At 37.4% G+C, this 72,089-nt stretch overlaps 3 protein-coding genes across 3 annotated transcripts; all 3 read left to right on the forward strand.

Moving 5' to 3' along the window:
* Positions 1 to 3,513: 3,513 nt before the first annotated feature.
* LOC106179836 (zinc finger protein ZIC 4) lies at positions 3,514 to 22,908 on the forward strand. The gene is made up of 2 exons (XM_013563621.2): positions 3,514 to 4,778; positions 18,275 to 22,908. Exons 1-2 carry the CDS (start codon positions 3,644 to 3,646, stop codon positions 18,802 to 18,804), a joined length of 1,665 nt encoding a protein of 554 aa, XP_013419075.1. The 5' UTR covers positions 3,514 to 3,643; the 3' UTR covers positions 18,805 to 22,908.
* Positions 22,909 to 51,483: 28,575 nt separating this feature from the next.
* On the forward strand, positions 51,484 to 52,652 carry LOC147759727 (carbohydrate sulfotransferase 1-like). The gene has a single exon (XM_086998226.1). The coding sequence runs from the start codon at positions 51,528 to 51,530 to the stop codon at positions 52,650 to 52,652; it is 1,125 nt and encodes a 374-aa protein (XP_086854352.1). The 5' UTR covers positions 51,484 to 51,527.
* A 2,347-nt stretch (positions 52,653 to 54,999) lies between these two features.
* LOC147759728 (carbohydrate sulfotransferase 1-like) lies at positions 55,000 to 56,437 on the forward strand. The gene has a single exon (XM_086997954.1). It carries the CDS (start codon positions 55,101 to 55,103, stop codon positions 56,223 to 56,225), a length of 1,125 nt encoding a protein of 374 aa, XP_086854080.1. The 5' UTR covers positions 55,000 to 55,100; the 3' UTR covers positions 56,226 to 56,437.
* Positions 56,438 to 72,089: the final 15,652 nt, after the last annotated feature.

Here is a 72,089-nt window from a genome sequence, read left to right on the forward strand (position 1 = left end):
GGAACAACACCAGTTATAAGCTTAATTAAACCCTAAATTATTTTAAACCCAATTTCACCAAATTATTAAACTAAAACTTTTAAAAAATATTTCATTTGTTTAATGACCTTTAATGCAACTGTTAATCTGAGCATTGTTTTAATAACTTTAAGAAAGATTGGTTAAAAAATCATCAATACACGATAACGTGAAAAAGACAGCAAGGAAACGAGCTATCATTGGCCTAAGCCTCTAACAAGCTGTTTTACAAATAATGATAAAACGTTCATGCGTCTTTATCGTCTATGTTACAACAATCGAACTAGGATAGCCCAAAACTCAGCAGGCAGCGAGCTCGGGATATAGGTCAAAGAAACGCAGTGAGATTACGGCCCATATAGCGCATCATCCTGAACATTGACTGCGAGTAGAAGAAGATTGAGTCGGGTGCCTCTATCTCCGGCACTATCTTCTCTTCTCCTGCAGCGTTCTAATGAAGCGGTTAAGTGCTCCACCTTCAATCCGATCCCTGTTGTCTCTTCGAATCTTCCATACGATCCTAATCCTTGTTGCCTCCTCCGCGCGTGAGATCTAATCCTGCGTAGTGCCCGCAGCTTTGCCGGGGAAAATGACAAGGTTTGCACGTGAAACTGACATCAGCGTGCCACATTGTGTTATGTGAAATCAACGCCCAAGCACGTGTGTTGTTTGACATTTATTATATTTTTTTCAGTGATGGAATTCATCTGTGAATATGACAGATAAACACACGTCAGAAGCGAAATTTTTGGGTGCTTTCAATTTTAGAATCAACCATATAAAGATCACAAAATTTTTTCAATAAGAAAAAAATTTAAACAAGAAATAAAATCCAATTTGACTAATTATAAATGCTCATGGTTTCAATTGTGATTTATACGTTATTATGTAGAAAAGAGAAACCATAAATACATTTCCGAAAAAAAGAGATATTGGTGTTTTAAAATAAAATTTATCTACAAAAAAATTAAGTTTTTGCTTTGGACAGCAAAGAGCTTATATTCAAATCGTTTACTTTAATTAATTTTACTTTTATATTCAAATCGTTTACTTTAATTTTAAATCTTTTATTTATTCACGTTTTTTATAACACTCGTGTGTATTTTTTCTCTTTTATATTTTTTCTGTAAAATTCAGTCAATGAGACTCTGTACACAATATATTGTTATATGAGAAATTGAATTAAGTTGATAAATTTTGCACTTGATTAAACTTTAAGATAATACTTACTAAAACAAACAGTAATTGTTGGATTTATATACATGTAGTGAGCGACTGATAAAATAAGATTATAAAATTATAATAAAATTTCCAAAATGTTCATTTAATTACCTGAAATTCAACAAGAAATTGAATATTTTTAAAGCGCTCCATCTCCTATTTATCTAATTGAAAAAAATTATGCTATCGAAGTTGGCTTTCAGTATGTAATTCTTTAAAGTAAACTATACATATTTGCACATTTCACTGCATAATAATAAACCATACATCATTAATTTTTCACGCATAACTCTATGTCACCGGCTTAACACGATTATCTTTCCGAAAAATGGGGAAAATTAAGTGTATGTCTTCTGTAAAGAATGTCAAAGTAAAAATAATCCGTCACAAACAACACATCAATGCGGTAACCAACGACCTCCCTGATAACAATCACGTCAGCGTTGTCATCCGCTCTTAACTCTACTAAGGGACGTGGCACTTGATTGTCACCTTGCTTGACATCAATCGAACTATCGGCGTCCCTAGATCACAGCCACGATAAACTGAAGTGTCATAATTTAATTATAGTGTCATCAAGGTGCCATGTAATGTCAAACAAAGTCAAGTCACTGCCAGATAATTCCCAATAGACGTGTCATACAAGCAAATAGTGATCGGAGTGATCTGACATTTCAATCTAGAGACTGGGACAAGGGTCCCATAGCTGATCTTTTTAAATCATAATTTTCGACCTTTCGATCGCGGATGTGGAGAAGAGTACTGCCTGACACGATCTTTGCTCTCCCAATGGCCCCCCTTACTTGCTTGAGATTTTTTTTTCGTCAACCAAGAAGAGGTTGAGGTGTTTAGAAAAATCCAGCTAGAACTGCTGATGCGTGCGTTAACTTTGATGGGGGAAATGCAAAGCTCCACAACGACAAGGATCGTAGGGTCACCCCTACATTAAGGTTTACGTACACGTCCCTGTCAATGTCCCTGATCCGCTCTTTGTCGCGTTTGACTCAATCCCTTCTTTATTCTTCCCCCTTTACCAAGCAGCCCGAGTCTTTAAACCCATTGTGCTCAGAAAAATAGTTTTCTCCCTCCGTTTTGGAGAAGTGACAAGTAAGTAAAGTGCAACATAAAGGGACCCATACCTTCCCACGACGAAGTGAGTTGACGAATACCTCATTATGGCTCTAAATCCCTGCTAAAGGACCTTTGTGAAGGTATTTCGCTTTGCCGTAACCTAATGAGCCGAGGGGGAGTCGTAAAGAGGGGGCTAAACGGTAAGACTCAGGGCAGCCCAAATCGACTTGAACATCACGGTAAACGGAGCACTTCAGGCATTTCTGACGACAACACTCCAAGGTTAAAAAATCGGAGCCATTTTAATCCCTTCTCTGTATAGAAGTGATTGTTATAAAAAGAATTTGACGTACTCGCGACTCGCAAATCCCTCTCATTTTCTTTATCACGTACAACAAAAGTGCTTTTGCCTTGTCAAATCTTTTTTTTACTAGCTGATTGTATTGTAGGTACAATTTTCTCAAGGTGAATTCTTGAGAAATAATATCCGTATAATTAAGCGGGTCGAATTTTGTTATTATATTTTAAAGTATGTTATCCAGTTTAACTTGTACAGCCCATACAGATTCTCAATCTTCGCATTGTTTTTAAAAACACTACTCAAACCCCCTCGTTGATTACATTATTTCAGAAAGCTACAATTAAAGACAGCCAACAACTACAGATAAATCTTCCTGAATTTCCCGAATCGCAATTTGCGGTCGCGAGCTTTACACTGGAGAAAAAAAGAGGAATTTCAATTTAAATGCCTCAAATTGAATTGAATTTGATGGGGTATAGCTAAGCACGCTTACGCTACATAGTGCAGTGCAGCTCGGATCTGATCAAGTGACACCTCTCATTAAGATGCCAAACTCTAGCCAACAATTACAACACCCTGCTGTAACGGTCAATTGAGCACGAGGTTCTTTAACTGTTAAAGATGTGCATTATCCCTTTAGGGCAACGCTCATCGTGGCAGATCAAGATAACCATCTCTAAAACTGACTCCGCGATAGCCATGTTTGAAAATAAAGAGTTAACTACCACATCTTAAAACAACTAAAAGTGACGGGGGCTTGACAGCGGGCTTCCCCTGCTTTGACACTTCGGGATTAATGTCCAGTCCACGCATGCGCACAGCGGACGGTTCTCGCCTGTGTGTTTAGATGATCGCCTAGGTGTCAATCACTTGGTTAACAGCCAATGAGAGCACAGGAGTTGAGTGTCTTTCTGCTTTTAGCATGCTGAGTGAGTAATATGGCATAGTGCGTGTTGACTTGGTAGTCCGCTCTCTCATTGCGCTCCCTGCTGCTCCGGTTTCTATTCGTAACTCGGATCGACTGCTGAGAGTATGACAGAGTCTCTAGCGGTTCATATTATGGACCACAGTTTGGGGAAAGGCAATCCGAGTTTGAGACTGCTGGATGTTCACAACCTGCACAACAGTCCCTCTGCTTCCTCTCAGCCTCCACACCAGCTCTCGCCATTGAATGGCACGGTGTTCACAGCACCTGTTGGGAAGTCAGAAACGCAAGCCGACATGTTAAACCCGTTCATGGAGAGCGCCCATACGGCGGCACACCACTTACCCCCAGGGGCACTTAAACTCAGTCCGCCGCACCCGATGTCGGAGCACGCCGCCGCAGGGGGGCAGGGGAACCCCCACTCGCACCAGTTTGGTGCCCAGAGCAACGGGTACGGCGTTCCCCACTCGCACGCCGCGCACCAACTAGGGAGCTACGCCGCCAGGGATTTCCTGCTCCGTAGGGAACACATGCCCACGTTAAGTCACGACCCCAACCCGGCGGGCCACCCCAGCATGTTCGCACCCTCCACCGGGGGGTTACACGCACCCCACCACTCGGAGCCGGCGTCCAGCCACGTGCTTTTTCCAGGACTTCACGATTCCGGGAGTGTTAACGGCCAGGTGAGGCTAAGCATCCCCGGGGCGGACATGGGCTACCCCAGGATGGACCAGTTCGGCCAAATGCCCCCGATGACCAGCCCCCGGGGACAAGACCACTTCAACCAACACCTCAACATGAACATGAATATGAATCATATGAACATGAACCCCATGGGGATGAACCCTCACATGAATCACATGAATCATATGAACATGGGCCCCCACGGCCCTGGGGCGTTTTTCCGTTACATGCGGCACCCGATCAAGCAGGAGCACACATGTATGTGGCTAGACAAGGACCAGCCGGAACCCAAGAAACCCTGTAACAAAACTTTTACCACGATGCACGAGATCGTTACCCATATAACCGTGGAACACGTTGGAGGACCTGAACAGACGGATCACGCCTGTTACTGGCAGAACTGCGCCAGGGATGGCAAACCTTTCAAAGCCAAGTATAAACTTGTGAATCACATCCGCGTCCACACTGGAGAGAAACCGTTCCCTTGTCCCTTCCCAGGCTGTGGGAAAGTATTCGCCCGGAGTGAGAATCTGAAAATTCACAAACGAACACATACAGGTGAGACCCTAGTTATCATTGAATGGCTTATATTTTCCTCGCTTTTAACTTTTTTTAAGATTTTAAAGGCGCAAACAAGGTACTTCAATTGATCGCGATTTTGTTGGCATATTTCACTTGAAATAAAATCTTAATGTGTTACTATTTGATAGGTGAAATTAAAACGTAAAACAAAATAATAAAAATCTATTTTCACGCTCAAAAAAATAACGCGCAACCACAGTAAAAAATGTATGTTTCTTGTATGTTTAGACATTAGTCACCTAGACATTGTTTTAGTTGCAAAATCCAACCATAGTAGGGAAAATACAATTTGAATATGCTAGGAGGAAGACAGTCGTACACAGCTAAATTTATCAACAATTCAATTTCGAAATTTTCTATTTTTTATTCAATACATTAAACCCTGTAAAAGCACCCATTTTTTCCTTTTTTCTAAATTTTCCTTGATTTGTGATTACACAAAATTAAAAGCAAAAATATTTTTTACACATTAAATTTTGTTAAAAGTACGGCTGTTTGATATCTGACTATAACGAGTTGTTATTTGCTACATTTTACACTAACCCAACAGTGCCAAATAATTTCCATTTTCCACCATTAATAACAGCAAACAATTCCCAAAAGTAATCGCTAAAAGTGAACTAAATTTGAGCCGTGAGATCTATCGAAGATAAGGACCGGAAGATCAGTTTATTTATTTATCTAGAGCAAGTCAACCGATCACAATTTCGTCTAATAAGCAATTTGTGGTCGAGGCAAGCAAGGTAAATAAAGCAAAACATGCCACGGATTATTCCGTGTATTTAAATCTGACGGCAGGATAAGCTACAGCTTGGGCGAATTGTGAACATTTTCTCAGATCACATTTCTGCATAGTTTTCACTTGATATGATCATGGATAATACTGACGATAAATATTTAATAGAAACTTGTAAGTGCTACAGTAAAAACCAGACTAAGTGGGAAGTAAACGTCAGGTATATTTTCAGACTGGACAAAAATATTACAAAAAATATTACAAAACTAAGCCAACCCCAAAATATGTTTTAGAGATTTATTTTAAAAGTTCTGACTTCTGGGTGGCTCTGAGTTCCACCGCTCTTGGCTACAGGTATCACGGGCAGTAAATATTCCTACGATCTCATTGTCTCAGAGGGAATCTGAAGTTTTTGACTTTGGCCCACCACGCTAGCGGTGCGTTCCTACACGGACTGTGACATGTTCTTGCTCATCTTCTTACGGCGTTCTTCTCGCCTCAGCAGCATCTGTCAGTCGCGCAGTTGTTGTTCCCTCTGAGTTCTGACGAAAGTTAGGTCCGACAACTGCTAAATAATCCTCCGCTTGAATGCATGGGATTCCATCATGGCGTCGTTGTAGAAGTTCACGGGCTATTTTTATTTGGGACAAATTTCTGCCATGTTACTTCCACCTTGGATAAGCAGCGGTGCTAGGCCAAGAAAAAATGAGATAAAATAGGTTGTTGTTTTTTTTTACATTTTGATATCCACTCTCATAATGAAGAAATAAATATCCTTATCATCAGTTTTTCTTACATTGGACAATTTTTGTCGTGAACTTGAAAGTTGACATAATTTTCGTGACAGACGACTTTAAGTTGGCATATGTCTATTTTAACAAGTCCTTTTATTTACCGCACTAAAACTACGGCACAGCTATCACTTTCTTTGATATTTTACAGTTGAATTGGCACTGAAGTACCAGGGGTACAAATCCGCTGATAGGAAGTTCATTGATATTTTCTCTCATTCATTGTGGCAGTTCTGTGAAGTGTTGTGAGCGTGTTTAGCACGCTTCCGCGCTGATGAAATAGTTAAGTCTTGTGGTGTTCACAACTTTGCCGAATATTAATAGCGTCTCGGAAATTCTTGGTTCATTTATATAGCAAAGTTATCATATGTATGCTGCCAAAAGCACACATCAGCGTTTTTATCCGAGGATATCATTGCCTATGATCCTCTCATTAGAACCTATTTGATTTAATTTGATTTGGGCGGTAAGACTACGTCCCCGGAGAGAGATACAAACCTCTTCAACAATCAATTAGAAGGATTACAAGACTAAGGCAAACATGTCTTCGATATTTAGAGCCTTCTCAACTTTTCACCTGCGGCTGCAGTAATGTAACCATTAAGCAGCGGATTATTATTTATTAAACGGGAAATCCTTATTACCGCCTATGAACAGTATCGAAATTGTTCAGTCCGCGTAGAAGGGTTATTAGTCTCTAATCCCCAAATTCCTTGTCACTTAACTAGAATAAGGGCAGCGTTCTTACATTACGCAACGGGGGATCGGAACAAATTAAACAGGAAATTCGTTGTCGTAAATTCGGCCCTGTATCCTTTAGTTTTATATTGATGGGTGTTTTGGGAGGAATAGAAGTTTTGGAAAGGGATAGGGTGATGATATGCTTCGAATACAAAACTAAAATTTCTGTGAGAAAAGTAGTAATTCGGTGTCCTTTCGATAATATTCTCAGCCGGGATACTTCGAGAATTATTTTTACAATTCTCAAACACGAAAAATGATTGTTTCTAAGCGATCGGCGTAAGAATTAAGGAGGGGCGAACTTGTAGAGTTGTTTGTATGCTTGCATCTTCCTAATATTCATCAATTTTCTACAGTGCATTATTCTTTAAGAGCGATTGACATATATATAGAGAGCACGATATTGTCGAAAAATACAATATTACATCCCTTCCATGCAGTGTTTAATACAGTAGTCGTAAATAATACCATTTCTGTCGTTTCCTTCTATTGCTGTGCTTTTTTAAGTTCTCAGTGCTCAAAAACACTGATTTATAATTTTCTAATTAAAATCATTACAGTATCTGTGTTAAGGTGAATTCCCCATTAACAACTTCAAAGTTGTGAAGTGTGTTACAGCGGAAGAGGAATATGTCTAACAATTTATGATACCAATTAAAAGTTTCTCTAGCCTTTGTCCGACCCACAGAAGAGGCGAGATAATTTATTCAGTTTCCAGGTATAATTTAACCGAAGAAAATAGAAAAACACGTGGGTGTTATAAACACCCAACATCAAAGTACATGAGTATACGAGTTGAGGGACAGAACTCCAGATATTTATTACACTATGTCGGTCAGAGCCCAACGAATTCCCTCGTCTCTCTTCCAATTAAATGATTCTGATATTAATTTATGTGGTTTCTTAAGACCCTTACGTGACTTCCCTCTCATTATTCGATTATCTGTATTTCTGCTGAGTGGTCTTGAACTGTCTTAAGACTGTTATTACATTAATTTAATGGCTAATTATTACTCAGATTCATTTTGTCTCTGCAATGGAGCGAGGTTGTTTCTTCCTGCAAGGAGTGGGTACGACTACCAGTTACAGTAACTGGTGTGATGTTAACCACTTATATGTGGATGTAATCGTACAATCAGATTACAGGTGATTGGTACCAGGGCCTCTTTTCTACGTGTTTCACTTGATACTGTCTATTGTGTTACAAAATACGTTTACTTTGAAATGTCTTTGACTTCATATAAAAAAGCATTTACTGGCAGTGCTTTATGTGTGACGCGGAATGACTTCTAATGCAGAGGTAACGTCAGAGTTTTTAAGGAGTTTGAAGCATTGAAAATTATTATCTAAACTTTCTGTAAATAAGGAAAATATGAGACACACTTGTGAAGCGAGGAGATTCTCAAAGCAGTAGGTGAGTGGCAATGGCACGGGCACCAGGCCGCCATTGACATAGCGGTGAACAGGGGTTTTGTATAGACCAATGGAAAAATGAAATCGGCAAATATTGTTAGGCCCTTAAATGAGTAAATATGTCTGTTATGGATTGCACATGTAGAAAGAGAATTTGTATGTGCTACAAATGGACTTGGTCTTGCTTGTTAAAACCAATTAAAATGCTTGATATATTCAACGTGGTCTTTAATATAATGACCAAAACGCCGCAGTAGCTGGAGAGGTCGGGAAAAACGCACCGAGAAGCCAGAGCGTGGGGTGAAAGCCCATTACATTTCGGATCATTGTTCTTAACACATACTTTTATAAATGTTTGCGATTACCCACTGTTTAAACCGTGTTCGCTCAGCTGTTGGTTGACTTGATGACTTTACCAGGCGCGGGCTGGGGCAGTAGCAGCGGTCCAAGCACTCGCTGGCTTACACCCCGACATAATAAACCCTATATTTCTCAGTCCGCAGTGAAACCAATAGATTGACAGCAGTGGTAAAATAACAAGCGGTAGCACCAACGATTTATTTCCCTCGAATTAAATTTATAGCTTCAACTCTGTTCTACTAAATAGCTTGGTGTCTTTAAAATCACTCAGCGAGGCGATTAAGACGCCGAATTCGGCAACCTGTTTCTCTGGAGTAAGAAGTTCGTCGTTGTTGTTCGGGAAGGGAGGAGGGGGTATGGCCGAGTTGTTAAATGGTGGAATTTTCTGGCCGATTTTGAGGAGTTGTCTTGAAAACGGTTGTCCGCCTGCAGAAGTAGCTCTATCCACATGGGAAAGATTAAGGCGCTTTTGGTTAAACAAGCGGAAAATCTTCGCGCTGTCAACTCTATTTAGGAAGCATTCGCATAATATTTTGATTATCACTCACTCGTAAACGGGGGCACGAAAACCCGGCGCATCCGCCCGTAATCGCGCGTTTCCGCCTCTCTCTGGCATCCTCTCCCGTTCTTCTGTTCCTCAGGGTGACGGGCACTGAACACTTGCCCCCCTCCTAGAACGCTTACAAGCCTAACCTGGCAGCTTGTTCCAGCCTGGCGTTATTCTGGGAGATTAAACAGCTTAAATAAACACTAGAAGGGGGAATGGGAGAAAATTGCAAAAACAACAATTCTATTCGAAGCAGTCTGGAGCGAACAAAGAAAGTAGAGATTCAGATAAGAAGCGGAAGAGGCATACTAAACCGCTAAGTCCTATCTCCCAAGCGTTCTTACTAGAAAAATCAACATGCCATTGCGATTAATTATTGTTATTTTCCGATTCGACAGTTTCAATGGCTATGATACCCTGTTTTCAAAATGACCCCGCTGTTTTGCGCTAAAACAGAGATGATAATGATGGCGATAATAAAGTTAGCTTGGGTAATAAACTTAAAGAGTTGTTTCTAACGTTTTTAGCCAAGAGAAAGTGTCGTTTGAAAATGTAATATTTTAATTTGTACACACAATTCATTTCTTTGTATTGAATAATAACATAAAATGTAAGTTTTAATCTGAATTATAAAATTGAGCACATTTGTCATTACGGCATTACATAAATGTCATTACATTTTTAAAATTATACCTCAACGTTTTTATACGTTAAGCAAACAATAAGACAATCAGAAATTTAACCAGTAAATCAACGTATTACCATGACACCAATTTCGCCAATTTGAAAACAAACTCAGACGATTTTAAAAAATATTAGTCCACGAAAAAAATTTGCCTAGGGCTTGGTATCCCCTTACTTTGTAGGTCAGTCGCCCCCGAAATTTCCCTTAAGCGGTCTCGGACCATTCTCATGCAAATGTTGACGGGAAATAAATAAAGCCCGAACGCCTCTCGCCCTGACATTTCAATTAACTATTAATTTGGCGCGGAGCTATCAAAAGAAGGACTAATTTCAGTCATAGGGTATCCCTTATCTCGCTTGTAGTAATTTTTCAACCTCGCTCTCCAACATGCAGCTCTGCAGCTTCAGGTGTGAAAAGTACGGTTTCTATTGCTATTTGCTATTGTGGAATGGACATTCTTCCCTCTGTCGGCGTCGTCTTTGTTCTCGGCTCTGGGACGCAGGAGTTTGACACTGCCAACACACCTTTTTTGTGTGTGCAGACGACATTGGAAATATTTTTCAATATGTTGGGGTCTTATGATACTGCCGGGTCTTTTTTGTCTATCTCTTTTTGTATGGAGACCACATCAATATATTTCTCATATTGTTTAAGTCGAAAAGCTACTTATTGTGAGGTATTTTTCTATCTTACTTTAAAAAAAGAGATAACTTAGGAAATACCATTGTTCATTTCTACATTTAATTTTATCAATGCTCCAAGTTCTGTTAAGTTTCTTATTTTTGTATTGAGGCGCCTTTGAAAATGCCCCTCTTCCTTAAGTTAATTGTCCCGATTTTTTTCTCAACTTGCTCGATTCATGTGAGAAAGACTCTGAAATGAACTCGTCATTTTGTATCTCGTTATTTACTAATTATTTTCCAAATCCTACTTGTTTGTTACAGGCACTGGTTTGGAAGTGTCCCTAAAATATGTCATGTAATTTATTCCATTTTTGTATTAGATAATTAGTTTTGGAACATTATACAGAAGCGTTCAAAGTCATTATAACGCTGATAACAATATCTGCAATGGAGTAATATAGTTGTTCTAAGATCTACCACACGTAATGCGATCTGCCGGGGACGTTCATATCAAAATAGTGAGTCATAAAAAAGTGGTGGGAGAATCAGCTCGGAGTTTTGTTTAGTGTGGGCTATAGGATTGAATGAGCTGACAAAACATTGCTATTAGATCTCAGTCTTGGTACTTGGTGGTCGGTTTTTCTTTTAAACAAACTTGTCAGTGTATTCACAGGCAAATATAGCTAATATTTTGCCAAAAACGCTCAATGAAGCTCTGATCATTGCCCGAGGACTTTGCGTGTCCTTCATAAAGTGTCATGAGTACGTGGAGGCATTTTATCAAAATCAACGAGCATCGGTGTCTAACCATCAAAGAAATAAATATCGAACAAGGTAACTTTAACAAGCATGAGAGAAGAAACGAGCTTCTATATTGTATTGTATAATAAATTTATCAGTGTCGAACCTTGTAGCGTTATCTTCGGGATAATATGACGGTGGTATTGTGTGTGCGTGAGACAGGAACATCCATCACTAGGGATCCCAGCTTTAGATTACACCGGGGGCAGGTCGGGGAGGCTTGTTCACCGCGAGTTCGACACGTGCACTGAGTGTCATAGCGGACCGCTGCTGTAATGAGATGTACGGAGACACCGAATGGGAAACTCTGAAGGGGGGGGTCTGTGCTTAGGATGTAAAACGACTCTCTCTCTCTCTCTCTCTCTCTCTCTCATTTGTACACCCATGCCTTCACCCACACTCACTGTCTTTATAATTTTTGAAGAAAAAAAGTAAGCACGGGTATCGCTGTCTACAGGGAATAACACACGGCACGTCGTGGAGTTTTATGTCGGGGTGAAATTGATGTGTCGTGAAAAGTTAGCATGTTTTCACAGGCAGTGATGAGGGGTTAATGTTAGAACACTCCAATGACCCTGTCTCTACCTCTCCCATTCCCCTGGATTTATTTGGTAGTTTTACATGTTTTGTAAACGTCATTTTCCTTTGTTTAAATGATGCTTTCACTGTTTTGATGTCGTAGCAGTGTTTGCCATTGAGTTAATACGGCGATGACCGCTTGAGGAATGTTATAACAGCGCTATGACAAACGCGCCCATCAAACACCTTCGTATCTAGGCAGGCTATATCTTTGTTAAGTAAAAACCAAAAAGAACACAGATCAAAATTGTCACCTGTGTCACCTGCCCATAATGACATAATGCTACTAGGATAATTCCAAGAATTTTCACCTGTTTTGTAACAACAACAATGATAATAATTATCATAACAGTCATAACGTATATTCGGCACGAACATCCTTCTTTCAGAGGGTTTGCACGATGGGCGATTGTGATACAGCTTAATATTAATAATATCTGACGCAGGTCAAAGAGTTTGGGATATTTTAAGGGAAATTACTGACTTGTCCGCCAAAGCACGACCACGGGTCAAATGCTGCTATTTTCAGCTCCGCGTTCCGATTAAAATATGCTCATTTTGGAAAAAAAAGATCTAAAAAAGAGCTAATATCTAGTGTTTGTAAGATAAGATAATTTTTATTTTACTGATTATCTGCATTTTTTATTTTTATTTTGTAACTTCAGGATGCTTATTCATTCAGCTAAATCTAAAAATGTACTTGAATGTGAAATTAGGTAATATCGATTAAAATTCTTAAGGAATAAACATATTTGTTTTGTTACGTAAATTTTCTTGACAAATGTCATTACTTTTAATCAAGAAATATAACAGTGAAAATATGAAAAGAGCCACGTAGTTCAACGTCACTGTGGTAAAAAGTTACAGTTTAGTCTATTATGTCTATTATTAAAGCTGTAAAATGATCAAAACTCCCACGCCGAAAATTAAACCCGAATATTTTATTTCATTTCCGCCTTATTCGATTCGTCAGATGTTGGGCAAAATTTGTATTTAGCCAACGGGTCTCTGTGTCGCAGTGAACTGGTTGCCCCGACCTTAGAGAAGACCTTTATTAGTCATATTATGTGACAGGTGACAGAAAAATAAGGAAAGGGAGGGAACATTTTAGCTCTTTGTAGTCGCCACTCGGTTAATTAAGAAAATGGGATGTTGATGGGCCTTTCTTCTGAAGTTTGAATATATAAATAATATCATGTGTTATTTGAAAGATTTCAGGCATTAGAATTCCATCACTTACAAAATTATAATATTAATAATATTTTCAAAACGACCCCGTGAGTTATATGTGTTTTTATTTAATGCATGTGAAAAAATTGTGTCATTCAATTTAAAAACTAAAACACATGCATTTAGAAATATGTAGAAAAGTTTTGAAAAATCTAGAATCTGTCACAATATTTTTAAAAACAAATGGTGATCTTAGAATCTCCCACGTACATTTCACTAGAAACCTAGAAAAAATATAATTTTTTGCGTGAATATTTAACAAGTATTTAAATATTTCCCCAAGTTACTAAATATTAACTGCTGCTCTGTTGCCTTTGTTTTGTGTTCTCTGTTTATTGAGTTCGGTTTTCGTGTCGATAATGACCCAAGTCGCGTGACGTTGCACTGCACAGTGACGGTCTCATTCTTCTTGGTAAAAGTTGCGGTTATACTCAAAAGTCTACTCGAATTTATGAACAGCGTCACATACATCATTATTTGTTACATTGTGTTAAGTTGAAGGGCCCTACCTTAGTTTTCAGAAATATTTATTTGTTCATGTTTTCTAGATATCATTGGCTCATGTATTAGCACTTTGTGTGATATATATGAGTATGTATCTTGGCATGTCCTGCTGTATATGTACTTTGTGTCCTGAAAAATATCGTTAAAATAAAACTTGCACCCTTTTCGCACTTATGCTGTCTTCCAAATATTTAAAATGATGGAGACAGGAGCTAAATAAAGAGTTAAATTAAATTTTCTCATTGTCGATTTGAACTATCTCTGCCTTTGAGTTTCATGATCTATGCTTCTACCAAATAAAATCTAAAGATTAATTAATACCTTTTCGTTAATATATTGTAAAATAAATTAATAAAATTCAGTAAATTGCGTAGAAGGCATCTTTATTTTAATGCTTCAAAACACAGCAGCAAATATGTAGTGTTTTTTAAACATTTATATCTTTTTTTTTTTTTAATAATATCCTGGCTTTAAGAAATAGTAGATTTATAACACTCTGGTCACCGGGCCCGCTGGTTGTCTGTTCCAACATTATTTTATACTTTTTAATTTTGAATACCATTTTAAAGGCCCTGATATTCAAGGTTTTAGATTTTAATTCTACTAATCTCGTCTCGTTCTGTCCTCGTGTGTTGCTAGCAGGAGGCCTTGTGTTCTAAGGAAGACGTCGCAGTTGCTAAACGAAAGTAATGAAACAGAAACTTCTCCACCGAGTCCAATACAGTTATTAACAACCTTTAATTAAATCGATCAAATGTCTCGATTAAGAAACCGTCTGTTTCTCTAAGTGACTATGTTAGACGTCTGACCTCGGTAAATGTCTGGAGGGGAGATTTATCAAACACGACGAGGCTAATTCATTCAATACTTCGTAACATTCAAAAGAAGAATTTGTAGCAACAAAATATGGTATTGTTTTGAAATTAAATTAAATATTGCAGACAGAAGATTTAAGTCTAGGCAAAGATAGAATATGAAATTAGAAACACAGCTTTGTTAAAAATTTATTTTTAAATTCAAATTTTTTCGAGGGGAATGAAAAATATAGTGTAATTCTTTATATAATTAACATTTAACGCGTATCATTGTGGTTAAGGTGATGGTTAAGGGATACCACAAATTTGAAACGGTCAGCATCGTAAGTTAAAATATCAAAAGACCGTCATTCAATAGCAACTTAATACAGTCCAATATCATTAAGTCACATGAAAGCGTCCTACCTCCTTAGAGTCTACTTAAAATTTAATTAAATGCTTAGAAGAGGGTTGGAGGTGCCATCATTTCTTCACAAAGAAAACCCCTTTTGCTGATGTTTGATGAAAAAAGGAGTTCAGGGATTACTAGGTCACGTGGCAAGAGTTAGTCAAGAAGAAATAGGACGGAGTAATACAATCATATTCCAATCTTTAGCATAAGTGACCTGTTTTACTCGACTATAAACCCGGCGTTCCTCATGTGACTGTATATTGTTGTCGTGTCGCGGAGAAAGAACACTTGTTTGGGAAGCTAATTAAATTTCGTTCAAAAGGCTGGTGGTGTAGAACATTATGTACGAGTGCATTCCAGACCTTTCTCTGCCTTCCCACTTCCTTGTAGAGTTGGCTTAAATCTATTTTATCCTTTGAAGAACGATAACCCCGTGTTTGGAATAGTTGTGTGATTTACTCCCGTCCCCCCGTCAGCTAGAGTTGTGATCTATTTACCAATATAATCAGGAAGGGAGGTAAGAATGAAGATATTTATGTCAACAGACTTGTGGTTCGGGTTTACGAATGCCTTGACTATTTGCTGAACACGTATTTTGTTGACAAGAATGACAGTGCTTTAGAAAGATGAAACTGGATTTTAATGTTATCAATATTTTTATTATAAGATTTGCGCGTAAACACTGGTGGGGATTATCTTTAAAAAAACAAAGCTGTTTCCACATTATTAAAATAACAACAACTAGATAAAATGTTCAAGGTATTTGCCTTTTGCAGAATATCTCTTAAATAGTTGGTTTAAGAAAGTGTTGCAGAAAAGTTCCGACCATTTTCTCAGATTTTTTTCTTTGGAAAATACGCATAAAGTGTCAAGTGTAAAAGAAAATAACTCACGACAGCGAGTGCGTGAAGAAGAAAATGAATAATTGGACCACAACTTTAATTGAAAACCAAGAGCGAAAAGACACTGATCATTTTAAAGTGAAACTAATTTATAAATAATTCAACAAAACGGTTTCCTTGCCTCTCCTGGGCGTAACGTTCAAGGCTTTCCACGGTTTTTAATGTCTCCATTAAAGTAAAATTTAATAACTGTGTAGAGTTTTAACACCTTTGCCGTCTTAATTTTCTACCAGACCGATAACAAGCGAGGGGAGACATTTGTAAAGAAATTAAACATAACAGAAAACGTGCTCGGAATCCGAGTGGCGAATTAACCGCTCAATGAGCTAAATAGGAAGACGCGGCTCTTTCTAATAATTACAAACCTTATTAATTGCAGCATTAAATTGATATCTGGGGGGAAAACACGCCCGCGACACGCTACTCGCGGTCCGGCCATATTGTAGTTTATCTGCACGAGCTCGCTCGCGTTGGCGTGCCTTCAAGACGCTTCAGGGTTGACATAAAAAAAAACCTTAACTATCTTATAGTGATCTTAATACTTGGTGTTCATTTAGCGAGAGAAAGCGGGGAGAAAATGTAAGAAGTGTCATTAAGTGTATACTGTTCATCTCGTTGACATGCTAGCGAGACGGGGCTTAATCAATAGACAGCTTTCGCGTATAGTTCTTCTTATTAGCCGAGGCTTTTTACCTTGGGTTGAAAGGAAAATGCCTGATCACGCCCGAGGAATCGATTTTAGTTGTAACTGTCCGCTCCTGCAACGCACACATGTCAAAGATGTTATAAATAGTAGCAGTATTGTCGAGACTGGCCTAATTGTCGAGGCTAAATTAATCTAGGAGCTTCGGCAGTTTTTGTGAGGATAAAAATCAAGTATAATTATGAAACTATGCAGGCTCACAGCATGTTTATTCATAAATTAAGAAAATACATAATAAACAAGGCCGAATAATATCTAAAAATATAGTTTACAGAATAGAGAAAAGTAAACGAATTTAATTAGAGTCCTCTCTCCCAAAAAATTTGTATTATATACTGATTGCACATTATGTTTAAGACGCAAAAACTAAATTAAAAAATTTAGAATACAAAAAATGTTGTATTTGTATCAAAGTAGTATTTATAAATTTTAAGGTATGATAAAGTAAATAAAATATTATCTAAATACAGACAAAATGGCCATCCATTCTGTAAAAAAATTGACAGGAGTCTCAACCAAAATCTTCAACTGAAATAAAATAATCTTAAAATCATAAAATAGTCTTTCTTCAATAGAAAAAATATTCAGTTGATATATCACCTTTATAACAAGAACAACCGTCACTAGTTAAGCCCCCCAGTTGTAGTTTGCGTTGTATCTGTAGTACCGGGAAAACTCTGTAGCGTGTTCTACTGCAATCCTCGGCGTAATCGAAGAGCTAGAGCAACGGTAATAGCCCTTCTGTGTCGATAAGAACTGTAAGCCTATCGTTAGTCAATACATTTCTTTAATGATCTAGAATTCCCTCTTGGATCATGTGAACCACTGATAAATTGACTGAAACGCATTTACGATTGTTTTATTGGGGTTTGCCATGTTTTGGACCGGCATCGATTTCTAGTTGATTTTAGAGAAACAAAGAACGCCATGAGCCGCTGATATGAAAGATCCCATTTTCGTCACTACAATAGAGTACTCGCAAAATTTCCTGCTCTTTTAAATGGAGGGAGAGAGAAAAACGACCGCGGCATTGGTATTCTTTTGAAAACTTGCACATTGTCTGTTGCTAATGTAGTGTACGAATTACTCGTTTTAAACCTAGGTATTGTTTCTTGTTAATCCATTGTATTAACTGGTAGTTAGTCCTTTCAACCTACAACATTATTTCAGATTTATGCATTGCAGTGATATTGAATGAACACGCGCTTTGCCTGGTTATATTTGCACTTTAATAAACAGAGAAATACGCTCGTTATGAAATAACTTTTCTTGCCAGTAATTGCCACATAATAATTGTTGATTTTCTTTGACAAATGCAGCCATTTTTCACTGTGTGGCATATTTCAAAGCAATTTGGATGTCGTTTGGTTTCACCGAAATTGTATTCCATTGAATCATATTGACTGTGTTATAAATATGCCACCGCCAAGTGAAGTAAACGACTATCAATTAACGAACTTTTTTCTGGATATCCATTTTCCTCTTAACATTGGATTTCAGCTCCAGTGCACGATCAACCCACATTTAAATATTCCCTGAAATGTGTAAAATGGTCCCTTTCAGTAGTTTTTCTTCACAGGAAAAAAAGTATTACAAATTTTATGATTTTTCTTATTTTATATTTATTCAAATATTATTCTTTTCTTTTCAGGGGAGAAACCTTTCAAGTGTGAATTCGATGGTTGTGACCGCCGCTTTGCCAACAGTTCCGACCGCAAGAAGCACAGCCACGTCCATACGTCCGACAAGCCTTACAACTGCAAGGTGCGAGGCTGCGACAAAAGCTACACCCACCCTAGTTCTCTGCGGAAACATATGAAAGTCCACTGTAAGTCCCCACCGCCGCCCGGGACTACCTACGACGAGGACGGGGTCTCAGACCGCAGTGACAGCCCGCCACCTGATAGCCCTGCCTCGCCCGCTGACACCTCCACTTCGCCAACCTCCGCTGGCAATAACGCGCAGGCGCAGAGCCCGTCGACGTCACTGTCCATCGGTGGCCATAGTAACCACGTGACAACCAGCCATCCGGCCACCAACCTGAGTGAGTGGTACGTGTGTCAAAGTGCCGCTGGAATGCCAACACCTCCAAGTAATGAACACTCCCCAGTTCACCATCACGTGGGCATGGGACATATACCGTCGTTACACCATACGTTACAATCAGTAGCGCAGTATTGACGCCAGGAGAACTGTTCACCACGTGATCGACTGTGACGTCAGTGTGACGTCACTGACGTGGATACGGCCTCAGGCCGCGCGATCTGTGTGCCCCGTTGGATGGTTTCGCCTCAGGTAGGGATGGACAAGTCGTGTATAGTTAAAAGTGCTGAAAAACTGTTCAGAGATGTGTTTGATAAGATTTATGCCTTAGACGTACGGCTAGTTTTGGCCATACTCTGTGGAAAGACAGGAATTATTCAAGGACATGTACAGACTGATATTTTGCTACACTCAGAGCATTGCCATGACACTTTATTTTAAGCTCATAATTAAGCATACGATCAGGTCATTAAGTCATATCTTCGAGTTGGGAACTCGCTTTTAAAACTCAGATAACAAAAGTCAGTCGGTTGCTTTCTCCCTAAGTAGCGAGCAACATGCAAACTCCATCGATTGCCTTGAAAGCTATACTGCTCTTGCGGTACTTGGGAAATGGCTTTACAAATCAAGGTTGCGTGTGCCGCATGATAAAACGCACAAATTAATTGCTAGATGCCATTGTTGGCTCATTAATACAATTTTCCACCATTGCTTCGGGTTTATTTTCTGTGGCTTACTCGAACCTTTTAGTTTCATCCATTTCGGTTCAAATGATTCGTGAACTTTTATGCAGCCTGAGAAATGGAGAGAAATAGAGAGGGAGAAAAGCGTTTGCATAAATGCACTTACGGCTTTTGTGTGTCTGCAGTTTTATTATTTAGTCAAATTAGGCCTTACATAAGCGTTTTCAGAAACTGTATCTGCTGATGTCGGTTAGGGCAATCAAGCGGAAAAATGAACGCAATTCTGGCAAAACTACCAAAAACATTTTTTTTTTCAAAAGAACTTGCATACATTTTATAACATTGAAAACGTCCTGGTTTATAGATAAAGACAAGGAACTAAATTTTGTATGAATCATTTCTTTCCGGTGCGTTCATAGTTTCGCTTCACTTTCGGTGAATGTAGACATCATTTAAGCAGCGCCCAGATAACATAAAGCAGCGTGTATATTTCGTCACGTAAGGACGCCAGAAAAAGCCAGGTTGGGGTTAAAAGTCTCCCCTTAACCGTGAAATAGAAGGAAGACAGAATGACATCCGCCGAGACCAAGAAAACAGATGCTTTGACACGCGATGTTAAGAAGGGGCGTCACGCAAATATTTTTGCACTAAAAATTACGCCTTCACAGTTAGAGAGTTGTAAGAGTGTGACAGTAACACATCTTGTGGATGTCTGTCGTATAGTGTGGAGACGCACATTTGTTGTCGCCTTCTCTGGGCAGGTAATTTATATATGTGTAATTATATATCTTGATTCACGTGCGACATTGTAAGTTCGAGTTATCTGAGTTGAACTGTTTGACGAAGCAGGTTATTTAGTTTTCTCAAATAAACTGGTGCACTTCAAAGAGCAGCAGCTCCGTAGAAACATTCATTTCCCCTTAAAATGGATCTAGATCATTCAGCCAATCCGCAGATTTGGTGCTTTTGAACTCGCAAAGTGTGCAATAGTTGGCAATATCGTTAGGACCTTCCGTGGCTATCTGACATAAAATTCGACAGATTTGGTAGTAGGCTTATCGGTTTGGAAACAAGTTAATCTTTAAAATTGACAAGAAAAGGGCTTTGTGTTGGGGATGTTGCCTGTAATACAGGAAAATGGCAGAAGCGGCTGGTTGGTACCAGGTGTGGCATATAGAGATGAACTTGAGATCTCAGAGAGGATAATTTGTTGCCCAACAACTTGGATTTGGCATCAGCATCCTGTGCTTTCCTTTCTCCACATCCTCAAATCCCACACTGCCCTGGGAAAGTTTGCAGACCTGAAAAAATAGTTTGCTTTTGAACTTCCTGGGAAGGCGCACGGCTTCCTTTGGAAGCATGAAACTCCATGTTTCATTTCAATAATTATTCCGTTCGTAATGGTGCATCTATTAAGCTGTAATATTTTCACCTTGAATGAATGAAACGGCTTTTCAAGCAGGAGTACGGCCAAGTGTCGTAGGGTTTTCCCCCATGGCTTAAAAATAGCATTTTGAAAGTTTGGTCTCTTTGAAAAATGGTCGGCACCTTAAGGGAAACGAAACATTTTAGAGATATATAAATACAAAAGTTAACTCTAACGTACGAAGTAAAGAACCTGAAAAAGAACTAGTGGGTTAGTAAAGGAAGTGTAGTGTTGAACCGAGCCAAGTATTGGGCAATGTTTCAATGCAGGATTCCGTCATAGACTTAATAGAAGGCAGACTGGTCGGGTAATTCCACCAACTCTGAGGTCAGAATCGGGGTGAGTTTTCTTGTCTTTCCCTGCTTGTTGTTATAAGCGGTAGTCAGCAGAAGCCTTATTACCCTGAGCTGCGGTTCTCCATTACAATAGAGATCTTTAAGGAAATCAGAACCTTCTGGCACTACTTTACCAAATAAATCCAACAGCCAAGAAGCAGGTGAACGCTTCTTGATGTCCACTTGCCCATTAATAGCGGTCATTTCTCCAATTGGAACGCCGGTCCTTGCCCTGCGCGGCGCTAACAAGCCGCACGTGAACCGACTCGCTGTACGTTTAAGCTCGACCTTTAGGCAAAATTGCGTACAATAATCTGAAACTTCATAGCGCGTTTTAACATGAAGTGATGTTCTATGATCTGTAGGGTTCCAAAATTGGAATATTCCCAAGTATGCCACGGCATAAAGTGAAGAAATAACGTGGGTCAGCTGACAGGCTGTATATAGATAATATAAAACGTATATTGGGGCCCTTGTCAGTCAGTGCCAGAAATGTTGGAAAAAAAGTCAAGATATTGCTCCAGGTTCGTTGAACACTTTCACGGGGTAAATCAATGTCAATAGACTAAGTGCAAGAGTTTGATTCAGTTAGAAAAAGTTGTATGAAAAAAGCATATCGTTGGTAAGGCAGTTATTCTTGCGATGTTGTGTAATGGCGTAATTTCTCTTGGTTTTAGTTTCAGCTAGTTTTTTTGTATCGAGTTATTGTGTCGCAACCCCTCATAGGACAATCATGTGAATATTTACTGTTTTATTTACTGTTTTATACCTATTTATGTCAAATGAACACGCGATTCTACCGACTTACTTAAAGAAGCTTTATGATAATTATTAAGATATAAAGAACCATAGGTGCTAGTTTAGAAAGAGGGTACCTTGAGGGGAGATCCTCCCAACTGTTTTATTAATATTTAGCTAGCCTGGAGGCAAGAGTAATTACACGACAGGTTCCGGAATGGCGAGGTTTGTTTTTCAGAAAATTAGTTATTGGCGAGCCGGGTCTATAGTTACTCGCTCGCATGTGGGTACGGTTAACTTGGAGCTTTATCCAAACACCTAACGTAATTTGAGGCCTAGTAAAAACTTGGGCTTAATAATAGAAATACAAGGTTAAGAGAGGTTTCGGATGTCGGCACAATGCTCAGTGAGAGAAAGAATCCCACCACACGAACATCAGTAGGATTCCGATAGGAGAGCCATCAAAATAACGGTGTCGTCTCACCTCTGCCATATTGGAATATGTTGAAGTCTCGGGGCACCTTTTATCATCAAGCTATCTCATTGTTGTTAAGTTGATCTCAGAATTGTTTAGAAATATTTTGTTTAGGTCGATGTTTCTTGTAACTGACTATATTGTGAGACATCTTGTATTACTGATAATGGCTAGAGATTACCCAACTGGTGGTGTTCTGCCCGATATCTTGTAAGAAATTGCTCGGGGCATTTTGTATATATGAATATATTTGTATTGTGAAAAATACTCATGCGATCACACATTTGTCTCCAACGGATTCCCATCATTGTTTATTGTTATCCCTATGATTATTGTGCAGCAATGCCAGACGTCGTTCCATGTACAGACTATCTAGTCTTAGTTTTTTATAGAACCGATCACTGTCGTCTGCTCTAGAGGCTCTCGCGAGATAATGGAAACCAGACGAGATGTTATATGTGCTGGCATTCTCATGTCATGAGACATTACTGTAAATTGAGCTTACCGGTTGCTTTGTCATGTTGACATTTTGTCAGCCATTGTAGAATTTGAATTTGTAAATACACGATTTATTCCAAATATAAATTTGGTTTTTCTTTGTTGTTACTGGCTTTGGGATCTTAAGATAAGTAATTCTTATCGAGATATTTACTTAAAATATCCAAGCTGCTTATGACCATTTTTTAGTTTACATATGCGACTTCTATTAAATTAAATTATCTTTCATTCAGTTTTGAAAAAATATATACTAAAATGCAGCATTTTTATGAATCCGGATATAAATAAATAAGCAGATCTCATAAGAACTGAAATATAGAAATATATTTCACGGGAGGACTTTTATTCTGTTGTAAGGTCGAATTGTAAAAAATAATGTGCTTTCAAAAGCAGTGGCTCGTGTTCAGTTACAATGAATTGTCCTCTATTTCTTTCATATTTTATTTTTCTTTTTTGAAAATCAATCGTACGATATCTGTTATTTATTTAGGAAATGGGATGATTATTGTAACGTATAATACAAATACCCTCTACCAGGGCGACAGATTGATTTTCCACAGATGTTTACAGATATGTCTCTAGATACATAGACAGTCATTTTGGTCTGATGTCAGCTTCAGCCAAAAATGTCCACAATAAAAACTGCGGCCCTGGTAGAGGGTATAATACAAAGTGAGCTTAATGACAAAAGGGTTAAAACCACGCGCAAAAGATATCTGTTTTCAAAAACAATTACAGACACAATATTATGAAATACCAAATATATCACGATGACAACTACAGAGCTCAACTGAATAAAAAAAAGCAAATTTGCCCGAATAAGGAAGAAGAGAATTTGAAAATGCATATAGTGAATTCAAAGCGAACCAAACGAAACGTACTCAGACATTTCCGTAATATGGTACACTTTCTATTGAAGCAATCAAGACGTGGTATTTAAAACGCTCCATGTATACTTGTATAAGTGATTAACAATGCACTGAGATAATTAAAAAAAGTCATTGAATTATCTTATTTTGTGTTTTAATTCATCATTGGAAATCAATGAAAATAATTTTCTAATAATTCAAAAAATTGTTGATATGAAAATCTGAAAATTCATTTTTTGCACAAAAGCGACACATAGGTTTAACAAAATTTGGCAAGGAAGTGATACATTTTAGTTATAGTCCTTGTTGTAAAGATTTTTTGCTCACACTCTTATTTGGTATTCGAACCTAAATAGCAATAATGAAAAGAAAGATTCCAGCACAAAACACACAATAATAAGATTTAAAAATACGTAACATAAAGTAAACTAGTAAAGGGTTTAATTAAACTCTGTATATTTTCATTTCAAACGTTCCTTGAAGGCTCACAATTAAGAAAAAATAATGATAAAACCACTATTTGACACGTTACTAAATAAATGATATCAGACAAAATAGTGGAAAGTTTTTACTTTAAAAAATCGCATTAGTAACCATGGTAAGTTCTTGGAAAACTATCTCCATATTTTCTATATTATGCAGGTTTAAATTATACCCGTTTAGGCTAAGATCTTTATAGGGGAACCTTTCCTAGTGTCTTAGATATACCAAAATTTACTGGTTCTCACTTGTTGCTAGTGTTATTTTCCAGTCTTTTAATGGTGATAAAAGTGAAGACATGGCCCACTTCCCTCGACCTGCGCTATTAAATGATCCTTATTCAAATTAATGTCTGCCATCGTGCCTGGCCAAAGTACCACAACGCTGCCCTTGCCCGACCTAAATGACTCGAGATTAAATACATATAGAAACGATTAAGTTACACATATTTTTTATTATCTGGCGAGATGAGGTGAACAGAGAATTACTGGGCGTGCATGTCAGCGCCATCTAGCGGAATTGAGGACAAAACTGTTTTGGTTTTTGAATGCCTTTCTGGGGGAGTCTTAATAAGAGATTCCTTGTACTCTGTCTGCTTCACATATTTTACTTGAAACATAAATTAAGAAGGTGTCAGTTTTATGTTTTATAGCCTAGGGTAATTAAATCATTCCAGGAATTCCTTTGTACATAAATTATAAAATGTTATCTTCGCAAATATAACGTCTGGCGTTTACGTGTGTTGAAACAAGAAGACTTTTACAACAGATCTGAAGAGGGATTCTAAAATCAAAACAGCGCTACAGAAGATTAGTTGACATCTTATAAAAAATCTGCGGTTAGAAGAGAAAAACGGAACCAGTGTTGACTATTTTATACAAATGTTACAAATGAATAAAACATATTGATTTGGACACCGAAACATTGTTGGACAAAGCTAATTGATCTCTCTTTCTGTCACGATTTTTTGTTTAACTTAGCATAAGACGGAAAATAGTTTGCAAAAAATTACAAAAAATTACAATCTTTCTATCGATAGATGATAAATGAATACTGTTTTCTGGGGTTAACTTTTTACGGGTCATGTAATATTGCTTACGGGAGAGAAGGTATCTAACTACGAGAGTCATAACCATATTTAAATTAAAGAAAAGTTTGGTGTTCGGTTTGACAGGCACTCCCTTCATTCAACTAAATTTATGTCAATTTATTTCTGTACTGCTGCAATCATTACTACCAAGTATAACTTCAATGAAATGTGAAGATAAAAGTTGTCTACAGTAATTGTAGTAGGGCCTAATTATTAATAACGCTCGAAGTTGTAATGCAGAAAAAAAAGAATAAATAAGCATGATCTCATAATCTCGGAGTGAAATATCATGTGGGTTGGGGGCATATCTTATAGATAGCTTTATACTGAAGCGCGAATTTGAAAAATATCGGAAACAACGTACATTCGATTATTCTATTTGACTTATTTAATTTGAGCACATCGCATTAGTGTTCCAAAATTTTTTTTTTTTGTTATACTTTTTTATATAAACCTTATCTGTTCGGGACTTCAATAAAATGCTGAATAATAGACACCTGAACAAGCATTCATGCATATCAAAATACCAATTGGAATTATTTTTCATTTAAAATTGCATTGTTATTCAATTCTATTACCACGTTTTTGGTTACCGCCACAGTGCGCTTTGGTTTCAGTGGATTGACGGAAAAGGATATATATTTCCACCAACAGGTCAAAACCGACACATGAAAATACCATAGAGCACAGCATGTTTTCCGAAGAATTAAAAATAATAAATTCCAACAACGATCAGATATTTTTCATGTTCTGTATTTCTAGACATTGAGGAACACATTAACATATTTTATTCTTCTTAACTTGATTGAGAAATTTACTAAAAGAGATGATTTCTGAAAAAAAAACACTGTAATCTCTTTTAACTTCTCTCAATTTCGTCGCTGGCAGGGAAAATGATATATGTTAAAAGTCTTCAAGACTAACTAAACTGCGGAAAAGAAAATAGCTACCACTTGATTTCTATCTGTTCACACAACACAGAAAAAACTTCTCTTACGCACGTAATTTCCCAACTGCGTTGTAGGCATCCATTTCACCTGCCCCTCCCCTTTTAATAGCTGAACTAGTCAGTTTTCCTCATCAACCGTTTAATCCCGCAGCAAGTTAATTGCAGAACTAGTGGGGGAGAGTTTGTTTGACTTTCCAAGACCGTTATTTTACTTGGCAAGACTAGAGCTCAAATTCCTATTACTGCATCCTGCCCGTTCCATTAAGAAGACACACTGCGTCCCTGTAACGTTCTCGTCAGGGCCAGGAAAATAATTTTTCTTGGACTAAATTCCGATTTTTTGTGGATTAAATATAAATGTATGACGCTGCGTGTGTTTTGAACAGGATAGCGTATGTTCAGTTCGTGGGTCGTTTCATAATGCATCTCTGGGGCCGGGGAAGAGAGCGCCATGGCCCCTGTGTGTGTTTATTTCGACTGGTGAGAATTCCACGTGTGCTGTCAACATCTCAGCTGGCAGGTGCTTTCAGGGGAAATTATTACGAGTGGTTTTGTTGTAACCACCCAGCTTACTTCGAGCAGCTCACGCCGCCCGTTATTTCAATTTGGCCTGCACGTAATGGATTCGGCAGTAACCATCTTCACACGAGGGTCTACACGGCTGTCAGGTTGGCGGAGGCGAATATTTCATCCACGTGGAAATTGCAAAACCAGAAACGGCGCGTACACTCGTGTCAGAGTCGTGTCAGTTTCCCTGAAATTTACAAACACCGCAGCATCTCGACGAGGCCTCCTGCTGTTGGTTTGTTTTTTCAGCCCGTGAGATCTGCTTTAAGAAGGCTTCATCTCACACCTGATGCTCTAGTCAGTTTGATTTCCCCCCAAGTTCAGGTGCGAATTTGTTTAAAGGAATTTTGATCAAAGAATTTCAGTTAACGGTCACTCGGCTCAGCGGCAGAAGAAAGGACGTTATCAGGGCTTGTGATGGGGCAGCGTCGCGTGGCGCGTGTAGACGAGTGATGTCACGTTTTTTTCAGCCCCGAAGAGTTTTCTATAACTCCTGTTTTTAAGTCAATTCTCGTTTTATAGGCAGAAACGAAAGCAATCTCTTTGCCCGCTGAGAATGTGAATATAACTATTCTGCCAAATATTCCTGGTGAACAAAAAGATAAATGGCCAGTATTAGCACTGTGATCAGAAAATCTTCTAATCTATGCTGAGAAAAGATCTAATGAAACAAGATGATCGTGACATAACGATGCCGGAAATAATGTTAGTACCGGTAGCTAAAAGCAATTATTCACAATAACTGTGGAGAAATCTTACAGCATACACAGTCGAAATTAATACCACTGTAAATTACAAGCCGCATATCATTATTTTGATTTTCGAAACAGAAACCGTTCTCGCCAAGGCATGGAAAGTGAGTGCAGTATAGACACGCCACTGATATTTTCCAGGAGTTTATTTTTTCAGTTTTTTTTCCTTGAAATCTGTGGATATGTTTGTCATTTAATTTGAACTATTTGCGTTTTTATGTAATTCATAAGAGCGTCTTCTACTAATTGAGTTTTTTTTTAATTTTTGCTGTATTCATTGCAACGTATACATCTTCATGGGTAAATGAGAATGTAAAAAAGAAAGTTTTTTATAAATAAATATGCTGTATTCAGTATCTTATTTTTACTGCTATTTATTCATTTATTTATTTATTATATTTTTTCCTTCACAAATGGTTAGGCAACATAATACCAACTAGAGAAATGGTAATGCACTAACTGTATTGTATCGTCATTAGTATATCATATTGTACAAGGTCATGACAATCTATGTACCAGTACAGAAATAAAGTGAATTGAATATAACAAACTTTCATCATATGTTGACATTTTTTGTTTGTTTGTTTAAACCTGTTGTGTAAACTTGACAGGAAAATGCAAAAAAAAAAAAAGAAAAGACCATACTTAGCCTTCGTTAATCTCCGAAGTCATCATGTACGTCAACAAAGACGGGATTTTCTCCCGGAAGTGGGGGCTTGGAGGGGTTTAGCAGTGCGGATTTGCACCACAATCCGTGTATTCATCTTTCTGTTGCCTTGTTGATGTTGCGCAGTAAGGCGGACTAATCTGTTGATACCTCAACGCTCTTTGCATCTCAGGAGCAGCGCAAAGAGGCTTACATTACAAACTCCCTCGAGGGGCCCCCTTAATTTCGTATAGTCAGCCCCGCGCACGGATATTTCAAATGACACGAGGAGCATCCATGTGTGATAGCCTACCTGGATGGATGGAGCCAGGAGTCTGGATGGTTAATGGGAGTGATTACCTTTTGGCGTCGATCAAATTTACGAAGAGATTCTCATTGAGATTGACAAGTGCCGGGTTTAACATAGTCCGCGTCTGTTTCATTAGTTCATTTCGTTTTCAAGACTTACTCAATTTTCGAAGATGTACAAACAAACAACTTCTGAAGTGAAGAGTTAAGGGATGAATGGACTAAGAGGAAATCGGAGAGAATTTTATTTAGTATTATTGAAAACAACCAATCAAATAAGATGAAGTATGTATTTAATTGACCTGAACTCAAACACTCTTGTTCGGTGCATAAACAAGTTCACATATTTTGAAATTCACAAACATTGTTTAATCTCACCAAGCCAATCTCACGTTAAAACCAAATATTAAAACGCCTCTGCCAATCTTCCTAATTTGAATGTATCTTAAATTATGACTCGTTCATGAGGTAACGATAGATTCTTATCATTCTGCTAAAAAACTTGTAAATCATTGATTGTTATAAACACATATGATATGTCCCTACCTTCAAGCCAAATAGAAAATAATTACACAACGTGTTGCTAAATGCCATGTTGCGATCAGTTATTAAAATGTCCAGGTTATGAAAGAATGGATTTATTTTATAGTAGGGAAATGTTTGGCACCCGGGTTCAATGGAGCCTATACAATACTGTTTACAGCGTAAATGCATAAGCATATATCTGGTCTTTCCTCTATTTATTTATATATTTTTTTAAAAGTAAATCCTATATAAACTCCTTTTGAATTTATTTAAATTTTTTTTATTCATTTATTCGTTGTTTTATTTTAACATTCTTTTATAATAACATGCAATGTTTTGTCAAATAAAAAGCAATTATAATGGCATATATCTTTGTAGAGAAATAGGCACGTGGTTATCACAAAAACGATTAAACATCTATCAGAAAAATATTGATATCAGAGTTATCACTGCCTCATATGACACGAGATTTGTTATCTCAGACCCCCTCAAAGTTAACTTAAGTTGACCATTGCTGGCTGTCATCATGGATAACGTCACTCCTCTTTGAAGTGTGATGAAGTTAGATACAATTACAGTATATTTCACACGTGCAATGCAGGTGAGTATGAGGGGCGTGGCTTCTGGGGGCGTGGCTTGCAGGGGCGTGGCAGACCTACCTTATTGCTCATCAACCACAGAACACCGGGAAGAGACAGTGCTATCTAGTCATTACTAATTGTGCGTTTTGAAGCGGTCGCTCGACTTAGATACAATTACGATCAATGTGTCAGTTCTCTTTCTCAAGCGGCTGCAAACTTTATTGTGCCCATTTGTGTTTAGGGCGTGTCAAAGCTATCTGATGTCTCATCAGCTGTAGCGCACACGTAAGTCACCAAGGCATCTCATCATATTCATTTATACCGATTTAGATAAATTGCAATCCAGCTGCTAGAACTTGAGTCATGTCTGTAAGTTAATAGGTATTAGTAATGTCTTTGACGTCACTTATTGTGTGTTACGTCATTTTTATCGGGGTGAGACTATCTCGGTGGCCGGTATGACGTCACACCTGCATCAACCTGATATGCCACGTGGATTGTATTGGTGAATGATGAAGATGGTTGTACAGAAATACAACGTGTATTTCTTATAGAACAGAAATAAGCGACAAAGTCTGAGAAGATGATATAAACTAGATAAAGGCTGCGGTTGTGCTGTTTATCTATGTAAATTAATTGAGAAGCTATTTGGACAAAACCTAACATTTTCTGTAAATTTCAATCAAGAATATATTTTAGATGTCTCTCCCCTCCCTCAAACCTACGAAACTAACAAGTTATTTTGGATCCTAATCTCCAACAAATACACCGTGGTTGCTTTGATTTTTTTCCCAAACCGCAGTCCCCACTGGCTGTGTGTAATATGTAACACTATCAGGTGTAATAACCCCCTATGTCACATCACCTGATGTCCCTGTCCTCGGCCCGTGTGGTCTCTGATGTCGCACTGTCACCAAGAGCCGGGACAAGCCATCCGTCAATGTCGTGATGAGACGAGAGTGGATCACGACACTCCGAGGCACGGCAGTTGGGTACTGACCTCCCTGCGGTAGAACGGTGGACCCCACTTTAAAAAAATTGGAGATTTTGGGAAAAACTGAAAGATGTCCCCACATAAACTTGTTGATGTAACTATATATTGGTTGATCGCCCGTGGCAGTTACATGTGCATATTTACGATTCGTCGAAATTAAATGAATACAACTATATTGTTTAAAGAAATTTTGATATTTAGCCTTGTGTTGATAATATTTCAATTTTTATTCAAAATACTTATTCATTTGCAACAAATATTGTAAGTAACAGAAATATTTTGAATTAATCCTTTATTACATGTCTTATCTTTTCTGTTTTCACTATAGCTTGCCTTGGACTTTACACTGTAAATCTCTTTCCTAAGCCAAAAAAAGTAAATGCGTTTCTTTTAACTTTTCCCAGTTATCATTTGGCTTGAGCATAATCCTCTCTTAGAGCTCTGAGAGTGCGTCGCAAACAAGTGCGCGCAGATAAAAAGCTATTTATCACTCGAACCCCAAATCCGATTTCGTATTCAATTCGTATTAAAAGCCAGAATCCTAATCAGCAGCCTTGTTTATAACATCGTTCTTAAGTGACACAGAGGTTCGGCTAGAAGGGGGAAAGGACAGAGAAAAAATGAGTAATCTTCCCGATACTTGGTTACAATAGAAAAAAAAGCTCTCAATGACTCGATTGTGCTTCCACTGACTGTCAAGACCTTTATTGATGACGCTGGGTTTGTAATAAAACCCGAGGCCTTTATAATAAACTACATATAGAGTGGGGGAAGAAATGACAACATTTAATGAGGTAAAGAGTCCAGACATGATTTCTTTTTGGTACACGTTGTATATTTTGGGGGGAGGTGTAAGGTGGGGCGAGTTGGACGTGTTTTACTATGTGGACAAGGACAATTGCTGTCTTTGAGATCTTGTCATATTTTAGACAAGGTAGAACATTATGTTTTCATCAATAAGTTGAATCGCCTGATCAGGCAATGTTCATGTTTTATAATTTTGTTTTACTCATGATTTGTCAGTCAGATAAAACTTCTCTAGCGTAGAACACTTCAAAACAATTTACGCCACCAAAGGCAATGCATTTATGCGAAAAAGAAGAAATTCAAGACACATAAAAAAACATACACACGGGCACATTTAAGCGCGCACTTGTAAAATCATTACTGAAATTCTTGAAATTATGACTGTTCATGTACAATAGGATAGCGGTATGCTGTGGTTACCATCCTCTCCCCTGTCTGTTATCTTCAGTCTGCTCTGTTCAGCGCAATCGAAATAATGGGCCTGGAGTTTTCTGACCCGTGTCTTAAATAAGATGCCTAAGACCTATAGAATGATTGCTTCTTAAAAGTGATAAATTTCTTGTAAAAATTTAATGGTGTCCCGTTGAAGTTTGTTAAGACTTGGCTTCGGGGAGAATAGACAGGCAAATTAAGTGTCTATTTTAAATGATCTGAAAGGGTGAACGTACGTGCCCCCGAATAATGGCAATCTACAGAATTCGATGGCAAGCCGATAGTGTCAGTTTGCTTTATTGCATTTATTGCATAGAAGGCCTTCCGTGTGGGCAACAAGCAAAACCTGACGGTACAACTTAAAAACGTTTTTTTTTAATCTGATCCAATCTAATTATTTATTTTGATTATTTTATAAAACTCGTTTTGTTGTTTAGATGACAGCAAGGGCTGAGTTTTTATTATGAGAAAAAAATTAGATTTAAAAATGATTTGAGGTTTTTTACTTCCATTGAATGTGGAATGCCTACTACAACATTAGTAACAAGCATATGTATACAAGCTGACACTAAACTACAATATGTAACACCAAATCTCTACAATATAACCATATAAAGGAGATAAGTTATCGCATTTAACTCATTGCAAATGAAGTGTCGAGTTTACAAATGCTATAAAAACGTTTCATGCACTTTACACATCTACAAATACCAGTAGTAGACACAATTTAAGTTTTGTGTAACTCCTTGTCGTTTTCAGTCATTTAGTTTTCGCTAAAGAAATAAGTCCCATAAAATTTTTCCTTGATAATTTAAATAATACAAACCATGAGCAAAGTGCTAAAAATTCAAATGATGAAATGGCAACTGAATGACTTCTCTTTTATGTCAATTTTCTTTTAATAATTATATATATATCCCTGATTTTTTGCGACGAGTGCACGTTATAGTAAGGTGTTCTAAATATTTTGATATCTCCTTTTATACCAGCTATAAAACTTGCGTGTTAATTCATTTTTGTTTGTTTACTTGCTCATTTGCTCGTTTATGCATGTTTTAGTCTCTATAACTGCCTACCTCCTTATTTATTTATTTATTTATTTATTTATTTATTTATTTCAATATTTTTATCTTGTATTTTAAAACTCGTCTTAAAAGGCTAAATAATATTCATGAGCTATGTTTGAACCTTAAACAGATGCAGACGTTGCTACAACTGGAAAAAAAAGCACACACGTGAGCGTGCGCACACGCAGGCACGTGCACGTTAAAACAAACAGAACAACCTATTCACACGCCTACGCAGAAAAAAAAACTGACTTGGAAACAAACCGCAGCCTTGAGACTCCATACAAACTCTGGATGAGGAGAAAAAAAAAAGCTCATTAAACTCGTGAATGTCATTGAAATATTAAGTCACAATCTGACTGATAGACACCTACCATATGCAGAGTGTACTGTTTGTTGTGAAGGATGTAAGCGGTGACGAGGGACGAAGTATCTGGGGCAAGCAGTGCAGAGGAAAGAGTACTGATAAAGGAGAGAAAAGAGCACACAAAAATTAATGGAAACACTGATAAATCAAGATAATTTACCAAAAACAGGGAATACTACTACTACTAATAATAATAATAATACTAATAATAATAATAATAATAATAATAATAATAATAATAATGATGATGATGATGATGTGTAGACAAGTTAAGGGAAGGAAATTAATCATATCTTTTAACTATAGGACTTATATTGGCGTCATCGAGACTGTTTTCTTAAGATGATTTAAGATATTCTAAATTTAAATGAACAGTTAACTGGTATAAATATACAGATTTGTCGAGTTGAATTTGTCTTTAAATGATAAACGCGTACCTGAAAATTCAGGTGAAAATATCGTGACTTCAAATTTCAACCTTCGTTTTTCTTTTTACCAAAGCCAAATCATGTGTAATGTTCCTCCGGGATGTATGTTATCTCACTAGTATGACTGAGTGTTAGTTGGAAGGTATTGGGTTTTATCTTACATCCTACTATGATAACCATATGAGTAATATGATAATTATGAATCATACAAGCACTTGTACTGCCAAGGTTTAAAATATCGCTTCCTTGCTTAATTGACTGGTTTTTCTTTGATATCCAGTAAGTTTCTTAATTGGAGCGAGGCATGTTCCCCCCTGTCAATTAGATAGAACGATTAAATGTGCGTTTGACAAGGAACCAGTCTAAAGGAACATGTGCCTGAACACTACGCTGGAACTACGTCGATTTTTGTTCTTGGAAAGAGTTGGGGTAACCTGAAAATTTAGTTTGAAAATATACAAATATATGACACTATGCCTGCAGCCATCATATTTTCCATTGTATTGCCATGTGTACCCCAATTCTCACTCCCAATGTGTAACGGTATATTTACTTTTACAAAATCTGATAATAAAATACACGGGGCAAGTGGACTAATTTAGAATATGTTGCTGGGTGTTAAGTCGTGTCTAAGAATTATTTTTAAATTCTTGGCATTTTTTTTTTTCGAACACCGAAGGTAGTGAAGAGGGTTATTGCAATCTGTCAAATTATTCGAAGACAACTTCTTAATTAGTCAGGTCAAGTGTCAGCTAATGTCACACCGGCCAGACCATCATTTATCGCCAATTGTTTTCTCATTGTCTCATGGGTATTTGTATTAGGATTCTAACTTACGATAAAATTATAATTATCAAAGACAATATTTCGCGGTGAAATGCATTTTTACAAAATTTTTAGAACTTCCATAGCGTAAATGGCGTAAATATTTTCTATACACCCCACCCCCCCCCCCCGAAAAAGAAAAGAATCAATAGCAACGAAGGCTGTCGATATGTTAAACAATGACCCTTTCTGTATTATAAAGGTCAAACAATGCAGCTTTTTACTCTAATTTTCAAGGTGTCTATTTTCTTTCTCACCGCTATAAGTACACAGTGAATGAGCAGACCGTTTCATTCTGGACAGTCAATAAAGTGATTTATGTTTCAAAGGTCTAACGGCTTTAATAACACCATAGTGGGCTGCTCACCTGGTCACCGCGGATGAATAATGACCCGCCAAAATGAGTCCAGATCAAAGGGCGCCGACAAGTCAGGTGTATCACAACTGACCAACGCTTGTAAACAATGATGACAACACAGAATGCGGCCTTGTTATCTGACGTAGACACGCTTGTTCGCTTTAATCCGAAATCGACACATTTGTTCATTTCAGAAATCTATTAAGTGGCGGGTGTCCACTTTGAAAAATGGACTCCGTGTTGGCCTGGCCGTGTATGGGGCCTTTCTGTGCAGTAGCAGATGTTAGTTGGACACGGTTTGTAGCGTCAGATGCGTCTATTAAAACCACTTAAGCAACGTTGTTTAATGCGATATTCCACAATTAAATATATGGGTGTCGCGTGCCTTTTCAATCCGGAACAGCTCGCCAGCTTTATCGTACCATGCAGGCTCTAATTATCTTTTTCAAATTTCGAAACCCGCGGTTTCCAAGACACGCAAGCTATAATGGGCGTCTTATCAAAAGTTAGGCAACAATATCCCTTGTAAGTGTAAAATTATAAATATGCGAGTGTTATCGAGAATGATATTACATTCTCGGTTTTATTTTGTTTCATCGCACCATTCAGAATCATATTTATTGAAACCGAAGAACGTAGTCAGGTGATACTAATAGTTCTATTTGCCGTGCGGTGCCCGTATGCTGTCCATGTTTACCTATCTGAGCGGCGTCTCTTCGAACGAAAACGTAACCTTGAAGGCCTCTAGGATTTGGTCAAACAGAAACATTTGACAAATTTGAAAATCCTTAGTTGTAGCGGATTTCAATGCATATATCTGATATACATTGTAGTTTCCTTACCGGCATTGTTCGATGGACTTGTGGCAATCGTGATGATGAGTGAGCCTTTTGTAACTCTTCTGTTTGGTCTCTCTCCCTACCTCCTTGCAATGTTTAAGGAGGCATAGCAACAGTGAAGATGTTCAAAATTCAGTTAAATTCACATGTATAAATTTTCAATTGTGTGTCACTTTATTTAGACCACATGGTTGCTGATGAAATCATCCGGGGCTGCACCGGCAACTTATCGGTCTTCACGGCAGCTGTGAGAAGACAGTGTGGCCACGCACTGAGACTAAAGGGATCCCGTATTGTCAATTTACAAGCGTCAAACTGATTTTTCCCGACCTGACCTCAAAGCCATGTGGAAAAAATATCACGACACCCGCATAAATACAAACATATACGTCTTAGCCCACCGACACTTATGATGTCAAAAAACCGCACGGAAAGTCGTATTCGGTTTCATCCTACGGCGCCCATGGCATATGTAACCTAGGCTTTAGTTATAAAAGTTCTAAAGAATAGTGTCGCCCCCACCTAATTCACGCACGGATAAAATGTTTGGAGCATATTCAAAAAAATACCATACCACACCATACCATACCATACCACATTGCCATAGCAGTAAATAATGTAATTAACCAGTAGTCAGTTTTGCATTTTAAAAGACCAAAAAGATTTTTGCCTACGCCACAAATGTTAGATTTCTGTTAATTTTTCGCGATGATCAATTTAAAATATTACCAAAACAATTTTATTAATTAATAATAACGAGAATTAAGTCACCTTGGCGGAGGTCTGCACTCTCTGAGTGCCTTTCCTGTGACTCTTATTTTGCCAATTGGACAATGATATCAACCTTTTAATAAAAACAGTGCTTAAGAAAGTCTGTTCTGACTGGAACTTTTACACTCAGTGCACCTAGAACCCCGCATTCCACCGAGTGACGCTTGCAGGAGGTCTGGCACGGCGTCCAAACCGTTCCCTACTTGGCTACAGCCGAGATCAAAGCGTCTCTCGGGGAGGACAAGGGGGCCGAACTGCCCTGGTCAACGGTCTCATAGAAGGTCCCTTTAAATTTCAATATCAATACCCATCGACCTGGTCCCTAAGTGTATCCACATCTATCAAAATTACCCAGACCAGTTTCACGTGTCAATTACGGAAGGACAATTCAGCGGTGTGGACAGGGTCACGTGACCCCGGGTCAAAGGTCGGCCAAAGTTATCAAAACGCCATTTGTTTTCCCAGCAGTCCGACTAAATGGCCGTGAGGGGTGCTTGGTTATTTCTTCTTTTCTTTTTAAATTTTTTGTACTACTTTGTTTTGTTTGTGTTTCTTCTGGTGATATTTTGTTTCTTACTGACTTAATTGGTAAGACAGAGTTTCTTTTCTTCGCCAACTTTTACTAAGGACTACCCGTCCGTCGCACTGGCCACTGGTGATGACAAAAAGTCGTATTTTGTATTCATGTCTGAAGATATTTTTTCTTAAAATAAAACCTTTTTTACGAACCAGCTGTCGTATCCAATTTGCTCATTATTATATATTGATATAAACATTTCTAATGCAAGAGAGGGAAGGGAAGGTGTAACAGGACTCGTGTGTGTGTGTGTGTGTGTGTGTGTGTGTGTGTGTGTGTGTGTGTGCGAGAGAGAGAGAGAGAGAGAGCGAGAGAGAGAGGGGGGAGGGAGAACATGTACTTAAAAAAGAACAAGTGTGCTCCGTTCTACTTCGTTGTGTACTGGAAAGCACTGCAATGGAACAACAATAAAAAGGATTAAGTTTGACATCAGTACTTGGCATATCCTAGTGTATATAGCGAGTTGGGAGTGTACTAATCACACTCACAATTTATTCCGGACTATCAGATTAAGTCTTTTTTGTGCATCTAATTAGCGTATTTATCAGCTATTCATTGACATTTCCGGGATAACAAGGTTCTAATTCTTTCATCCCTTATGATCAAGTTTTTCTAAGGGTGCCTGTTTGCAGTGCTGTAAATCAGAATGTTTCACTTGTTGCGGTTGACATGTAAGGCCCTCAACACGTGGATTTATCTCAGTGAAAAAGCTTAATTCGCGCACCTCTCCGGTTTAATTGGCTCTATCGTTTCAGACAGATGTTTCGACTATCAAAATTCAATATCCCAATTCTTAATGAAGCACCTCTCGCATTATCTAATTTATAGCTTAAAAAAGAGTATTCTACCACAACTGCAATAATGAATAAATAAATTGTGAAAATCAAAGTTCTAACTACTTCAAGAAATTGTGAAAAATCCAAGTTTTTCTTTTAATAGGAAAGTATAAAAGCGTGTTCTTTGTTGCCAGGGGGCATGTTAATCCAGACAGATTTGTGTGATTACAGGTAATCGCGTAGAAAATCATTTCAAATCGTAGCACTAAAGGTACACTAGACGTTCGATAACAAATTAAAAAGCTTGACCGTTCTTTTGTCTTTTAAAAAAAGAAGTATAGCGGAAAGGAAACTACTAGTACAGCCCTGCCTTCATCGCAAATCTACACCTTTCACTTTTTAATGAGCTGAAGATATTTTCAACACAACAACAAAGTCCCCGAGTTCCAAAAGTGGAACATAACGATAAATTAGTCGCTTTTCCCGCTCACTTCTGCTGTTTGCTTAGAAAGGTGAACTACTATACGACCCAGAAAATGTCAAGTCAAATTATCCATTTTTGACAGATTCTTCCGGTGCGAGTTGTTCGATGGGTTACACCTGCGTGGAAGGAGTGTACGCATTGACCTCATTATCAACCGGCTGTTAAAGTTAGGGGCGTGGCCAAGGTTGACCCCGGGGCGGTGGGGAGGGTGAGGGGAGGGTGGAATTGACGAGAGGGTCAACTCCGCACGAGCCACGTGGGCACCCCTGGAGACGCACGCAGTGCAGACCAACTGCATTTTTGTAATATTTTTTCCTTGTTTTGTGTGGGATTTTTTTTTTTTTTTTTTTTTTTTTTTTTTTTTTTTTTTTTTGTTTTTTGTGGGAAGGCTTGTTTTCATTTAGTGTTGGGTCATTTGTCTTTCCACGGACGAATGGAAAATTTGCGCGAGGGGAAACTTGAAATTTTGGAACCGTTCCCATAAAAAGTGGATCCTTGCAAAATAAAGAACAAAAGTATAAACCGTTTAACGCACTCTTTACCTTATAGAATAATATTTTCTACCTAGAAGACAAGACCAATAGATTTGAATTTTCATATAAATACACACTAGAAAATAAATAGAGATAATGGTCGGCATACAAAACCATAAAACATCTTTCTGACTGCCAATGCCACTTTCATTCATTCATCCACTCATTAATTCTTATACATTACTGTCCTTCCCTTTTTCTACTTTTTCATACCTTTATAACTGCTTTGCAGCACTAATTTCCTTTGCAATATGAATATTTCATAATTATTTTTGAATATCTTGTTGTTTGCACATTGCCTGGGAGTCATTGGCGAGAGCCTCATTGTGCCAAATTCTCAACCAAGGGCTCCTCTACTGCAATAGCCCTATCACTCCTCACATAGCGGAATGATTCCAATGTCGTAACGTTGGTCACACTGCCGGAGAAGCTGACACTAGCACTGACAAACTGTTAAGACACAGAAGATCATCTATTGAGTTAAAATACTTCATGGCACGGGTCTCTAATGTGCAAATGAATCATTCAAAATGCTATGTCCAAAATCCAAAAATCGCTACCAATTCTTAAATATCAGTCGTTTTGAAAGAGATTCTTTGCCATCAATCTATTTCGAACGTCGTATTTTAAATTTTAACCCACAACGTTTAATCTTTTTGTTTAAGTTATATAAGTCATAAAAAGTCCCTTCTAGATGTTAAAGAATTGGACGATTTCTTAACAGCTAGAAGGCACTCTGGCAGAGATTACAATTATATGATGACAGTCAGCCCCAAAACGCACTTTATCTTCACACCAAAAATCTCCACTGCACCTTAAACGACTGTCGGCGTTCCTGCAACAAAGAGGAGCGCGATTTTCCCACAGATGTTGGGTCTGGATATCGTTGTGGGAGACCTTGGATTTATAGGACATCTCGACCACACAATATTTCCGTCACCTCTTACTACAAGAATAGGAAACATGTGCCAGAGGAAGTGTATATGAAAGCCACCGTTAAATACAACGTCAAAAACAACAAAAAACGCGTGCTCAAAGAATGTTAGTGAGGTCCTTTCATGAGAGATTATTGCTTCAATATCTGCTGATTGTTTTATGAAACCGTTGTCGTTTTGACGTGTTGAAAAAATGCGGAATTTGCGGCTCCTCTTTGCAAGACATGCCTACCTTAAAATACTAAACTATGTCACTGAATTTTGTCCACTGATGTTAAGACATTCAATCGAAGGCAAATAAATTATGACAAAAATATGTGCCTTGTAGTGATTCATTTTCTACAAAATCGAGCAGTGCAATGAAAGACAACGCCGCTATGAAAAATATTTTGGATAAAATAAAGAAACAAACGATTTTTTATGTTTATAAATTTAAGTCACACCATACATGTGTGTTTGTTTTACTTGTACCAAAATATTTAGTCATTAAGCTTAATATAACTATAATTTTATATCGTATTAAAATATTTCATACAATTAAAAAAAAATTCAGATTCTTATACTTAAATTCTTTAATTCCTGTGAGAAGTTGCACCGTTCAGGAAGGATGATTTCACAAAGCATCTGGGCTGCAGCATGGATTACTGAGGCCTGCCACACCTATGAACAACTTTGTAACTCTCTGTCCTTCCGACATATTAACTCCAACATGCTGCACTAAAATATTTTAAAATCACATGCTCTGGACTTGCCTCATATAAAAAACAACATGCACTCTTTGTTGTTGAATTTTTGTAATTTTATTTACGGGACGTCACGCCTCAACTTTGAAATGATGCGATATGTCTTTGTGAAAAAAACAGGAGATTTAAGTGACCACCAAGACCTCCGTTAACTGTCATGTCAGCGTCTTTACTGCACAGATAATAAACAAAGTCGTTACAACAAACATAGTGGGGTCTCTTATTTTTTCAATCATATATCCGATTATAATAAAAAAATAAATATATTGGTGAAAAAAAAGATAGATAAATGAGAGGTGTCAACTGAACTGAAGGAGGCACACAATATTATTGCCCCCAACATAAGGCCAGCATCCTAGCAGTATTAAAGGCAATGCAGGCGAATTTTAGGCATCTTTTTTACAGGTTCAGTAGCGGCGAAACGCTATTTTGGTACATAAATTCGCCTACTTATCCCTGAAAAAAACCCTCACACCTGTGACAAAGATTTCAAAAACATTGTGATATATATAAAAATTTATATATGAAAAAAAATTGAAAGTTGATTTTCTGTATTTCCGCCTCTTCCCTAGGTTAGGCCTACTGTTAATTGTATTTTTTCATGTGTGGCTCCACCGCCAGGATGACGATTTGGAATTTTTCTATATTAAAAACTAATAGAAACAAAAACTTTACCATGTTGCATTCGTTAAATTGTGATAATTGAATAAAGCAGGACACTTGAATAGGACTGCGTGGCGTTAATGGGACATTGTGAGCATTTCATGTGCAGCCAAGTTGATCTTCAACATATTGAATGTTTCATCGGGAGTTTTTTTAAATACGATAATACAATGTGCAGATTTACCCATAGTAAACAGATATTGAAGAGACTACAGGGCTGTTTTTCTGCCCATTAAAGACCCCCCCGTAAAAACTGTTCATTTTTCTTGTTTTATTTCGGAAAGTATCTAAAAGTGGTTAATTTGTAAATTTTTTAAAGAAAACATAAAACTTATAAATGGGCTTCACCTCTGGAACATATAATAATTTCATTAAAAAATGTTCAGAATAGTTATGCATGATGTCAAAGGGAAATGAAGGGCGGTCCTCTCTCTCTCTCTCTCTCTCTCTCTCTCTCTCTCTCGCAATGTAAAGTTTATTTACAGTTTTTTAACCTATGATTACTAAGGTTCAACTGTTCTCTTACAATAATGAAATATTTAAAGAACATATCCAACTATGGCCCTCCGTTTTCAAAACTAGTTCAGTCTTTTGCATTTTTTCAGTACGTTTCTTATAACATGCTAGATTACACAATACATTGTTGAAAGACTTTTGCAAAATATCCAACTCAAAAACAGAACGTCTCTAAAAAAGCAAGGCTTCTTACCACTCTAGCTCTCTCAAACACACACACCTTGGGAAAGAAAAATGGCAATGCCCCTATTCCTCAAGAAAGTACAGAGAGTTATGCTTTCAGGAACATTTAAATACTGTTAATCGTCCCAATTGTAAATTGTTTAATACTATACTGTACAGAATATTATTTCGCATTGGTGGGAGCAACGGAGAAATAGATACATAATGGGCCCACAAATGAGAGTTCTGACTGAAGCGTGCAAGAATTTCAAACACATGTTCGGATTATAAATTATTTATTTTGGGTAAACACATGAACCAGTAGTGAAAACAAATGCGTTCAAATGCCTTCAGTGTTTGACGGGGATGCAGGATAGTGCTTTAAGACCAAAACGAAGTAGAGAAAAGCCAAGAAAACTTGAAGAAACTTCGATTATGATTTTAAAATGATGCTCAGACAAAAAGGGCAAGGAGACGAGTCAAAACAACACACACACACACACACACACACACACACACACCAGCAACAGAAAATAAAAGTAAATATATAAAGATAAAATAGAATCGAACTGAAAAAAATCGAACGAGAGAAAAAGGCTTACAGCACTGAGCAGGACTGAGTAATCGCAAAAGTCTATGTATTCCCATTGAACCTGGCGATCGTCTCTTCATCAAACAGCAGGAACTTTTTAATATCCTGTAGTAGAAAAAAACTCATCCATTTTCTCTCACATACCTGTCAGGTACAGTGGCGGCAATGTTACTGAGAAGGATAAAAACCGCAGTGGATGTCACCTGAGAATTGATGGGGACATTTCATCATCTGCCCGGCTTCTGATTCCTGTCTTTTAACTAGAAATGTGCGTCCTCGGGAGTTTGTGTGAAGAAAATTTCTTTTTGAATGACAGAGAGAGTAAGAGAGAGAGAGAGAAGTTGAGAGAGAGAGAGAGGGAGAGAGACAGAGAGATAGAGAAAGAGAGAGAGAGGAATGCAAGAGACGCAGCATTTCATTGGTAGATTGATGAAATGTCAGTTGACTTTTAAAAACATTCATTTATAAAATGTACGATACCTTTGGTTAAAATTTTGGTGACATTTCGTGGGTCAACCCTTTTCCTTTACAACCCTTTAGTTTCATAACGAACCCAAACACAGCACAGAAAAACTCTAACAGAGTATGTTGTATAATTTACACAGGAAACGTGCCCTTGTCGTAGCGTTACTACCTCTACCGTAATTAAAACAACCCCCCAACACGCAAAAATTGCAACTGGCACACAACATTTCATAACTGACGTCCCGAGTTTGCGTCATTAATTAACGCAGAAAAAAGTCCCTTTGTTTCGAGGTAACAGCAAGAATTTATTCAGAGCTAAAGGCATGACGTGTGCGTTAAAAATATTCGACGTCCATTGATTGAAAATGAAGCCGAAATTGATGGTTACATATTTCCTTTGAAATCTATACATGTGTTGTAATAATCCTGGTTTATTTTGCCCTTTTCTACGCCTTTTATACCCTGTAATAAAAACCGAACAATGCGGTTTTGTGTAATTTGAAATTTAGAGAAAAAAATCAAACAATTGTTGCATAATTTGTGCCACACATGAACAGAGTTTCTTTGTCTGCACATCAAAAGAAATTAGCGTCAGAATATTTTTAGATAGATTTCACTAAAGAATGGGTCAACAAATACTTTGTTCGCGACACAAAAAATCATACAGAAAGTAGAAGAAATATTTTGATCCGAACGTGGAAGATAATAATAAAGTGAGTGTCTTTTGTTGTTGACGAGTTAAGATTAATTGTAGTTATGTTTTTAATCAAGAATTGTCTCAAAATAAGCGATCAGATTTACTGAATTTTAGAGATTTGTGATTTAATTAAAAATACATCTACAGTCGCTTTAGTTTAACAGAATGGTGAGCACATGCAAACATGTATTGTAAAGACGGTTAATGCGTTCATCGAACGTTTCTTAAAAACAATTGCAGACCTTTCATCTCAAATCAACAATGTGAGCGAAAAATGCTGCATTTTTAGGTGAGACACATCTTGAAATAAAGAATTCGATGAAAACGCCAGTAAATTCCAAGTACATCTTATGAACATGATTGTTTTTGTTTCTTATTCTCTTTTCTTTGAATTTTTCCTCTCTCCTCCTGGTATTACGTGTGTCTAATCATTTTGGAAAGTGTTAATTGGTTCGCTTTATAAAAGACGATATTATTTCAGTTTTCTATGAGCTGGAAAATTTTACATAATTGGAAAGTTTAATTGTCCTGAGCTACCGGTTTGAAACCAATTTGTCACTTGTAAATATCAGTATTACAATGCATATTTTCAATATGTGTTTGCCCTTAAAAAGTTATTTAATTTTCTATTTATTTGCCTCGCACGTCTTCGGTTTATCTACACTACGGTCACACAAACACATTAGTTATATAATTTTTTTGTTTGTTTGTTTGTTTTCTTTACGCTTTTCTAACCCTTTTTCTCAATTTTCACACTGCATTAGAGATAAAACTTGAAAACAAATTGATGGAAGCTTAGGTTTCAGAATATTCTTTCATTTTTTTTCTCTTTTTTTTCGCTTATCTTTTCTACTTTATTATATTGTACTTTTTGAGTTTAGTAATATATGTTTATATACAAATTTGAAGGAGTATTTTTTAGGAAAAGAACATTAGTTTGATAATTTCAAAACATATTTTCTATTCTCTTATATCTTATTCTATTATATTCTATAATATCTAGTGTTCTGGACTAAAGAGTATTTCTATAATGGTCTTATATCTGTAGAACAGTTTCCTAACATTTTCATGTCATTTTTTGTAATTATTTCGTCACGAGTCAATTTCCATCTTTATCTCCATTTTGACAGTGGCAAAAATAATCGAAATTGTAGAACTCAAAGACGGTTTTTTGGATCGCTATTCTATGAAGAGGTTCAAATATTTAATGCAAAATATTTTCCATCTTTATCTCTATTTTGACAGTGGCTAAAATAATCAAAATTGTAGAACTCAAAAACGGGTTTTTGGATCGCAATTCTATGAAGAGGTTCAGAAATTTATTGCAAAATATTTTCCACAGAAAATTTCTGCAAGCCTGAAAAATAAGATATTTGATAATTACCAGAACGTAAAAATAAACATCGTTCAAAAACATTGTATTGAAATGGATATTTGGAGTCCAAACTGGATAAAAACAGAATGAAAAACATGAATATTTAATAATTCAGCATTCTAAGATATTTTATTCAGAAAGGAATATATAAATGCTAAGAACAAGACAGCGTTACTTTTGTCTGAAAACATGCAAAACTTCCATCTGGAAATATCCTGGATACGAGTTAGTGAGAACGCGAACGATTGCAAAATTAAAACATTTAAAACATTTATGCTCATTTTTGTTTAAAATAGATTTATACCTTAACATTCAGACATACACATGATTAAAGCAAAAGAAAATTTTACCAACATTGCATCAGGTTAGACATATCCAGGAGGCCTGTTATTGAGCTCCAAGGTAGTTTGAAAATGTATGCTACCCTAGCAATCAGATTAAACAACTTTAGATGCACATTTTCAGCATCATTCGTGCACCTGGCTCTCCATAAAAGTCTTCTTACGTAACTTATTTGTAACAGCACACCAGGGACGTAGGTGTGGTGTACAGCAAGAGTGAGGTTCAATTTCACGCCTTCATTGGAGATGGTTTTTGACAATTTTGCGGTAAGGCCCTCACGCTGACGCCCACGCCTCCTCTCTGCTATCTCTCCACAGTATTGCCACAAGAAGTGTCACCAAACCTGCCTCCAATTGACCCAGGTTAAACAGATATCATGGTGAATATGATTCTAGTCGATTTCTCCATTGGCAGAGGAGAGAAGAAGAGAAGTAACTTGAAACACGATGCGAAGATCCGAGGAAAATTACTAATGATTACATGTTTTCTGAGATAAAGACGGAATACAAGATGGCAGTTATGTTACACCAATTTTGTTGGCACATCTTTGAAAACGAGTAAGTATCCGCCTTAATTTTACCTTCGTTAATTTTGCTTTAGGTTTTTGAGTTCTAATGTATGTTTTGCAACATATGTCTACCGGATGAGGTCATTTACGACCCCGTGGTATTATTAATGAAATACCAATATTTTAAGTAGTTATACAACAGAAGCCTTTTTTTTTTTGGTGAATCAATAAACTTTCATTTCTTGAGAGCTGCAATACTAATCTATACTTATACAGACATTTTAGAACATAAATTAGCTTAAAGACGAATTATTATGTACTTTTTCCAAATTACAAATTTCTTTCAAACACTAGATGTGACGATATATCTTAACAAAACTAGAACTGTGCATTCTATCGGACACTCTTAATTGATAACAACAGAAAACATGCTGAAATATTATGTAAAGATGAAATTATTAAATAGATATGAAGCAGGAAGAGGAGAGTAGGTGCCATAGAGGGACTGTTTTTTTTTTTTTTTTTTTTTCCAAAATTAGCATTTTTACAACCTTTTAAAATTTGAAAACAAAAATATCAGAAAAAGAAACAAAAAAAATGGTATTGTATTGTCTGTCAATGTTGTGTCACTGGTATGCTTTATTCTAGGACAGACGCATATTTCAATGGAATCAGTCTCAGAATATGTTAGAACTTCTCACAGATTTAATAACTTTAAAAGCAGCGTTCATAGACAAACCAGTGTTCACTGCAAATTGGAGAAACTGGCCATTGAGTATACCTCCTAGAAGAACCACAAATTGTTCCCTGATATTTACAGATTTGTGTCAGGGGAATTCTGTGCACCTTTCATATTTTGTATGGAATTAATGTCACCACTCATATGACCTCTGATATATAGTATTTACTTAGAGGGTTAGCCGCGATGACCTGATTTTTTTTTTTTTTTTTTTTTTTTTTTTTTGCCTTATAGACAGCAACATATTCGGATAGAATCTGACGAATCCCTCGCTCTATGATGCTGAGTGGCTGTTGGAGTGGGAAGCTTGCTTCAAAAAATATTGTGGGTTTCGTCCTCTTGCTGGGTGGACCGTACTCCAAACTTTTAAGTTGTGACAATCAGTTGCTCTCGTCAGAACAGGTTCAAAATGTGACAAATTCATGAAGTTTCCTCGAAAATAATACATGATAATAATTGTACTAACATAAATGAGCCTCGGGTGGTAAACGACCCACCCAGTATTAACAGGGTTTATACAGGCAAACATAAAAATACTGGCGTCATTGAAAAGATAGAGAGGACTTCGAAAAAGTTGAGGAAAAATTTAGGATCCACTCTTCTGTTATATTCTAGTATTCTATATTCTAGGTTCTAATATGATTTAAAAACTTTCCTTAGATCTACAATAGTCTCTGAAATACATATTCCAGTCATTTTCACTTAGAGTCAAAATGGCATCCTTCAAAAGGATGTTATGTTCTTAAACATTTGTACAAACTATCTGGAATCAAAAAGAGAGAATTATAAAGTAAAGTTTGTGTCTAGTTTCTGTTCTGTATCCAAATAACATGTAGTTTAGACAAACAGAGGCTGAGTAAGATAAATGTTTTTGGTCAGGTTGAATAATATTGTGCATTCGATGTAATAAAATATGGCGATCTATAACTTCATCTAAGTTTTAACATAAAGCAAGTGTGAGGTAACGTTCCTCATTAGAAAATACTCTTGTAATTTTTCTCTTGGAAATGCATTTATTCTCCATTTTTTTCTCGGCAACAGTTTTGCATTTTTAGTAGTGTAGTTTGCTATACTTATGACAAGTTTATGAACCAACGGATACATATTTTTATCAAACGTGAGAAAGTCATGAATCAGTCCACGTTTATATGCCAACTTCATCAGCACTGGACAACACTATCCACTGGATAAAATTGTTATCCTATGGTCAGTTATCGTATAAACTAAGCAATGTTTCACAAATGTCGGGTACATTTTTGTCTCTGATATTGCTATCAAGTCGGGTTTTTTTCTTTCCTCAGGATAATTGTCGATAGGATTACTATTTTACCAAGAGATCAGTGTCATGAATAGGATACTCTGTTTATGAAACACGGCCTAGATGTTAGATTACTGTCCAACTCACAAATTCAAGGCAGCGAATAACGTTCATGCTGCTATGTAAAGGTACTCTTATTGGCGCGCGGTATATTTATTTTGTAAACTTTTACCTCCATGCCTGTATAATATATCAGCTTTTTTTTCAAGAAGTCTTATCATTATAACGTTCATAATTAAACAAATAAAAAAATATAGCATCTACCAGTGCAAGTCACAGGCCAGGAGATTGGCTGTCATTATAAACCTAACTTCTGATTGGTTGCCTCTGAGATCACGTGAGACTATTGCCTGTACTCAACAAATCAAAGAATGCAAAAGACACCCAAAGACAAGAAATTTATAATATATTATGTTAAGATATATTTAGCACAGCAACAGGAATACGAATTTCGATGGCATGTAGCTGACTTCAGGCGTCATTATATATATATATATACAGAGAGAGAGAGAGAGAGAGACAGAGTCCCCCCCCCCCCCCCCCCCCCCCCCCCCCCCCCCCCCACCGTTCCACCGGTAAGGGTTCCAATTACATGTCTTTTTCGACGCGGACTCAATCCTTTACGTTATCGACTGAAGTACTGGAATCATCCGCAGCCGTCATGCACTGGCGATGGCTGATTGTGCTGGTTGCGTCGAGATTGTGTCCGTCGCCGCTAACACATTCACCTAACTAATTTTACATTTTTCCTACTCATATTTTACAGTGTTTCACGTCAAGTATGGGATTAATTTCAATACAATTTTAAATTATACTTCCTGGTATATATCAGGCTGACATCATTAACTGTTGTAACAATTGTTTTGATTCGAATACAAAGAACTCAGAAAAGATGCGTACTATTGAATTTTATTTCGTTCCAACATTTCACTCTGTGATGATCTTCTATATGCAAGTGTATTCGTCTATCACACATACAAGGAGCAATCTTTGAACATTATATCCTGGGATATCCACGAGTCATCTGGTTTTGTCCTAGTTCGATTGTGCGTGAAAAGTGTCCTCCTTTCTTTCTTTGTTTCTTTCCTTCTGGTTCTTTCTTTCTTTATCTATTCGTGTCATTTTGTTTGTTTGTTTTTTCAAAATTGTGATAAGTGTGATAGGATATAGATGTGATAAGATGAGTGTGTGTGTGTGTTACATTGAGGTGGTCATTTTACTGTTTGATGACAGAAGGGGATCCACAGGTGTTGAAAGCATGTATGTGCAAGGTAGCTTTCCCTAGAAGACGTTTGACTTGGTCCCATAAAATATACACAATTGCATCACTTCGTCTGTTGCCGTGAAAGGGGCAAATAATTAAGGCAGACACCGATTCTGCCGTTTGCAGGAGAACACAAGGTGGTATTCATCAACATACCATATTACTACGTATATACCTTTAAGTTAAATAAGATGAAGCTGAATAATAAAAAATTTATTAAAACATCAAAGGCTTACAATACCTGCATCCAGGCATAGGTAAACCACACATAAGGCCACACTTTTTTATTTTTATGGATGACATCCTCTGGGTACCCCAAAATCGGTGCGAGAGGGCGAAAAAAAAAAACAGTCCAAAAAAAAAAAAAACTGCTTAAGTAAAGGAATGTTGTCAGTACACAGCTGGAAACACAAATTTAACCACAGAAACACGTATCAAACTAACAATATGTCTTTATCCATGCTCTCAAAATATTAAAGCATTGTGAATACTTCGTAGAAATGTAAAAAAAGTCATGAATTGATATACTTCATATTACCAAATCTATTTAAGGTTATTTCATGCATTCATTTGGTATAGCAATCAATAAAACAAATATCAATCAAACAGTGTGTCTTTATTTGTATTCTCAGAATATTAAAGCATTTTGAACACTTCACAGAAATGTTTAAAAAATGATGCAAAGATATGCTTAATACTACCAAATCTATTAAAGGTCATTTCGGACGATGCCATTTTGTCAACTTCAACTCACACGAAGCAGCTAAACTGTCAGGTGGCCTGTCCGACCTTCAGCCCACCAAATCCCACAACGCCTTTGTCGACCCTTTTTTCGCTACAGAAAACCTGGTATTTATGTGCTGCTTTGTACAGAATGTCACAGAAATGTTTCGGCCGCCGCCAGCCTTTCGCACAATTGTAAAAAGGTGATATCTCCATGGCCAATATCAATGGCATACGATGGCACCCGTTCTCTTTATGACTTTTATTGTTTTGTAATTTGAAAGTAATCCTAGAGATGAATTTGACAGCAAAGTGGCCGCATTTCCACGTGGCGAAAATACGCATGCGCAGAAAGCTCATTTCCTTGCAAATTCAATAACGACGTTTGCGACAACCGACTTCGTTGGGGGCTGGGGGGGGCTTTTTTTTTTTTTTTTTTTTTTTTTGGAGAACGGGCGAAAATCCGTGCGCGCGCAGGATGTCATCCATAAAATTAAAAAAGTGTGGCCTAATTGACGTCTTACTATCTAATAAAGCTACTCATATGTCCCAATTAAGACACTAAAAGTGATAAAATGAGAAAGCTCCTTAAATAAACCTACCTGGTGTCGATATTCCTCCCAGGCCCCGGTTTCACAAAAAACTCAAGTCAGGTTGTCAGGTTCCCGGGCTAAGAATTTAATAACCAAGGTAACATGGTCACATGGGCGCATCTTACCCTCTCAGAAGCAGTGTAACAGCACTCTCATGGAAATCCTAGTCAATAACGCCAGGGAACCGACTTAAGTTTTTTTGTGAAACTGTGGCCAGAAATTAAATGTCCGGAAGGCCTGCCATTTTATACTTCGTTAGAATTGGTATAAAATCCTTATGCAATGCCGGGTCGAGCAATGAGTAGAGGCGTTCGCTTTTTAAACCAAGCGTCAATTCTGCATGCTGATGGCTCGTGCTGTGCAGTACAGATAAGTGGATAGAATATTAGACAGTGGTTAATTTGTGAAAATTTTATATTATAGAATAATATTCTCTAATTCTATTCTATATAAAATCACTGTGAGGTTGTCTTGTGATTGCTTGATACTTCCAACCCAGTGGTATCAGCTAAATTATTCAGATTTCTACTGGCAACTGATGTCAATAATACATATATAACATTCGTGATGTTAAGATAGAAATCTTAAGTCAAGGGGAAAATTCCGTCCATTTTCAAAGAAGTTCGACAAGGCAACGGGTTCGTGTGTAAGAGAGCAAAAACCAAATTTAAAGTTTCTGGCCATATCTTTGTCATGATGGCAAAATTGATGACGTGCGTGACTTGGTTGACTGGAGTGTGTTCAGGATTGTTGCTGGTCTATGTAGCAATGTACTGGAGAGGTAATGTGTTTTATATTATAGACTGATTTCATGTTTTATTAAATTTAATTCTGGACTCAGCTTGGAAACTCTCTCTCTCTCTCTCTCTCTCTCTCTCTCTCTCTCTCTCTCTACACAGATTTACATAGGACAACCTAGTTTCCCGCACATCTTAGTACAATAACAGAATCAAGGACTGTCCAAAATATATATGACATCATATTAATGTTTTCAGTGGGCGTCATCTCTTTTACCAATGTGCCAACGATTCTAAGATGGACCAACATGTATCACCATGTATCGACGCCAACTGCAACAGTGGAAGTCACACGTGGTCCAGCATCTGTGACTGAGTCGCCCCCTGTCGAGATAAAAGTATCTGATTCTTTGGAATTTTTTCCTAAAATGACCAGCATAAAACCGTCTTTGCCTGGCGAAACTCCAGTGACACTTGCTAGAGAGGCAACCACTGTGTCCGCTGTCAGTAAGCTCACCGCATCTCCAACCACTGGAGTACTAATTTTTGCCTATTATCGGTCAGGATCGTCATTTTTTGGTGAAATGTTCAACCGAAATCCAAATGCTTTATACATATTTGAACCATTGCTCAACATAAAAAACGTGCAACAGCCTAAAGCCAATGACATTGCTTTTTTGAATGGAACAAAGTTGAGTGCAGATGATGTAGGAACGCAGAGAATAATTTTTCACAGTTTGATTGGTCTATTTGATTGTGATACGTCACGGATCCCTTTGTCTGTACTATGGAGTCCGATGTATATTGGTAAGGACCGCATGATGCACGTGAGGCGTTTTACACAATGCACCAAAAGAAACACAGTGAAAAATATTTCATCCCCATGTTTGCCAATTTACAAAGACATTTGTGAAAAAACAACGGTGAAAGTCATTAAATGTATACGTCTTAATGATATAAATATTACTGAGAAATTTTTACAAACTAACCCAGGAATCCGCGTCATTCATTTGTTGAGGGATCCACGAGGTGCCTTGTCGTCTGGTCTTGCCACGAAGCAGCTCAGACGTCTTGGGAAAACACGCGCCACACTAGACTTATGTGAGCGTATGAAAAACAATCTTGTCAACGGACGTCGAATTCAAAATCGCTACCCAGGGCGTTTCTTTGAAATACGGTACGAAGATGTGGCAGAAAATCCATTGAAAATGATATCATACGTTTACAAAGTTCTTTCCCTCAGTATAACAGAAGATATCAAGCAGACATTTATGCGACTGGCAAATGGAAGTAAAGCTGACGGGACTTTAGGGACTGTCCGAACAGATTCGAACGCTACTGCGCATGCCTGGAAGACCAAAATCAACCCCGAAGTTAAGCAAACTATTGATAGTATTTGCGTCGATGTATTAAAGTTGGTAGGGTACGCATAACTTAATTTTACGCGAAACGCCATTTCGAAACATCCTGGTCGCTCACTGTATAGTTTCCGCAAGTGTTATGTCGAGATTTCGAATTAGAATCGTTATAACTGCAACAACGTTTCATAGAATGATCAACTTGCACAGAAAATTGGCAACAGCGGTATACATGTATGTACATGTATATGTAGGCATGTGATGAGGAGTTCTATTCACTATTTGGTAAGATTTCTCTACCGTAGGCATAACTGACACTTTATTGTGGGTAAAACTGAACATTTGTTATCGCTTCATTGTGTTATTATTTAGAGAATTAAACCACAGCTACAGCAATCAATCAATACGTGATCCCAATAGTAGACTCGGTACCAGTCATATACACTCTACCAGAGCGAGTGATAGATTTTTTACAGATATTCACAGATATGCCTCTAGCTAGATAGATGGTCATTTAGGGCTGAACTCACCCTGTTGAGCAATCTCAAGGCTGATTACATGGCTGATAATTGTTTGCATAACTGCTCAGGCACTGCCACTTAGCAGGTCCAGTCTAAGTCTGCGTGACAGCAATCAAGACAGTTAATTACTCTGACTTCAATCACTTGCTCTTCTGTGACAGATAAAAAAAGCCTTAGACTGGTTGCGTAACGAGCAGTTATCACATCGGTGTGAAGCTCAGCTCATGCAGAGCAAGTACAAAGCCTTTGGCGCGCGCGCAGAGATAATTGTTTCCACATGGGATTCCTCAACAGGGTGAGTTCAGCCCTAAATGACCATCTATCTAGCTAGAGACATATCTGTGAATATCTGTAAAAAAATCTATCACTCGCCCTGGTAGAGGGTACCAGTCATATCCCATGAACAGGGGCGGATCCAGAAATATTTTCTGACAGTCTTCCAAATTATCATTGTTGATTCATCCTCCATTTTTCACAGTCTTCCGACAGAAAAAATTAGATACCCATCAATATTATCTTGAAAATCTGACCGTCTTCCGGAAGACCCAGAATACGGCCTAAATCCGCCCCTGTTATGAATGTCTTGAGAACAGATGGCTCAAAATATTAGTTCCAATCCAATAACGTTATAAGCTCTGGATATTTTTATGATAAAATAATTACACCAGCAGAGTCATATTTTGCAAGTCTAACAGGTTTTGATTAAAATGACACAATTTCAGCAGCAAAGTTCGAGTTACATTCGGTGCGGCAATGTTACAATAATACGCATGCATATATGGTCGCTGATTTTTATTAAAGAAGCTGTTTTTGATATTTTACAAAAAATCATTTAAAATGCAAAACCAAATAAAAATTAATTTTGGAATGTTTATTGTGGACAAAAAACTGAGCTGATCTTGTTGCAGAATGTTGAAAAAAGGAAATGAAAGACTGAAGAAATATAAAATTAATAATCAAAAGGACATTAGAAAGCAAAAATATTATATAGGCAGAAGATGTAATAACACTGAGCTCAAGTGGGGAAATGAGGAAAATAAATGAATATAAAAATAATGGAACAATACAAAGCTTTTAACAAAGACCTAAAGTATACTTTTCGAAGATCCAATTAAATGAAGCAAGGTGACGCTATATCTGTATTGTAGGAAGAAAATACCCTTTTCGGTTTTGGTATTTTCTCTTATACTAAGACAGCTATCAAAGTGATCAAAACAACAGTAAAAAGCTTGATGACATCACTACAAAAGGACATTATAAAATTTTCTCAATGACTTTTCTTCCTTCTGATATTAGTGGATTTTATGTGCACATTATTCTGAACTGTTCACAGCAAAAAACGACAACAAACAATTTTCGACAATCCCCGCTTTCTATCTATAATATCACTGTGAGGATACCTTGTGATTGTTTGATATTTCCAACCCAGTATTAACAGATGAATGTGATTGTTTGGTATTTCCAACCCGAAATTAACAGATGAATTATTCAGATTTCTACTGGCAATTGTGGTCAAAAGCTTGAGTCAAGGCAGCAGATAAATACACAGCATTCGTGAAGCCAAGATAGAAATCTTGAGTCAAGGGGAAAAGACTCATCAATTTTCAAGGAAGTTAGAGAAGGTCGCAAGTTTATGTGTCAGTGAGCAAAAGCCAAAATATCTGGCCACATCTTTGCCACGATGGCAAAACTTATGACGTGCGTGACTTGGTTGACTGGAGTGTGTTCAGGATTGTTGCTGGTCTATGTAGCAATGTACTTAAAAGGTAACGTGTTCTATATTATAGACTGATTTCGTGTTTTATTAATTTAAATGATGAACTCAGCTTGGAAACTCTCTCTCTCTCAGCACAGATTTACACACGATGACCTAGTTTCCTGCCTACTTTAATCAGCACCGATACAGAATCATGGTTTGTTTAATATATATGACACTATATTACTGTTTTCAGTGGGCGTCATCTCTTTTACCAATGTGCCAACGATTCTAAGATGGACCAACATGTATCGCCGTGTATCGACGCCACCTGCAACAGTGGAAGTCACACGTGGTCCAGAATCTGTGACTGAGTCGCCCCCTGTCGAGATAAAAGTATCTGATTCTTTGGAATTTTTTCCTAAAATTGCCAGCATAAAACCGTCGCCGCCTGTCAAAACCTCAATGACACTTGCTAGCGAGGCAACCACTGTGTCTGCTGTCAGTAGGCCCACGGCATCTCCGACCACTGGAGTACTCATTTTTGCCTATTACCGATCAGGGTCGTCATTTTTTGGTGAAATGTTCAACAGAAATCCAAATGCTTTATACATATTTGAACCATTGTTCAACATAATAAACGCGCAACAGCCTAAAGCCAATGACATTGCTCTCTTGAATGGAACAAAGATGAGTGCAGACGATGTAGGAACGCAGAGAATATTTTTTCACAGTTTGATTGGTCTATTTGATTGTGATACGTCACGGATCCCTTTGTCTGTACTATGGAGTCCGATGTATATTAATAAGGACCGCATGATGCACGTGAGGCGTTTTACACAATGCACCAAAAGAAACACAGTGAAAAATATTTCATCCCCATGTTTGCCAATTTACAAAGACATTTGTGAAAAAACAACGGTGAAAGTCATTAAATGTATACGTCTTAATGATATAAATATTACTGAGAAATTTTTACAAACTAACCCAGGAATCCGCGTCATTCATTTGTTGAGGGATCCACGAGGCGCCTTGTCGTCTGGTCTTGCCACGAAGGAGCTCAGACGTCTTGGAAAAACACGCGCCACACTAGACTTATGTGAGCGTATGAAAAACAATCTTGTCAACGGACGTCGAATTCAAAAACGCTACCCAGGGCGTTTCTTTGAAATACGGTACGAAGATGTGGCAGAAAATCCATTGAAAATGATATCATACGTCTACAAAGTTCTTTCCCTCAGTATAACAGAAGATATCAAGCAGACATTTATGCGACTGGCGAATGGAAGTAAAGCTGACGGGACTTTCGGGACTGTCCGAACAGATTCTAACGCTACTGCGCATGCCTGGAAGACCAAAATCAACCCCGAAGTTAAGCAAACTATTGATAGTATTTGCGTCGATGTATTAAAGTTGGTAGGGTACGCATAACTTAATTTTACGCGAAACGCCATTTCGAAACATCCTGGTCGCTCACGGTATAGTTTCCGCAAGTGTTATGTCGAGATTTCGAATTAGAATCGTTATAACTGCAACAACGTTTCATAGAATGATCAACTTGCACAGAAAATTGGCAACAGCGGTATAAATGTATGTACAAGTATATGTAGGCATGTGATGAGGAGTTCTATTCACTATTTGGTAAGATTTCTCTATCGTAGGCATAACTGACACTTTATTGTGGGTAAAACTAAATATTTGTTATCGCTTCATTGTGTTATTATTTAGAGAATTAAACCACAGCTACAGCAATCAATCAATACGTGATCCCAATAGTAGATTCGGTACCAGTCATATACACTCTACCAGAGTGAGTGATAGATTTTTTTACAGATATTCACAGATATGTCTCTAGCTAGATAGATGGTCATTTAGGCTCAACACCCTGTTGAGGAATCTCAAGGCTGATTACATGGCTGATAATTGTTTGCATAACTGCTCAGGCACCGCCACTTAGCAGGTCCAGTCTAAGTCTGCGTGACAGCAATCAAGACAGTTAATTACTCTGACTTCAATCACTTGCTCTTCTGTGACAGATAAAAAAAGCCTTAGACTGGTTGCGTAACGAGCAGTTATCACATCGGTGTGAAGCTCAGCTCATGCAGAGCAAGTACAAAGCCTTTGGCGCGCGCGCAGAGATAATTGTTTCCACATGGGATTCCTCAACAGGGTGAGTTCAGCCCTAAATGACCATCTATCTAGCTAGAGACATATCTGTGAATATCTGTAAAAAAAATCTATCACTCGCCCTGGTAGAGGGTACCAGTCATATCCCATGAACAGGGGCGGATCCAGAAATATTTTCTGACAGTCTTCCAAATTATCTTTGTTGATTCATCCTCCATTTTTCACAGTCTTCCGACAGAAAAAATTAGATACCCATCAATATTATCTTGAAAATCTGACCGTCTTCCGGAAGACCCAGAATACGGCCTAAATCCGCCCCTGTTATGAATGTCTTGAGAACAGATGGATCTAAATATTAGTTCCAATCCAATAACGTTATAAGCTCTGGATATTTTTATGATAAAATAATTACACCAGCAGAGTCATATTTTGCAAGTCTAACAGGTTTTGATTAAAATGACACAATTTCAGCAGCAAAGTTCGAGTTACATTCGGTGCGGCAATGTTACAATAATACGCATGCATATATGGTCGCTGATTTTTATTAAAGAAGCTGTTTTTGATATTTTACAAAAAATCATTTAAAATGCAAAACCAAATAAAAATTAATTTTGGAATGTTTATTGTGGACAAAAAACTGAGCTGATCTTGTTGCAGAATGTTGAAAAAAGGAAATGAAAGACTGAAGAAATATAAAATTAATAATCAAAAGGACATTAGAAAGCAAAAATATTATATAGGCAGAAGATGTAATAACACTGAGCTCAAGTGGGGAAATGAGGAAAATAAATGAATATAAAAATAATGGAACAGTACAAAGCTTTTAACAAAGACCTAAAGTATACTTTTCGAAGATCCAATTAAATGAAGCAAGGTGACGCTATATCTGTATTGTAGGAAGAAAATATCTTTTTCGGTTTTGGTATTTTCTCTAGCACTAAGACAGCTATCAAAGTAATCAAAACAACAGTAGAAAGCTTGATGACATCACTACAAAAGGACATTATAAAATTTTCTCAATGACTTTTCTTCCTTCTGATATTAGTGGATTTTATGTGCACATTATTCTGAACTGTTCACAGCAAAAAACGACAACAAACAATTTTCGACAATCCCCGCTTTCTATCTATAATATCACTGTGAGGATACCTTGTGATTGTTTGATATTTCCAACCCAGTATTAACAGATGAATGTGATTGTTTGGTATTTCCAACCCGAAATTAACAGATGAATTATTCAGATTTCTACTGGCAATTGTGGTCAAAAGCTTGAGTCAAGGCAGCAGATAAATACACAGCATTCGTGAAGCCAAGATAGAAATCTTGAGTCAAGGGGAAAAGACTCATCAATTTTCAAGGAAGTTAGAGAAGGTCGCAAGTTTATGTGTCAGTGAGCAAAAGCCAAAATATCTGGCCAAATCTTTGCCACAATGGCAAAATTGATGACGTGCGTGACTTGGTTAACTGGAGTGTGTTCAGGATTGTTGCTGGTCTATGTAGCAATGTACTTAAAAGGTAACGTGTTCTATATTATAGACTGATTTCGTGTTTTATTAATTTAAATGATGAACTCAGCTTGGAAACTCTCTCTCTCTCAGCCAAATTTACACACGCTGACCTAGTTTCCTGCCTACCTTAATCAGCACCGATACAGAATCATGGTTTGTTTAATATATATGACACTATATTACTGTTTTCAGTGGGCGTCATCTCTTTTACCAATGTGCCAACGATTCTAAGATGGACCAACATGTATCGCCGTGTATCGACGCCACCTGCAACAGTGGAAGTCACACGTGGTCCAGAATCTGTGACTGAGTCGCCCCCTGTCGAGATAAAAGTATCTGATTCTTTGGAATTTTTTCCTAAAATTGCCAGCATAAAACCGTCGCCGCCTGTCAAAACCTCAATGACACTTGCTAGCGAGGCAACCACTGTGTCTGCTGTCAGTAGGCCCACGGCATCTCCGACCACTGGAGTACTCATTTTTGCCTATTACCGATCAGGGTCGTCATTTTTTGGTGAAATGTTCAACCGAAATCCAAATGCTTTATACATATTTGAACCATTGTTCAACATAATAAACGCGCAACAGCCTAAAGCCAATGACATTGCTCTCTTGAATGGAACAAAGATGAGTGCAGACGATGTAGGAACGCAGAGAATATTTTTTCACAGTTTGATTGGTCTATTTGATTGTGATACGTCACGGATCCCTTTGTCTGTACTATGGAGTCGGATGTATATTAATAAGGACCGCATGATGCACGTGAGGCGTTTTACACAATGCACCAAAAGAAACACAGTGAAAAATATTTCATCCCCATGTTTGCCAATTTACAAAGACATTTGTGAAAAAACAACGGTGAAAGTCATTAAATGTATACGTCTTAATGATATAAATATTACTGAGAAATTTTTACAAACTAACCCAGGAATCCGCGTCATTCATTTGTTGAGGGATCCACGAGGCGCCTTGTCGTCTGGTCTTGCCACGAAGGAGCTCAGACGTCTTGGAAAAACACGCGCCACACTAGACTTATGTGAGCGTATGAAAAACAATCTTGTCAACGGACGTCGAATTCAAAAACGCTACCCAGGGCGTTTCTTTGAAATACGGTACGAAGATGTGGCAGAAAATCCATTGAAAATGATATCATACGTTTACAAAGTTCTTTCCCTCAGTATAACAGAAGATATCAAGCAGACATTTATGCGACTGGCGAATGGAAGTAAAGCTGACGGTGCTTACGGGACTGTCCGAACAGATTCTAACGCTACTGCGCATGCCTGGAAGACCAAAATCAACCCCGAAGTTAAGCAAACTATTGATAGTATTTGCGTCGATGTATTAAAGTTGGTAGGGTACGCATAACTTAATTTTACGCGCAACGCCATTACGAAACAACCTGATTGCACATTGTATAGTTTCCGCAAGAGTTCTGTCGAGATTTCGAATTAGAATCTTTGTAACTGCAACAATGCTTCATAGAATGCTTGCACAGAAAATTGGCAACAGCGGTATGAATACATGTCTATGTAGTTATGTGATTAACAGTTCCATTCACTATTTGGTAAGATTCGTTTCTCTATCGTAGGCATAACTGACACTTTATAGTGAAAGTGAATACCTGTTATCGCATCATTGTGTTATAATTTAGAGAAGTAAACCACAGCTACAGCAATCAATCAATACGTGATCCCAATAGTAGACTCGGTACCAGTAATATCCCATGAACAGGGGCGGATCCAGAAATATTTTCTGACAGTCTTCCAAATTATCTTTGTTGATTCATCCTCCATTTTCCACAGTCTTCCGACAGAAAAAATTAGATACCCATCAATATTATCTTGAAAATCTGACCGTCTTCCGGAAGACCCAGAAGACGGCCTAAATCCGCCCCTGTATGAAGGTCTTGGGAACAGATGGCCCTAAATATTTGTTCCAATCCAATAACGATATAAGCTCTAGATATTTTTTATGATAAAATAATTACACCAGCAGAGTCATATGTTGCAAGTCTAACAGGTTGTGATTAAAATGACACAATATCAGCAGCAAAGTTCGAGTTACATTCGGTGCGGCAATGTTACAATAATACCCATGCATATATGGTCGCTGATTTTAGGAAGGAAGCTGTTTTTTTTTTTTTTTTTTACAAAAAAAAATCATTTAAAATGTAAAGCCAAATAAAAATTCATTTTGGAATGTTATTGTGGACAAAAAACTGAGCTGCTCTTGTTGCAGAATGATGAAAAAAAGGAAATGAAAGACTGAAGAAATATAAAATTAATAATCAAAAGGACATTAGAAAGCAAAAATATTATATAGGCAGAAGATTTAATAACACTGAGCTCAAGTGGGGAAATGAGGAAAATAAATGAATATAAAAATAATGGAACAATACAAAGCTTTTAACAAAGACCTAAAGTATACTTTTCGAAGATCCAATTAAATGAAGCAAGGTGACGCTATATCTGTATTGTAGGAAGAAAATACCTTTTTCGGTTTTGGTATTTTCTCTAATACTAAGACAGCTATCAAAGTGATCAAAACAACAGTATAAAGCTTGATGACATCACTACAAAAGGACATTATAAAATTTTCTCAATGACTTTTCTTCCTTCTGATATTAGTGGATTTTATGTGCACATTATTCTGAACTGTTCACAGCAAAAAACGACAACAAACAATTTTCGACAATCCCCGCTTTCTATCTATAATATCACTGTGAGGATGTCTTGTGATTGTTTGGTATTTCCAACCCAGTATTAACAGATGAATTATTCAGATTTCTACTGGCAATTGTGGTCAAAAGTTTGAGTCAAGGCAGCAGATAAATACACAGCATTCGTGAAGCCAAGATAGAAATCTTAAGTCAAGGGAAAAAGACTCATCAATTTTCAAGGAAGTTAGATAAGATCGCAAGTTTATGTGTAAGAGAGCAAAAGCCAAAATATCTGGCCACATCTTTGCCACGATGGCAAAACTTATGACGTGTGTGACTTGGTTGACTGGAGTGTGTTCAGGATTGTTGCTGGTCTATGTAGCAATGTACTTAAAAGGTAACGTGTTCTATATTATAGACTGATTTCGTGTTTTATTAATTTAAATGATGAACTCAGCTTGGAAACTCTCTCTCTCTCAGCACAGATTTACACACGATGACCTAGTTTCCTGCCTACCTTAATCAGCACCGATACAGAATCATGGTTTGTTTAATATATATGACACTATATTACTGTTTTCAGTGGGCGTCATCTCTTTTACCAATGTGCCAACGATTCTAAGATGGACCAACATGTATCGCCGTGTATCGACGCCACCTGCAACAGTGGAAGTCACACGTGGTCCAGAATCTGTGACTGAGTCGCCCCCTGTCGAGATAAAAGTATCTGATTCTTTGGAATTTTTTCCTAAAATGACCAGCATAAAACCGTCGCCGCCTGTCAAAACCTCAATGACACTTGCTAGCGAGGCAACCACTGTGTTTGCTGTCAGTAGGCCCACGGCATCTCCGACCACTGGAGTACTCATTTTTGCCTATTACCGATCAGGGTCGTCATTTTTTGGTGAAATGTTCAACAGAAATCCAAATGCTTTATACATATTTGAACCATTGTTCAACATAATAAACGCGCAACAGCCTAAAGCCAATGACATTGCTCTCTTGAATGGAACAAAGATGAGTGCAGACGATGTAGGAACGCAGAGAATATTTTTTCACAGTTTGATTGGTCTATTTGATTGTGATACGTCACGGATCCCTTTGTCTGTACTATGGAGTCGGATGTATATTAATAAGGACCGCATGATGCACGTGAGGCGTTTTACACAATGCACCAAAAGAAACACAGTGAAAAATATTTCATCCCCATGTTTGCCAATTTACAAAGACATTTGTGAAAAAACAACGGTGAAAGTCATTAAATGTATACGTCTTAATGATATAAATATTACTGAGAAATTTTTACAAACTAACCCAGGGATCCGCGTCATTCATTTGTTGAGGGATCCACGAGGTGCCTTGTCGTCTGGTCTTGCCACGAAGGAGCTCAGACGTCTTGGAAAAACACGCGCCACACTAAACTTATGTAAGCGTATGAAAAACAATCTTGTCAACGGACGTCGAATTCAAAAACGCTACCCAGGGCGTTTCTTTGAAATACGGTACGAAGATGTGGCAGAAAATCCATTGAAAATGATATCATACGTTTACAAAGTTCTTTCCCTCAGTATAACAGAAGATATCAAGCAGACATTTATGCGACTGGCAAATGGAAGTAAAGCTGACGGGACTTTCGGGACTGTCCGAACAGATTCTAACGCTACTGCGCATGCCTGGAAGACCAAAATCAATCCTCAGGTTAAGCAAACTATTGATAGTATTTGCGTCGATGTATTAAAGTTGGTAGGGTACGCATAGCTTAATTTTACGCGAAACGCCATTTCGAAACATCCTGGTCGCTCACTGTATAGTTTCCGCAAGTGTTATGTCGAGATTTCGAATTAAAATCGTTATAACTGCAACAACGTTTCATAGAATGATCAACTTGCACAGAAAATTGGCAACAGCGGTATAAATGTATGTACATGTATATGTAGGCAAGTGATGAGGAGTTCCATTCACTATTTGGTAAGATTTGTTTCTCTATCGTAGGCATAACTGACACTTTATTGTGGGTAAAACTGAATTGCAAAATTAAAACATTTAAAACATTTATGCTCATTTTTGTTTAAAATAGGTTTATACCTTAACATTCAGACATACACATGATTAAAGCAATAGAAAATTTTACCAACATTGCATTGGGTTAGACATATCCAGGAGGCCTGTTATTGAGCTCCAAGTAGTTTTAAAATTTATGCTACCCTAGCAATCAGATTAAACAACTTTAGATGCACATTTTCAGTATCATTCGTGCACCTGGCTCTCCATAAAAGTGAGTTCAGCCCTAAATGACCATCTATATAGCTAGAGACATATCTGTGAATATCTGTAAAAAAATCTATCACTCGCCCTGGTAGAGGGTACCAGTCATATCCTATGAACAGGGGCGGATCCAGAAATATTTTCTGACAGTCTTCCAAATTATCTTTGTTGATTCATCCTCCATTTTTCACAGTCTTCCGACAGAAAAAATTAGATACCCATCAATGTTATCTTGAAAATCTGACCGTCTTCCGGAAGACCCAGAATACGGCCTAAATCCGCCCCTGTTATGAATGTCTTGAGAACAGATGGCCCAAAATATTAGTTCCAATCCAATAACGTTATAAGCTCTGGATATTTTTATGATAAAATAATTTCACCAGCAGAGTCATATTTTGCAAGTCTAACAGGTTGTGATTAAAATGACACAATTTCAGCAGCAAAGTTCGAGTTACATTCGGTGCGGCAATGTTACAATAATACGCATGCATATATGGTCGCTGATTTTTATTAAAGAAGCTGTTTTTGATATTTTACAAAAAATCATTTAAAATGCAAAACCAAATAAAAATTCATTTTGGAATGTTTATTGTGGACAAAAAACTGAGCTGATCTTGTTGCAGAATGTTGAAAAAAGGAAATGACAGACTGAAGAAATATAAAATTAATAATCAAAAGGACATTAGAGAGCAAAAATATTATATAGGCAGAAGATGTAATAACACTGAGCTCATGTGGGGAAATGAGGAAAATAAATGAATATAAAAATAATGGAACAGTACAAAGCTTTTAACAAAGACCTAAAGTATACTTTTCGAAGATCCAATTAAATGAAGCAAGGTGACGCTATATCTGTATTGTAGGAAGAAAATATCTTTTTCGGTTTTGGTATTTTCTCTAGCACTAAGACAGCTATCAAAGTAATCAAAACAACAGTAGAAAGCTTGATGACATCACTACAAAAGGACATTATAAAATTTTCTCAATGACTTTTCTTCCTTCTGATATTAGTGGATTTTATGTGCACATTATTCTGAACTGTTCACAGCAAAAAACGACAACAAACAATTTTCGACAATCCCCGCTTTCTATCTATAATATCACTGTGAGGATGTCTTGTGATTGTTTGATATTTTCAACCCAGTATTAACAGATGAATGTGATTGTTTGGTATTTCCAACCCAGTATTAACAGATGAATGTGATTGTTTGGTATTTCCAACCCAGTATTAACAGATGAATTATTCAGATTTCTACTGGCAATTGTGGTCAAAAGCTTGAGTCAAGGCAGCAGATAAATACACAGCATTCGTGAAGCCAAGATAGAAATCTTGAGTCAAGGGGAAAAGACTCATCAATTTTCAAGGAAGTTAGAGAAGGTCGCAAGTTTATGTGTCAGTGAGCAAAAGCCAAAATATCTGGCCACATCTTTGCCACGATGGCAAAACTTATGACGTGTGTGACTTGGTTGACTGGAGTGTGTTCAGGATTGTTGCTGGTCTATGTAGCAATGTACTTAAAAGGTAACGTGTTCTATATTATAGACTGATTTCGTGTTTTATCAATTTAAATGATGAACTCAGCTTGGAAACTCTCTCTCTCTCAGCACAGATTTACACACGATGACCTAGTTTCCTGCCTACCTTAATAATAATAATAATAATTTATTGAGCACAAAGAAATAGTTTACATTTACAGGCTCTCTAACTAATACAAATATTAAAAAGAATAATTTAAGTAATAAACTATGCTCATCCACGCAGGGATACACGCTTTTTAATTGCACTGTTAACAAATTTACATATGGCAATCACACTCTGCGCAGAGAGTGGATTGAGTAAAATAGATAGTTTATTGTCTGTTGGACCCTGCAAATTCACCTCTGGTATGGAAGCGAACAGTATTTCCCGTTCGACTCTGTGTTCACTGCATTCTAGAAAAAAGTGTGCTTCATCTTCTACTGAGTCGCAGTGGGGGCATTTCCTTTTGTCAATTGGCTTCTTTGGTTTTGTATATCGCCCTCTTTCAATTTCTAATTCATGATCACTGATTCTCATTTTTGCTAATACCCTTTTTTGAGCTAAAGGAACATTGAGTTTTACATAAGGTTCAGCCTCATAAGTGTGTTTAATTTTTCCATATGTTCTGAGTTTATTGTTTTCTCCTTTTTGCAATTCTTCCCAAAAATTTGACTTTATTTTTTTTATTATTTCTTCCTTTAGGTATTGGTGGTTGTGGATTTTAGTATGTGTGTTGTTATTTGGGTGGTAAACTTCCCAGCATGCCGAAAGATTTGTAGTAGCCCAAAACCAGTTTTTTCCCTTTTCTGTTTGCTCCATGTCGTAAGCTTGTTTGACTAGTCTGTGAGTTGGAAGGTTGTCCAGTCTTGCACTGTATTTGGACACCAAACTTACAATGTCCAAATACAGTGGAAGGCGTCCAAGTTCTGCCCTGCAAGCATTACTGCTGGAAGTTTTTCTTAAACCTAGTGTCCATTTACACATTTTTAAATGTATCTGTTCAAATGGCATCTTATTCAATTTGTGTAGTGTCATTTTTTTGTCTATAAATATCTCTTGTGCCCAAACCTCACAGCCATATAGCAGGATTGGTTTAATCATTTGGTCAAAAAGTTTCATGGTTAGTAGGGGTGAGGAAATTTCTTGAGAATTAATCAGCACCGATACAGAATCATGGTTTGTTTAATATATATGACACTATATTACTGTTTTCAGTGGGCGTCATCTCTTTTACCAATGTGCCAACGATTCTAAGATGGACCAACATGTATCGCCGTGTATCGACGCCACCTGCAACAGTGGAAGTCACACGTGGTCCAGAATCTGTGACTGAGTCGCCCCCTGTCGAGATAAAAGTATCTGATTCTTTGGAATTTTTTCCTAAAATTGCCAGCATAAAACCGTCGCCGCCTGTCAAAACCTCAATGACACTTGCTAGCGAGGCAACCACTGTGTCTGCTGTCAGTAGGCCCACGGCATCTCCGACCACTGGAGTACTCATTTTTGCCTATTACCGATCAGGGTCGTCATTTTTTGGTGAAATGTTCAACAGAAATCCAAATGCTTTATACATATTTGAACCATTGTTCAACATAATAAACGCGCAACAGCCTAAAGCCAATGACATTGCTCTCTTGAATGGAACAAAGATGAGTGCAGACGATGTAGGAACGCAGAGAATATTTTTTCACAGTTTGATTGGTCTATTTGATTGTGATACGTCACGGATCCCTTTGTCTGTACTATGGAGTCGGATGTATATTAATAAGGACCGCATGATGCACGTGAGGCGTTTTACACAATGCACCAAAAGAAACACAGTGAAAAATATTTCATCCCCATGTTTGCCAATTTACAAAGACATTTGTGAAAAAACAACGGTGAAAGTCATTAAATGTATACGTCTTAATGATATAAATATTACTGAGAAATTTTTACAAACTAACCCAGGGATCCGCGTCATTCATTTGTTGAGGGATCCACGAGGCGCTTTGTCGTCTGGTCTTGCCACGAAGGAGCTCAGACGTCTTGGAAAAACACGCGCCACACTAAACTTATGTGAGCGTATGAAAAACAATCTTGTCAACGGACGTCGAATTCAAAAACGCTACCCAGGGCGTTTCTTTGAAATACGGTACGAAGATGTGGCAGAAAATCCATTGAAAATAATATCATACGTTTACAAAGTTCTTTCCCTCAGTATAACAGAAGATATCAAGCAGACATTTATGCGACTGGCAAATGGAAGTAAAGCTGACGGGACTTTCGGGACTGTCCGAACAGATTCTAACGCTACTGCGCATGCCTGGAAGACCAAAATCAATCCTCAGGTTAAGCAAACTATTGATAGTATTTGCGTCGATGTATTAAAGTTGGTAGGGTACGCATAGCTTAATTTTACGCGAAACGCCATTTCGAAGCATCCTGGTCGCTCACTGTATAGTTTCCGCAAGTGTTATGTCGAGATTTCGAATTAGAATCGTTATAACTGCAACAACGTTTCATAGAATGATCAACTTGCACAGAAAATTGGCAACAGCGGTATAAATGTATGTACATGTATATGTAGGCAAGTGATGAGGAGTTCCATTCACTATTTGGTAAGATTTGTTTCTCTATCGTAGGCATAACTGACACTTTATTGTGGGTAAAACTTAATTGCAAAATTAAAACATTTAAAACATTTATGCTCATTTTTGTTTAAAATAGGTTTATACCTTAACATTCAGACATACACATGATTAAAGCAATAGAAAATTTTACCAACATTGCATTGGGTTAGACATATCCAGGAGGCCTGTTATTGAGCTCCAAGTAGTTTTAAAATTTATGCTACCCTAGCAATCAGATTAAACAACTTTAGATGCACATTTTCAGTATCATTCGTGCACCTGGCTCTCCATAAAAGTGAGTTCAGCCCTAAATGACCATCTATATAGCTAGAGACATATCTGTGAATATCTGTAAAAAAATCTATCACTCGCCCTGGTAGAGGGTACCAGTCATATCCTATGAACAGGGGCGGATCCAGAAATATTTTCTGACAGTCTTCCAAATTATCTTTGTTGATTCATCCTCCATTTTTCACAGTCTTCCGACAGAAAAAATTAGATACCCATCAATGTTATCTTGAAAATCTGACCGTCTTCCGGAAGACCCAGAATACGGCCTAAATCCGCCCCTGTTATGAATGTCTTGAGAACAGATGGCCCAAAATATTAGTTCCAATCCAATAACGTTATAAGCTCTGGATATTTTTATGATAAAATAATTTCACCAGCAGAGTCATATTTTGCAAGTCTAACAGGTTGTGATTAAAATGACACAATTTCAGCAGCAAAGTTCGAGTTACATTCGGTGCGGCAATGTTACAATAATACGCATGCATATATGGTCGCTGATTTTTATTAAAGAAGCTGTTTTTGATATTTTACAAAAAATCATTTAAAATGCAAAACCAAATAAAAATTCATTTTGGAATGTTTATTGTGGACAAAAAACTGAGCTGATCTTGTTGCAGAATGTTGAAAAAAGGAAATGACAGACTGAAGAAATATAAAATTAATAATCAAAAGGACATTAGAAAGCAAAAATATTATATAGGCAGAAGATGTAATAACACTGAGCTCATGTGGGGAAATGAGGAAAATAAATGAATATAAAAATAATGGAACAGTACAAAGCTTTTAACAAAGACCTAAACAATCTTGTCAACGGACGACGAATTCAAAAACGCTACCCAGGGCGTTTCTTTGAAATACGGTACGAAGATGTGGCAGAAAATCCATTGAAAATGATATCATACGTTTACAAAGTTCTTTCCCTCAGTATAACAGAAGATATCAAGCAGACATTTATGCGACTGGCGAATGGAAGTAAAGCTGACGGTGCTTACGGGACTGTCCGAACAGATTCCAACGCTACTGCGCATGCCTGGAAGACCAAAATCAACCCCGAAGTTAAGCAAACTATTGATAGTATTTGCGTCGATGTATTAAAGTTGGTAGGGTACGCATAACTTAATTTTACGCGCAACTCCATTACGAAACAACCTGATTGCACATTGTATAGTTTCCGCAAGAGTTCTGTCGAGATTTCGAATTAGAATCTTTGTAACTGCAACAATGCTTCATAGAATGATCATCTTGCACAGAAAATTGGCAACAGCGGTATGAATACATGTCTATGTAGTTATGTGATTAACAGTTCCATTCACTATTTGGTAAGATTCGTTTCTCTATCGTAGGCATAACTGACACTTTATAGTGAAACTGAATACCTGTTATCGCATCATTGTGTTATAATTTATAGAAGTAAACCACAGCTACAGCAATCAATCAATACGTGATCCCAATAGTAGACTCGGTACCAGTAATATCCCATGAACAGGGGCGGATCCAGAAATATTTTCTGACAGTCTTCCAAATTATCTTTGTTGATTCATCCTCCATTTTCCACAGTCTTCCGACAGAAAAAAATAGATACCCATCAATATTATCTTGAAAATCTGACCGTCTTCCGGAAGACCCAGAATACGGCCTAAATCCGCCCCTGTATGAAGGTCTTGGGAACAGATGGCCCTAAATATTTGTTCCAATCCAATAACGATATAAGCTCTGGATATTTTTTATGATAAAATAATTACACCAGCAGAGTCATATTTTGCAAGTCTAACAGGTTGTGATTAAAATGACACAATATCAGCAGCAAAGTTCGAGTTACATTCGGTGCGGCAATGTTACAATAATACGCATGCATATATGGTCGCTGATTTTAGGAAGGAAGCTGTTTTTTTTTTTTTTTTACAAAAAAAAAATCATTTAAAATGTAAAGCCAAGACCAAAAGTTAAGCAAACTATTGATAGTATTTGCGTCGATGTATTAAAGTTGGTAGGGTACGCATAACTTAATTTTACGCGCAACGCCATTACGAAACAACCTGATTGCACATTGTATAGTTTCCGCAAGAGTTCTGTCGAGATTTCGAATTAGAATCTTTGTAACTGCAACAATGCTTCATAGAATGATCATCTTGCACAGAAATTTGGCAACAGCGGTATGAATACATGTCTATGTAGTTATGTGATTAACAGTTCCATTCACTATTTGGTAAGATTCGTTTCTCTATCGTAGGCATAACTGACACTTTATAGTGAAACTGAATACCTGTTATCGCAATATTGTGTTATAATTTAGAGAAGTAAACTACAGCTACAGCAATCAATCAATCAATACGTGATCCCAATAGTAGACTCGGTACCAGTAATATCCCATGATAATGAAGGTCTTGGGAACAGATGGCCCTAAATATTTGTTCCAATCCAATAACGATATAAGCTCTGGATATTTTTATGATAAAATAATTACACCAGCAGAGTCATATGTTGCAAGTCTAACAGGTTGTGATTAAAATGACACAATATCAGCAGCAAAGTTCGAGTTACATTCGGTGCGGCAATGTTACAATAATACGCATGCATATATGGTCGCTGATTTTAGGAAGGAAGCTGTTTTTTTTTTTTTTTTTTTTTTTACAAAAAAAAAATCATTTAAAATGTAAAGCCTAATAAAAATTCATTTTGGAATGTTTATTGTGGACAAAAAACTGAGCTGCTCTTGTTGCAGAATGATGAAAAAAAGGAAATGAAAGACTGAAGAAATATAAAATTAATAATCAAAAGGACATTAGAAAGCAAAAATATTATATAGGCAGAAGATTTAATAACACTGAGCTCAAGTGGGGAAATGAGGAAAATAAATGAATATAAAAATAATGGAACAATACAAAGCTTTTAACAAAGACCTAAAGTATACTTTTCGAAGATCCAATTAAATGAAGCAAGGTGACGCTATATCTGTATTGTAGGAAGAAAATACCTTTTTCGGTTTTGGTATTTTCTCTAATACTAAGACAGCTATCAAAGTGATCAAAACAACAGTATAAAGCTTGATGACATCACTACAAAAGGACATTATAAAATTTTCTCAATGACTTTTCTTCCTTCTGATATTAGTGGATTTTATGTGCACATTATTCTGAACTGTTCACAGCAAAAAACGACAACAAACAATTTTCGACAATCCCCGCTTTCTATCTATAATATCACTGTGAGGATGTCTTGTGATTGTTTGATATTTCCAACCCAGTATTAACAGATGAATGCGATTGTTTAGTATTTCCAACCCAGTATTAACAGATGAATGTGATTGTTTGGTATTTCCAACCCTAAATTAACAGATGAATTATTCAGATTTCTACTGGCAATTGAGGTCAAAAGCTTGAGTCAAGGCAGCAGATAAATACACAGCATTCGTGAAGCCAAGATAGAAATCTTGAGTCAAGGGGAAAAGACTCATCAATTTTCAAGGAAGTTAGAGAAGGTCGCAAGTTTATGTGTCAGTGAGCAAAAGCCAAAATATCTGGCCACATCTTTGCCACAATGGCAAAATTGATGACGTGCGTGACTTGGTTGACTGGAGTGTGTTCAGGATTGTTGCTGGTCTATGTAGCAATGTACTTAAAAGGTAACGTGTTCTATATTATAGACTGATTTCGTGTTTTATTAATTTAAATGCTGAACTCAGCCTTGAAACTCTCTCTGTCTCTCTCAGCACAGATTTACACACGATGACCTAGTTTCCTGCCTACCTTAATCAGCACCGATACAGAATCATGGTTTGTTTAATATATATGACACTATATTACTGTTTTCAGTGGGCGTCATCTCTTTTACCAATGTGCCAACGATTCTAAGATGGACCAACATGTATCGCCGTGTATCGACGCCACCTGCAACAGTGGAAGTCACACGTGGTCCAGAATCTGTGACTGAGTCGCCACCTGTCGAGATAAAAGTATCTGATTCTTTGGAATTTTTTCCTAAAATTGCCAGCATAAAACCGTCTTTGCCTGTCAAAACCTCAATGACACTTGCTAGCGAGGCAACCACTGTGTCTGCTGTCAGTAGGCCCACGGCATCTCCGACCACTGGAGTACTCATTTTTGCCTATTACCGATCAGGGTCGTCATTTTTTGGTGAAATGTTCAACCGAAATCCAAATGCTTTATACATATTTGAACCATTGTTCAACATAATAAACGCGCAACAGCCTAAAGCCAATGACATTGCTCTCTTGAATGGAACAAAGATGAGTGCAGACGATGTAGGAACGCAGAGAATATTTTTTCACAGTTTGATTGGTCTATTTGATTGT

Source organism: Lingula anatina, chromosome 10, assembly GCF_051362555.1.
Source record: "Lingula anatina isolate TDL-2025a chromosome 10, LinAna3.0, whole genome shotgun sequence".
Lineage (NCBI taxonomy): Eukaryota > Metazoa > Brachiopoda > Lingulata > Lingulida > Lingulidae > Lingula > Lingula anatina.

Coding starts and splice junctions, on each gene's coding strand:
- LOC106179836 (XM_013563621.2), top strand. CDS start 3,644: ATGACAGAGTCTCTAGCGGTTCATATTATGGACCACAGTTTGGGGAAA. Junction 4,779..18,274: donor TCACAAACGAACACATACAG/GTGAGACCCTAG, acceptor TTTTCTTTTCAG/GGGAGAAACCTTTCAAGTGT.
- LOC147759727 (XM_086998226.1), top strand. CDS start 51,528: ATGTATCACCATGTATCGACGCCAACTGCAACAGTGGAAGTCACACGT.
- LOC147759728 (XM_086997954.1), top strand. CDS start 55,101: ATGTATCGCCGTGTATCGACGCCACCTGCAACAGTGGAAGTCACACGT.